This window comes from Ostrea edulis, chromosome 5, assembly GCF_947568905.1.
Source record: "Ostrea edulis chromosome 5, xbOstEdul1.1, whole genome shotgun sequence".
Lineage (NCBI taxonomy): Eukaryota > Metazoa > Mollusca > Bivalvia > Ostreida > Ostreidae > Ostrea > Ostrea edulis.
Window position 1 is genome coordinate 55,630,976 of NC_079168.1, and position 72,089 is coordinate 55,703,064.

Sequence of the window (72,089 nt, forward strand, 5' to 3'; positions counted from 1 at the left end):
TATTCTTGATGCACTTTTCAATGCGAATGTTATAAATCTCTCAAAAGTCAGTAAGATTTGTAAAATTTGAACCTCTGAATACATGTATCGGTATTCATGTACATAAACGTAATGGTTAGAATCTTTTAAAATGAGGTATCCTTTGCAAAACTAAGGTTTGAATTTCACAATTTCATGGAATATGTTGATAATCTAGCTATTGTGTACAATGGACTTTTAAAATAAAACTCTAAAATCAAATAAACTATGTAGGTCCTTGAAATCTATGAACTAAAAAAAACTACTACACTTCAATAAGTGAAAATAGAATAACTATAGCATACATTTCTCAATATTACAGTGACTTGGAAAAGTTAATTTCTACAGTTCTCGCCGGTAAGGATCACAGGGAAAAGTTAATTTCTACAGTTCTCGCCGGTAAGGATCACAGGGAAAAGTGGGAGTCGTGATTCTTGTATTGGCTTTTAGTTCAAGGTCACAATATTTTTATAACACATAACCTTGAAGTTTTATTAGAGTTGACAAAAATTGAACATACTTGTAATTCATTACAAATTGTCCTAATTCTTAGCAAATTCAATATGAATGAACAGGTTTTTTTCTGTTTTCAGAACTAATAACACTGGCAAATTCAAAGATATAGAAGGCAGACCGAATTTCCTTTAATTTTTGTACATTGATAGACATTGGAAGTCATATTTTAATAACACCAGTGTTATAAGGTTGATTGGTTAATTGAATATTGTTTAACGTCCCCCTCGAGAATATTTCACTCATACTGTGTTATAAGGTAGATAATTACATGAAATGATTATACTACGTGTATGAGATCATAAAGGCCTAAGAAAGACTTTCAGTATTTTCCTTAAGAGAAGTTTAGGGGTGTTGTATTTAAAATAGCCCCAAGAGTTGTACTTACTTCAAATCATCATGCTAATCAACTATATAGCATGTTACTTTTAACGCTTACTACATACTCCCTCAGTTTTGAAAACTTTCCTTGTGATTTTGTTTTACTGAAGATAGAAGTGAAGGAATAAAGCGACATTTTTCTAAGCCTTTCATTCCTCTGACAATGTGACCCCCATATTAGCGTTAAATGTTACAGCTGTAAGGAAGAGTTACGTGGCTTCATGGTTCATGTGTTTCCTGACTGAAGAAAATGGATGCACATAATTATGGCGGATATTTTCTAATTTGCCTGAATGATGATATGAATTCATTTTTTAAAAGCGAAGGTTGAAATTCTCAAAATTTAATAAGCTTTATAAATCTACAATATCAATATTTCAAAACGAGTTTGTAAATGTACTGTTTGAACCTTTAAATATACAACTTGATAACTTTATTCCAACGAAACTGAAATTAGAATTCACACAAGTTTTTCTCTTTTCGAGTGGGAACCATTGATTTGCTTAAAACTAGTTGAAAGAGCGACAACTCACTCAATAGATCAGGTAACTCCATGATATCGCATTATAAGTCATTTATTAAGGATGGAAATCTGATATAGATGGAGTGAATGATCTGTACAATAATATTTTGAAATTGAAAACTTTAAAATACTTTATTTAGTTTTTTAAAATCCAGTATTTTAGAAAGTAATCTCAGAGGTGTGATTCTTCCCTTTTTCAGAGGAAATCCTCCGATTCGCTCAATTAAAAAAAAAATGAAACATTCGGGGTTTGGTCGAAAGTGATAGAAAATGATATTTTCAAGTAGATAGGGTGAGAGGTTTTCCTCCCTTTTTGACAAGTTTTCCTCTGATTTCTGAGGAATTCAGTCACATCCCTACTAGACTCGAACACTTTACCTACAGATCAGCACGTGAACCAACCCTGCTAGCCAATCATATTTAGTAGACATGTATTGCTGATATTTTCCTTCAAGTTTTAAAAGGAAATCAGTCATGACTGATTACAAGTCATTAACCCATAGCATGTGAACATGGTGTGTGTCTATCTATATACTGGGAGGAATTATATATATATATATATATATATATAATATATTTGAAAATCGTTCTCTCTCTCTCTCTCTCTCTCTCTCTCTCTCTCTCTCTCTCTCTCTCTCTCTCTCTCTCTCTCTGAATTCTAGACAATCATCGAATGTAACTCATCAGATTTTCTTTTTATGGTTCCGTTAATGGACCTAAACACTTTTCACAAAATGTATTTTATCGGTAAAACCCAGCGAAATGCCATGTTAATAATAAATGAAGTCCTATGGGAGCAAAAGTACATTTTACGGAGAATGCATACGGACATGAAGTTGCGACGATTTCGCGAGGATCCGACACCTTGCTGTAACACTTCGCAGTCCTAATGACGATCCCCTCTTCATGACACTCTCGGTATTCTTACAGACATCACAGAGAATTCATTTTTTTTTTCAAGGATTCTTAAAATGATTTATATCAATCCGTACAAGAATCGTTAGTTATTTGATCAATTAAACAATCTGACTGCATCGTGTCTGATTTTGAGAAATCTCGAATTCTTTCACAATTGTAAAAGTACATGTATATAGGTCGTATCAATGTTAAATACATTTCATGAATTGTATTATTTATTTATTTCGGATAATTTGTTTAAATTAGAACTTTCCTGTAACTATCAGGAAATGTACTTTTGATTGGCCCCAAGTGGTACCGAACATTGCCCTCTAGATTGTTAAAAAGCAACGTGTTCGAACACTTGACATTCAAACAACATTATCAGAATGCATATAGATGTGACAATCTAACAACACGAATTTGTAATCATTTGTTTTGTCTAATACATTGATAAAGTTGATATCCTTCTCAAGGAGGTCGGTGGTCTCTTCCCAGGTACATTGTATCTGGGGTTCTCTTCCACCAATAAAAACTGGGCGCCACCAGATAACTGAAAAATTGTTGAGTGTGGTGGAAAACATCAACCAATCAATCAATGATGGTAAACCTGATAGTTTGGTCTAAAAGTTCAATTGCAAAATCTCTAAGGAAAGCTGTATGTATCCCAATGTAATTCTGTAGAGTGCTCATTGTCCCTCACCGCAATGCGGAAGGGGACATAGAAATACCGGTCCCCGTGCGTCCGTCCCACTTGATTTTGTGGACTCAACTCCTCAGAAACCGCTCAAATTTTGCAGGATTATTAGTTACAATATGTAGTTGATCATATTCCACCGCACTTTTGATTGTACAAATCTTACAAGAGTTATGAGACTTTTGGGCTTCAACATTTTTGCGGCGCTGGAGGACATAGATACGCGTGGCAATCTTGTTACCACGAAATTTACAATATATTCATACTAATTAAAAATAAAATTTACAATATATTCATACTAATTAAAAATAAAACTACTAGGGCTTTCCCTTTCTGGAAAGTGAACAGTGCAGATAAACAGGTAATACATCATTTTTGTATTGAACTCTGACAAAACATCGTTCAAAAAAATAGAACGACTAGAATCTTGTTTAGGTCATAGTTGTCAATCAAGTTCAATGTATTACACAACAGAGGGTATGAACTGCACCGCTTCACGCCTTCATCGTGATGCGCTAGCAGGGTATGAACTGCACCGCTTCACTCCGGAATACTTCATGAAGCGCTAGCCGGCTTACCAAGTTCTGCTAGTGCATTTGTAAAAACAAAAAACCATAGTTAGTACATGAACTGTTCCATATTTGTTATGGTAGGTGCTACGATGACTACTCCAGTTATCTAGAAGTATTTTCCAGTTCGAAGCACACTATATACCCAAAAGGCCGGCTTTTCTGCTCTGTTAAACGTAATGGTATGCTGCATGTAAGTGGTATATCACCCACGAAGTCAGTTGAAATTTACACCTATCAAAACCACGCTATTGTTTTACTTAACTGATCATTGATTTTGTTATATAAACAACGAGAGGTCGGGGTTATGAAGGGAGTGAAATAGGTGATGATTGAAGGGGTTTTGTTTCTGTAGGCTGTAATCGGCATACTATAAAACCTGGCCTGGCCCCATTGGCCTGGCCTGGCCTCAAAATTGGCCTGGCCCCAATTTTGGCCTCTAATTATGCTCCATTCCAAATTTTGGCCTGGCCTCAAATTTGGCCTCTAAAAAAATGTTTGGCCTCAACCAAAAAAAAAATTTTTATTCAAAATTTTGATTCATTTGATTGATTTATTATTGGTTTTAGTTTTTCAAACTCATAGCACATAAATGATATGCTTCTGTTGTTTTGTAAATGTGCACTTTAAAATAATCATGAAGTACCACCAATCTGATTGATTTTATTGATTATCTATTGATCAGTGTATTGAATAAATCATTTTCTTTTCCCTTCATATTTGTATGCACTAGTACACAACAAAATCGATTGCACAACTAATGAAACAATGGCATATTGATTTTGTTTCAGAATTATGATTAATTTCATTGATTTATTATTGGTGTTAGTTTTTCAAAGTTGTAGAAATAAAATGGTATATGTACATTAGAATAAACATGAAATACTACCAATCTGATTGATTATCTATTGGTTAGTTTATTGACAAAATCATTTGCTTTTCCCTTCCTAACTTATGTACTAGTACACCAAAAAGTATACTGATAAAATGATTGATTTATTGATATATTTTGTATTCAGTAGATTTCAATTTGATATCAATTTACATATTATGAAAGTGTTACAATTGTGTTGTCATTATAATGAGCAGCGCACATTCAGAACAGAGCTTGTGGTCTTAATGTTTTCAATGTGCAGATACCACCCATTTAGTGTTACTTGTTTAATTTCCAATGAATGATAAATGACATTTTTAAAAAATCAAAATAAACACAGTGAAGTGTTTGCTAGCATAATGATAATAGCCAATGATCTAAGGATTTTAGATTTGTATTTTAGTCTTCATTTATCTATACTTTACGTAGAATGAACAATGTTGATTAAAACAGATATGATGTATTATAAATATTTCTTTCTTGATTTCATAATTAAGTTTCAATATTCATTGCAAAAGTGACAAGTTTCCATGCTCTGAAGGCCTGTCCTGTCAGGATAAAGGGAATGTCTATCACCATATTAAAGGATGGTGATGAAAACTTTTGCTGAAGTTGGAAATTCCATTGTACAGAAACAATGGAGCAGTTCAACATTTGCAAATAGGGTGTGTTTGATACAACAGAAATATTTTAATTAGTAACGCATCTTATGATTGTACCTAAACGAAATAAGGTATACAAAATTGTCTGTCTGAATTTTCAAAATTGTGATTTTTTTCTGGTTTTGTCATAAAGCAACAGTAAAACAGAACTAATTACAATTATTACATTAAATCTGTCCACCGGCCCTTTTCTTAGGCATACTATAAAACCTGGCCTGGCCCCATTGGCCTGGCCTGGCCTCAAAATTGTCCTGGCCCCAATTTTGGCTTCTAATTATGCTCCATCCCAAATTTTGGCCTGGCCTCAAATTTGGCCTTTAAAAAATTTTTTGGCCTCAACCCAAAAAAATAATTTTTTTATTCAAAATTTTGATTGATTTGATTGATTTATTATTGGTTTTAGTTTTTCAAAGTCATAGCACATAAATGATACGTTTCTGTTGTTTTGTAAATGTGCACTTTGAAATAATCATGAACTACCACCAATCTGATTGATTTTATTGATTATCTATTGATCAGTGTATTGAATAAATCATTTTCTTTTCCCTTCATATTTGTATGTACCAGTACACACCAAAACCAATTGCACAACTAATGAAACAATTGGCATATTGATTTTGTTTCAGAATTATGATTAATTTCATTGATTTATTATTGGTGTTAGTTTTTCAAAGTTGTAGAAATAAAATGATATATGTACATTAGAATAAACATGAAATACTACCAATCTGATTGATTTTATTGATTATCTATTGGTTAGTTTATTGACAAAATCATTTGCTTTTCCCTTCCTAACTTATGTACTAGTACACCAAAAATATACTGATTAAATGATTGATTTATTGATATATTTTGTATTCAACAGAATTCAATTTGATATCAATTTACATATTATGAAAGTGTCACAATTGTGTTGTCATTATAATGAGCAGCGCACATTCAGAACAGAGCATGTGGTCTTAATGTTTTCAATGTGCAGATACCACCCATTTAGTGTTACTTGTTTAATTTCCAATGCATGATAAATGACAGCTTTAAAAAAATCAAAATAAACATAGTGAAGTGTTTGCTAGGATAATGATAATAGCCAATGATCTAAGGATTTTAGATTTTTATTTTTCTTTCTTGATTTCATAATTAAGTTTCAATATGCATTGCAAAAGTGACAAGTTCCCATGCTCTGAAGGCCTGCCCTGTCAGGTTAAAGGGAATATCTATCACCATATTAAAGGATGTTGATGAAAACTTTTGCTGAAGTTGGAAATTCCATTGTACAGAAACAATGGAGCAGTCCAACATTTGCAAATAGGGTGTGTTTGATACAACAAAAATATTTTAATTAGTAACTCATCTTATGATTGTGCCTAAACTGAATAAGGTATACAAAATCGTCTGTCTGAATTTTCAAAATTTTGATTTTTTTTTTCTGGTTTTGTGATAAAGCAACAGTAAAACAGAACTAATTACAATTATTACATTAAATCTGTCCACCGGCCCTTTTCTTATTCTATATCAATTAAAGCCTGCATTAGTTAACGCAAAAAAAAATCGTTTGTACCTCTATCTAATCACTGCAGCAGCTATATCTAAGCAAATATCAGATACATGTAATGCTCATAATATTGTCTTAAAATGGAGAACAGCAACTAACATGCTTAAGCTTGTTTGTTGCTTTGTGGCCTTTTTTATGCACCACCTTTTTGATATTTAGTAGTATTCTTAACATATATCTATTGGCTGGGCTACTTTTGTCATGTCATGTGATTAGTCATATTTGTGTCATGTGACTAGTCAGCATGTTTTTGGTTGTATGTTTTACACTTTAACTAGTCAATTTGTAGTATTGCTATATTTTGTTTTTTAAGCCCAGCCAATTAATTGTCATGTAAATGTAGTTTAGTTTTTGTCATTTGTTAGATTTAATAAATGACATTGTCTCATGATTTGAGTCCTTTTTTTCATTGATATGAAATATGCAGTATATGAAATTTGATCAAAAACAAGCTGCGATTAGCCAGAATTATTTTCCTATTATTGCAGAAAATTTGTGGATATAAAAAATCGTTTGTACCTCTATCTAATCACTGCAGCAGCTATATCTAAGCAAATATCAGATACATGTAATGCTCATAATATTGTCTTAAAATGGAGAAAAAAAGTTTATGCATCTACAAATTCACAAAGTGTAGCTTTAATTTTGTTCTTAATGTTTTTAGACTGTCATCAAAATCATCTTTTCATTCTGATAATTAATGAAAATAAACGTTCTGTGCAGAGCTGTGTGACATTTCAAACCGTATATCATAGATTAACCTCAACCTTGACTCCTGTCAAGACCGGTGCTGTAGAACTCTGTGTTAAATTAATGTTGTGAATAATCCGATATCCGCTACAGTACTAGTGTTACATGTTTATTTCAAATAGTTTAAACAGATATGAACATCCTTAAAGGCCGGGAGTAACCTAGAAAAATTTACACCCCTACAGCAATTAAGCATATATGGCAAGAGGGCAGGGCTTAGCAGTATTATCAGAATAAGCAGCATTTTGATGCTTGACTCTACACGTGCTCTGTAGCAGACGATATTTTGAACAGGGAGACTGGCATGATTTATCAAAATAAACTAAAGTTTTCCCGCATTTTTCTACCACTCTGCTGGATCTGTGAGGCACTGAAAGGATAGGTTTTTACTTTAACAAAACTTCACCCTAGGAATTACAAAATGAATTCATCATTGTTTTATCCATGTCTTTTAAAACATGTAGTTTTTCGATAATATACACAAAATATTGGTATATATGATATAATAATACTTATGATTTTCCTCTTGGTACCTTTCAATTATGAGAAGAATTTGGGGGGGAATTGTAGCTGTGCAATGGAGGACATGTGCATTGAAGGATTATTAAGAAACACTTTGTCCATTATGATATTTGGAGACCTACTATCTGTGATTGTCTCTTTTGACATTGTAATGTTCACACATAAGAGTCCAGATTGAGAGTAATTTTAAAGTGATGGTTGATCAATTGGACATTTGTCATCATTGGTGAGAGACAATGGAAGTTACACAACTGGCCTAGGAGATTGTTGCTTAATCAGACAAACATCATGCTTGACATTATTCTAGAAAAGGTACCAGCAATCCTGCAAAACTCTGAAACAGCGATCAGACTGAACAGTCCTAATGAGTTATTTTTATAAAGTTAACAATTTTTTTAAAGGAATGTGATTATATATAATTAAAAAATAAAATCTGGATTTACCAATGATATATGAGTAAGTACTTTTTTTCCACGTTATACAGTGATTTGATTACATGTTTCCTTTGGTGCAACCCCCCTTATCTAGAACTAGACAAGCATGCTCGTGCAATATGTGAGTCAACATCCGGTGTAAACAATAACAAAAGATAATCACACCCACAAACTGCCAATCTCTAGTTTGAAATACAAATTTAGCCCTGCTTCAGATTTTTTAGGCCAAAATTAAAACTTCATGAGAATTTATATCTAAAATAGATATGGCCAATATATGCACAGTTATGAGGGGAACAAGCATACCCATTATAAAAATTTCAGTACAACAGCTTAATCTTTATTTTTGCAAAATAAGTGCTGCAACCTGAATGTGACCAGAAAATTCATATATTCCACCATTTTCACCGATTGGCTGCTTTTATACCCAATTGCCGGCCTTTAATTTATCAAAAGTTGTAGTTTCAGTCTGTATGATTTATGGTAGTATTTTTATTCCTAGATAGCAAACTCATTGTTTTTATCAATGATAGTGATTAAGGCGTTAGATTACATTGCAGTGTGTGAAGTGTGATGATTCATCATTAAACTAGTGTGAATTTGTTTTTTAAATTCATTATCAATAAGTACAGTGGATCATTAGTAAAATGAGAGTTTTCAATGTGCATATTTACAGTGTACAAAACAACACAAACATATCATTTATGTACAACAATTTTGAAAACTCAAAACCAATAATAAAACAATGAAATCAATCATAATTGGGAAAAAATCAATAAACCAATCATTTCATTACTTCCGTATACTTTTTTGGTGTGTACTAGTACATATGTTAGGAAGGAAAAAAATTATTTAATCAATAAACTGATCAATAGATATTCAATAAAATCAATCAGATTGGTGGTAGTTCATGATTATTTTAATGTGCACATTCACAAAATAACACAAACATATCATTCATGTTCAACAATTTTGAAAAAACAAAACCGATAATAAATCAATGAAATTAATCATAATTCTGGGGGGGGGGGGGAATCCCTATGCCAATCTATCATTAGTTGTGTATACGTTTTTTGGTACATGTATACTAGTACATACAGATATGAAGGGAAAAGATTTGATCAATAAACTGATCTATAGATATTCGATAAAATCAATCAGATTGGTGGTAGTTCATGATTATTTTAAAGTGCACATTTACAAAACAACAGAAACATATCATTTATGTGCTATGACTTTGAAAAACTAAAACCAATAATAAATCAATGAATTCAATCGAAATTTTTAATAAAAAAAAATGTGTTTTGGTTGAGGCCAAAAAAAATTTTAGAGGCCAAATTTGAGGCCAGGCCAATTTTTGAGGCCAAGCCAAAATTTGGGATGGAGCATAATTAGAGGCCAAAATTGAGGCCAGGCCAAGTTTCAGGCCAGGCCAGGCCAATGGGGCCAGGCCAGGTTTTATAGTATGCCGCTGTAATCTGAGTTAAACTACATGCATTTTACATGAAGTACAATCTGTCGTCAAAAGTTTTAGATTTCATATCTCCTGCATAGACAAGTTTGGCCAGGGGGATCTATTTTATTGCTTTATATTTTCTAGGTAACCTGATGAAGTATAATATAATTTGGGCAAAATTTTCAAACTATATGAACGCTTTTCAGCGGTGTATCTCATATTCGAAGTTGGGTGCTTAGTATTTAGATGAGTAGACAAAATAATTCGATGAAATAATGGTAACCGGAATCGGTTTAACCGAGGACGTACAGTGTGCTCAACCTTTCCCGATGTATATGGGGTCAAAGGCCTTTTTATTAAGTGGGATAAACTGATGAATATTGTCAACAATTCGTCAGGAACAGGTGCTAGGACTATAAACCAGGTTCCGGTGTAATAACACAGGCTCAGATTGCTTCCTGAATTATGTTCAAGGAATAAAAGACTGATTAAAGATTTATCATAACAAAAGGAAATACATCTATGTAGAATTGATTTAAAAGAAAAGTTTTCAAAATAAAGATAAATGAGTTAATTGTTATAAAATGAGTAGCTAAATGGAAATAAGACTTTTTCTTTGGAATGATAATCTAATTAACACAAAGAAATGGTGAAAAGAGAACAGGATATCTTATAAAAATGTATCAAAATATCCATACATTAACAAACACCGCATATAGGAGATTCTATAGAAAAAACTGTGGCCTTACCAAATATGAACTAAAATCACGACAGAATATAATCTAAATGCATTTAACACCAACAGGACTATCTAATTCACCCTCTATCCAAGTCACTCAATTAGGGACCGAAAGCCTAACACGTGATGATACTATGTGTATGCCCTAGATAAAACTGTATGAGCAGCCCGGGACTTGCCCTGAACTACACAGCATTAGAGTTCTTGAAAAATTCGATACATTTCGGTAACGAATTTTCCTTTGAATTCTTCAGTCCCAACTTAAAGTGACTACAAAATACCGCTGCTGGGGTTTATACATGCACTCTGAACAATAAAAATAGATATGCAAGTAAAATGAGGATGCTATCGAAGACAAATTATGATTTGTCACAAAATAAGCCTAAGCCATTGACATGATTGAATACAAATTATGTTTTGGAAGACTGTCAACATGGACGACAAACAGTTTTCAACATGTGAAGTAGGTAAACATATGAAACACTGATCTGTCGATTTAAATCAATTAGAAATTGACTAAAGCAGGGAACAGAAATACAATTTATCAATATATTCACCACTGGGTAGGTCATGAACCGAAATGGCGATGATAACCAAACTTTTCACATTATGTTACTTTTCCGATCAAAAGGGGGCACTCATGGGGCAGTGTATCTTCTGGCTTGATGATGAGTTTCTTTAGAGAGAAATAAAAAACGTGATAAATATCATTTTCTGCTAAAAAAAAATTTTATCGATCTAAAATCGTATGTTATCGGCCATTTCCACGGACCTTGTATCATTGTATAAGATACATGCAGTTAGGGGAATTGACAGTTTCCCCAAATTGAAAGACTTGATAATTTGATGTAGATGATCAGAGGACAATTAAGGCCTTTGGGCCTCTTGTTAATATATCTCCACAGATTATTCGTCAGATTTTTAATGGTCTACAACAATTTCTTCCTTGTAAGAGTCTAATTTTAGAAATTCGTGTGTCTATGAATATCATTGGCGTAATACTTCCTATTGATCAATTTGACATTAAAAAAAAAGTATGATCGTAAAATTAAGAAAACCGGAAACTTTTATGATGCAGCTAGAATAATCGTCGGTTGAAAGTTTGAATTTGCATATCATAAGATAAGTATGTTGACGAAGTCAATTTTCTTTTCTCTTACCTTTGCCAATAATTGGCGGTTTTTATGTAATTGTCTCACTAAATTTTATTCAATTTTGACTTACTGAATTGTAGAGTGCAATCACTTTTAGGTGGCTATGTTGAATGGATACAGATTTATCAAAACTGTTGCATTTTGGTTTTTGACAATGCTTAATATATTTTGATGTATTTCAGTGGTTCTACAAGTCCATCGACAATGAGCTCAACCACTTGTCAAGCTCAACACGTCTTGGAGTGTGAATGTAAAAATCCGGTTGAATTTTTCTGTAAACGGTGTAAGGTAAGTCTTTGTGAGGCTTGTTTACCAGTGCACACTCGACTGAAAACGATATATGGACATGCCATCATTGAATATATCACAGATGATGACGAAGGTTTGACCACCAATTGTACCCAACACTCTGGACATGATTGTGAAGCGTTCTGCGAACCTTGTAGAATACCTGTTTGTTTGCTTTGTGTCTCTTTCGAACACAAAAGTCACGTGATATCAGAGCTTACAGATAAGATACCAGAGCTTCTTGAGGACATCATGCGAGAAAATCAGAGACTTGAATCTTTGGAATTTTCTTATAAAAGAATGCTTAAGTACGTCATCGAGAGGAATGGAGCGATAAGAGAAAACTATCAAAATCTTACTGATGATATTAGAGATCGAATATTGCTTTTAAAACAAGAAATAGAAAAGGAAGGTAATAAACTTCTTCAGGAACTGACAAAACTAGAAAAGGAGCATCTAGACTTGCTGGAATTGCAAAGAGTAGAGTTTCACGAAAAACTGAAACAATTACTAATACTCAGGGGTAAGATCAGCACGAAACAAAAGACAGAAAACGCATTAAAATTGTTAGATATGGAGAGAGATGTTAACAGTTTCCACAGTGCTCCGCAAATACGAGATGCGACCATTCCATCAATGACATCAAGATTTAAGATTGAGGGAGAGTTAAAGAGATATTTTGGTGTTCTTGATGTACCAGAGAAGTATCAAGTCTGTCTGCCTTGTACAGAATCTACCAATGACCCTGTAAGAATAGTAAGTCCGCCAAGGCTTACAGCAACCATAGATACAAGATTTCCTCCGCGGTTAAGCAAAAACTGCCTTTTTGACTTGGTATATATGCGAGGTAACAGAGTTTGGGTGGGGGGTAGTACTCCAAAGTTGAAACTGTTCGATTTTTGCGGAAATCTCCTCGACATCAAGCCAATTGAAAGCGAATGTGGCTTGTACATGACCTTGTATAAGGGAAAAGTGGTCTTCAACAACTACGTATTCAACCGATTGGAAATGATGGAAGACGTACCGGTAGATCAGATTTCAACTACATGCATGATTGATTTTGGGATTTGCTATAAGGGATGGTCAGCTTCTGGTATTGCAAGCACAAGATCGGGCAACTTTTTGGTCTGCATGAAACAAAACGAGTTAGCAATGAAGATTGTTCGATTTAATCGCAATGGAACGCAAATGCAGGAGATTCAATTCGATTTCAAAAATCGTCCTCTCTACAAAAAACTAGTGTATGTTGCCGAAAATGGAAATGGCGATGTTTGTGCAGTGGACTGGGGGCGAAAAGGTATAGTCGTGACGGACGAGGGCGGAAAGTATCGATTTTCCTACCATGGAATCTCGAGAGAGGATAGTTTAATCGGAGGATCTTTAACTACGGACAGTTTCTGCAATATACTTATCGCCGACTGCCTTGCTGATAAGATTCATGTCATCGACAAAGATGGGTTTTTCTTGCTGTACATCACTTTGCCAGATCTGAATTGTCCACGCGCACTTTCTGTGACAGATGATGGGGAGCTTCTCGTGGGAGAATGTCGTAGTGGACTTGTAAAGTGCATCAAATACTTTAAGTAACAAGATGTACTTTCATCACATATTTTTAGTCGAGTTGCAACGAAGTTGAACTCGGCTATTGGTTTGATGATGCGGGCGGTTGGGCGTCAACAATTGGTTTCCGGATGATAATTCGAAAAGTTTACAATCTAATCAAATGAAGCTTTGATATATTGTTGGGTACCAGGTAAGGAAGACCCCTATTGATTTTGGAGAAAAATGGTCTAAGGTCAAGGTAACAGTGACCGAAAATAGAATGAAAATTTTAGAAAAATTTGGTTTCCGGATGATAACTCAAAAAGTTTAAATTTGAATCAAATGAAACTTTGATATATTGTTGGGTACTAGGTAAGAAAGACCCCTATTGATTTTGGAGAAAAAAGGTCAAAGGTCAAGGTCACAGTGACCGAATATAGAATGAAAATTTCAGAAATATTTGGTTTCTGGATGATAACTCAGAAAGTTTAAATCCGAATCAAATGATACTTAAAGATATTGTTATGTACCAGGTAGGGAAGACCCCTATTGATTTTTGAGAAAATAGGTCAAAGGTGAAGGTCACAGTGACCAAAAATAGATTTTAAAATTTTAAAAAATTTGGTTTCCGGAGGATAATTCAATTTTTTTTTAACTTGAATCAAATGAAACTTGGATATATTGTTGGATACCAACAAAGCAAGGCCCCTATTGATTTTGGAGAACAAAGGTCAAGGTCACAGTGACCGAAAATAGATTGAAAACTTCAGACAAATATGGTTTCTGGACAGTACATGTAACTCGAAAAGTTTAAAACTGAAATTAGTTCTTCACAATTATAAATATGCCATATCATTCCTGACTTTACAATGTATCCCATGCAACTCGGCTCATGCACCCTGGGTGCATATATTGATTTTTATGAATGCAATCGTTGTGGCAGAATAATCAGAAGAATGTTGCATACGTACATGTATATATAAAAAAAGTAAAGACACAGATTTCGAAGACAAAGTGCTGCGTTCAGTAAATTAATCATTGGTTTGGATCCTCGCATGTATGCTACGAATCGATTCACCATTAAGCTTCCTCCCTGTCTGTCTCTCTTGTAGTACACCGGTCATATTACCCCCTCATGTTTCGATGCAATTGCATATATTTCAGCTTGTCTGTAAGTACGTGTCATTATCTAAGCTTTCCCCCCTCTTCTATAGGGAATATTGAATTAAAGTAAATAAGTGTTATTTGTTGATTGTATATGTTGTAGCAATCTAGTTTGACTCATTTTGTTGATATATTCATCAAGGTGTTTTATAATCCGGAATTATGTTCCGAAAATGTATAGGCATCTCACCTATCATTCTAAAATCACGGCAGACTCGCTTACCCTTTCCATTCTGTTGCCATTCGAGAAGGTCGGTTTTAAATTTTGAAGCGGCGAAATTTGTCAAACGTATTGTTGAATAAAGAATAATTTATCAAAAGATTTCCCGTACAGTAAGATTAACCGTGATTGATTATATTTTCGAAACAAAATGCCTCCGATGGCGTAATTATTTTATGGTTTTTAGGGATTCTGAAACAATGTGTGGTATAATACAGAGTGCCAAATATCATACATGTATAAACTAGTCAATGAAGTTGAACTATCAAGTTTGATTTTAAACATTCATTGTCCATTCATGAATATTTTTAATGATTAAAGTACTTGTTTTAGTTCAAATTACATGTAATTTGTGTAAGCATGCAGTGAGTAATAAAAATGAGATGTAGAGGTATGACGATTACCATTGGTAAACGGAGGACCAGAACCGCCAGCTCCCCAAAAGGCACCGGCTGACGACCGTCAAGGAATTTTAGCAGTAAATCCTGTACATTCTACATATATTAGTACAGAAAGGGTGGGGGTACATACCCGCAACGTTATTCTTGACATTCCTATCGTGCGTGTATCCTATCGTATCGTGCGTATATCCTATCGTATCGTGCGTGTATCCTATCGTATCGTGTTTTGCGTTTATCAGGTTTTCCGTTTTATATCGTGTTTTGCGTTTATCAGGTCTATCGTGTTTTGCGTGTATCAGGTTTCCCGTTTATCGTGAAAATCCTTTATCGTGTAGCTTCGGAAACTATCGGGATTGTATATTAAATCTAATGAAAAAGTACGATACTTTTCGAAAGCTTTTTATTCGTTTTGTTAAAGAAGCTATTTCTAGGAATCATGAAAAGACAGTATATTTGTAAGAGAACATAAAACTGTTGATTTTAAGGCAGAAGAAGAGCTATTTGTCTGTCCAGAGAGGGTGAAAATTTATCACAATTTCATTCTAAGTAGTATGAAAAGTAGGCAATGGTTTGCCGAGCAAACCGGGGACAGTAAATCTGAAAGCTCCTTCATCTGAAGTTCATAAACATTTGTTTGTCTAGAAACAATTATTTGTAATTAACACTAACAGAGAAATAGGAAGTTCTGATTTGAAAGGAAAAATCAGTAAATTACATTGTTTATCACATATATTTTAGTAAAGGCTCTTTTTCTTCCAATTTTAACCACCTGTATTCTATTTATATACCAACTACTGAACTTGTGCGCGTCTGTGTATCACCCGTGTTTTGACTGCAAACATTCTCAGGGACGTTGTATTTCACCATTTAGAAGATTAAGGTTTAAAAGGGTGCAATGATGTTGCATCTCCCAAAAGTCTGCTCAACTGGGCACGAGTCGTTGTTTTTTGTTGTTTTTTTTTTTTTACTTGTACATGTATTAATAGTCGTACGGGTAGATGCTGAAAATTGATGCCGGTTTTGATGATTATATGAATTTTTTTTACATACTAAACTCAACATTTTTTAAGCGTTTAAAGTTGTGAATTTAAAAAAATCCGGGTTTTTTTTTTTTTTTTTTTTTTTTGGTTGTTTTTTTTTTCATAGTTTATTTATTTTTTGTTATTAAGATATCAATTCAAATACATATGTTCCAATTACTTATGACTATCAATTATCACTCATAGTGTAGAAATATCTAACGTATGAAGATTTGGTGTAGTGATTGTTTTTAAAACGGTCATGATGAAAATAATTGTAATTGTTGAATGACCGGTGAACTTAGAGCTTGATGCAAAATAACCCCTCCGCGCTACACACAAAATATTACTTGTTGGGTTTTTTTCACATTCAAGATAATAGACATTAGAATAAGAGAGCTACCGAAGCATGATATCACTACATTATATTACATTTAGTTAATTCCCTTTGTAATGTATACATTGTATATCAAACATTAGGTGACAATATAATTTTAGAATTACTGGCTGGGAAAATTCATATAGATATCAAATAATGAATTAAAAACCGTATATAGTTTAGTTTTTTGATTTTTCATGTAGCTGTGATAGCGTAAAAATTGAATTAAATTTTTTTTTTTTTAAAGTACGACCGTGTATTAAAGAAATTATACATTTTAGGTGTATAATGAATATTGAAATCCTCAGTATTATTATCAACATAATGTAATTATGTTGTAAGTATCAACATTTCGTTCTGTCTAAATTGCTTCTAAATTTACAACATTTCTATCAGGTTTTCCGTTTATCGTGAAGATCGCTTATCGTGTTTTGCGTTTATCAGGTCTATCATGAAGATCGTTTATCAGGTTTTGCGTTTATCAGGTTCATCGTGTATCCTATCGTATCGTGCGTGTATCCTATCGTATCGTGCGTGTATCCTATCCTATCGTGCGTGTATCGTGTTCTATCGTTTATCATGTCAAAAATAACGTTGCGGGTACTGTACTCCATCCTTATCAGGTAACACGTAGTATTTCCATTTTGCATTAGGTCCTAATGTAAACAGGTCACCAGACAAAAATTGTTGAGGAAAAATACATGTATATAGATTTGTCTTTGTAACTGATAAATTCAGATAGTGAAGACTCTGCAAGTGAAAGAATTTCTGTACTGGGGAATGATTGTTACTTCCATTGGGAAATGGGCAGACGCCTTTCTAGATCATTTGATCAGGTTCTTTCTGGATCATTTGATCAGGTTCTTTGTGTGGAAACTTTACAATCACCAGTTTTGACTCAAATTTACAACGGATCCTAGGAAATCGTGGTCGGCTGTTACATTTGACTTGGAATTGTGAGCTATGTGTATGGTCAGAACAGGAAACGAATACGCTTAATAGGTGGGCAACGAAACAGCTGTTTAATGTGAGAGGCGGGAAATATCACCCATCTCCAGTTCATTGTAAACTTCTACAGTTTTTCATTCATCCAAGGGACAATTAAGCATTTTGCGGGTGGGGGTGAAAATAAAGAATTCCCGTGTTAATAATTATCACCATGGGGTAGAATTTAGACAGTAACACAGTGGTCATTTATTATTTGAAGGTTCCTACCCCCACCATGTGGCGGTGGGTAACCTGATATAATTTTTCGCATGGGCACAAATTCATTAGGTCGCCCAAGATGGCGAAATCGAAACCGTTAAGTTGGATGTAGCACTGTGATGTAACTGTTGATATGTGGATGTTGATTAATTTTCATTTCATACAGACAATTTAAAGTATTGTAAAACTCTCGCATATGTTTCAATTCTAAGAATCTAAGAGACAGGTGTATGAAAAGGTGAAGATAACATATAACTCACAATACGAGTAGTAACTCCTATAAGCAATACAAAAGTAAGAGTTGGGCAAACACGGACCCCTGGATATACCAGATGTTGGATCAGGTGCCTAGGAGGAGAAAGCATCCCCTGTCGACCGGTCAAACCCGCAGTGAGCTCTATTATCTTGATCAGGTAAACGGAGTAATCCGTAGTCAAAATCGGTGTATATAGAACCATCTAACAATTGGTATGAAACGCGTCAGACAGCTTTTGATCTAATGACAGGTTGTATTAGCAAACTAAATTGTTATAATATTTAATACAGACAGATAGTTTGTTTGTTGTTGGAATTGTTGAATGAATTATTACAGTCTTAATTGATTAAAACTGGCTGTGTAATTTCCTGGTAACGAATTATGGAACCTGATTTAAAATTTACAAGTGTCGGTCCTTAGTATAAAATTACCTTATCTGCAATTTCGTTGCTTTTACACTTGTAACACGTACAGCGATTGGTCGTTGGAAAGTGTTTTCCTGCTCGTCGTTCCTGTTCGTAGTTATTCATCCTTTGGTTATATAACAAATCAAGAGAGGTCGACTAAATGCTTCCTTGCTGTGTTGATTTTTGAACAAATAATTTCAAAGTAAAACTAAGTGAACTATTCTTGGCACACTAGTTCCCTCGACTGAATGGAGGTATTTTGGTTTGTTCCTAATGTCATACTGTATTTTTTTAAAACTTGGTGAATGTTATTTTTGTATTTACATTCACCCAGGAAATTAAAAAAAATACAGTATGACATTAGTTTCACCTTTTTGTTGTCCACGCATTTGATAAAGACGTATACGTAGTCAGCTGTTAAACATTGTGTCAGTGCTAGTTATTGTATTTTCTTTTTAATATTATTTCCATGTAGCTTCTTTTTTTTTTTTGTCCCGAAGAAGGGTCGGTTTCCGAAAAGGCGACGATATTTTATGGCTGAGTTGATGGTCATATCATTGCTCTCTCTCTCTCTCTCTCTCTCTCTCTCTCTCAAGAATAATATCACTTTGACATACCATGCATTGCTCTTGTTGTATTTTTTAAAGAATCTCTACGATATAATTAACATTCCTATGTTAAAACGATTAGGAATGGTTGTATCCGCATTGAAACTTCGAAAGGGGGAAGGAAAGGGCATTTTTAATTATAGAAATTATTGAAACATGCCCAATTGTAGAACATTATTGTTATTCATAATATATTAGTCCTCTTTTGACCTCCAATGGACATTATTAAAATTAAACGATACACATTAATTTGCTATACACAGCCTTTTTGGTCTTGATAAAGAGTTTTCCTTTGTGCGTTTGTTGTGACTACATCCTCGTCATATGTTTTTAGCTAACCAGCACCTTTGAGCGTACATAGTGTATGAAAAGGGTGCTATATAAATATGGTATTATTATTATATGTTTGGACATATCGTTTACTATATCATCTATACCCTTTATCCGAGTGCTTTGTCCTCTATTTTGTTGAAATTGGCCCAGACATTCCAAAGAGAAATCAACACGCGGACCATGGGCCACATCGCTAACCTGAGTTACATACTCCTTTGGAATATTTAATCTCCATTGTGGATCCCATACCTCGTAAACAATTTTTAATCTACACTGCTTGAGGATTGTTGCTGAAAATTGTATCTTTCCATAGAACAGCTATCGTATGTATTCACACAGTCTCGTTGCGGTCAGGTCCTGTATGTATTGACACAGTCTCGTTGCGGTCAGGTCCTGTATGTATTGACACAGTCTCGTTGCGGCCAGGTCCTGTATGTATTGACACAGTCTCGTTGCGGCCAGGTCCTGTATGTATTGACACAGTCTCGTTGCGGTCAGGTCCTGTATGTATTGACACAGTCTCGTTGCGGCCAGGTCCTGTATGTATTGACACAGTCTCGTTGCGGCCAGGTCCTGTATGTATTGACACAGTCTCGTTGCGGCCAGGTCCTGTATGTATTCACACAGTCTCGTTGCGGTCAGGTCCTGTATGTATTCACACAGTCTCGTTGCGGCCAGGTATTGACCTGATCCACTTGAATCTTTACTTCACGAAGATGATTGCATATCGATTTTAAAGAATTATATCTTTTTGGTTCTTAAGAAGGTTTTTAGCTAACCAGGGCTACATGTATAAGCTCAAGTAAACTTTCCTGATCACCTTTTGTTTGTCTGTCTGTCCGTAAACTTTACACGTTTTCGACTTCCTCTCCAGAACCAGGGCCAATTTCAACCAAACTTACCATAAAACATTCTTGCAAATTGTTGTATCGAATGGGCACACCCTTTTCGAAGGGGAGCCAATTAAGAATTAAGAAGACATCTTTTAAAAATCTTCTCAAGAACCACTGGATCAGAAATGACAAAACGTGTGTGTTCCCTTAGTGAGTGGAGATTCAAACTTCTTCACATCGTAACCTCCAGGGATATGGTGGGGCTACAATAGAGGATTAAATTCTAAGATTGGGATATATAAGAAATATAAAACTTATTCTCAAAATCAACAGTGTCATGATTAGTGATTATTAATGTACAATCATCCTTAGGTAGTGCAATGCACATTTGTTTAAATAAGGATAGGTGTAGGCCACAACTTGCGAACAAAGTTTTATGTGAATATACAGGGAAAACCTTTAAAGACTTTAAAGATATTGCTGATTCAAGTTTGTTCAAATCATGTCCCTTGGGAGTAGTATGGGGCTACAATAGGGGATACAAGTTTTACGTGAGGATATACAGTAAAAATCTTTTAAGAACATTCTTCTCAAGAACAACAGATCCATGATTAGTCAATATCAATATGCATTCTGAAGAAGTTTTCATTCAAGTTTGTTCAAATTATGACCGGGTAGGGTGGGGCTACAACAGCGGAACAAAGTTTTATACGGGAATTTATGGGAATATTCTTCCCAAGACCAGCAGGACTGATTAGTAATATCAATGTCCACGAAATTCTCAGGTATTACAAATTTCAGATTATTCAAATAATGCCCCCAAGGATAGGGTGGAGCCACTATAGGGGATCGCAGTTTTACATGGCCATATATTTTTTATATATAAAATCGTCTCCTCAAGACCAGCAGGGTCATGTTTAAGCATCATTCTTTTGCAAGCATTCCCAGGAAATGCAGATATATTCAATTTCCTTCAAATCATGGCCCAGGAATGGGGTAGGATGGGGCTTTAATAGGGGATCAAAATATTACGTCGGGATATGTATAGTCTTTGAAATTTTTCTTAAGAACCACTGACTTATAGATATATAATCAATTTCCGGTTCAATATGTAAGCATTCCAATGTAGTGCAGTTTTGACTAGTAAATCAAAGTTTTACATGAGAATATGTAGGAGATCTGCTGCCTTTAACTAATAAAATGACCAAAAACCATGATTTTTTTTTAACTGTAAGATTAACATTTTATGCATCGTCGCAAACCACGACTGAAACGTACGCTCCTTTCCCCTTTTACCCGTGGATATCTGCATGAAAATTACATCGTTTCTCATAAATATCCATGACGCGATTCGGCCAATCACTGAGCTTTCGGGGAAAAGTTAGCCGGAGATTTAAACTGTATATAGAACGAGGGTATCTTACTCTTGAACAATCAGAACAATTGTTCTTCCACCACTTCGGTAAACTAACCAAAGCAGAATCACCGTAGGTTTGTTGGGAGACACGAACAGCAGAATTCTTTTGAATTTGTTTCTGCTGTTAATGTTGTTTTTACCACCTGGCACTTACCATCACATTTCTTAAGAATTTTTTTTTTAACTGCAGCTGTGTGAAACTTTATCTCTAGTTCCTTTTTTGCTTCACGTTTAATCCGAATTTCTTCATTATATCGTAAGATCCTGTTTACTTTATTTACACAAAACTGGGTTGTATATTATGAAAAGAAATAAACTCTGAACCTGTATAGATGTCACCGACCTTTAAATTCTTTTGTCAACTATAATTTCGATGCATAAAGAACATGATTTCATGGTCACAGCCATTATTGCTGTTTTACAAGTTAAACGCGACTGGACTGGATCAGATGTTTCATTTTAGGCTAAGAATTACGTCATTCTCGTTATGCATGTTTATGAGAAGCATTGAAATTTACACGCAGATAGCTTTGGGTAAAAAGGGGAGGAGCGTACATGTACGTTTCCGCCATGGCTTTCGACGATGCATTTTATTTAGAGAATGGTTTCTCTTGCTTCTGCTAAACTTTATTTATGCATTACTTAAAAGTTGAACACAGAGAATTTCTGTCAGGTACCAAAAGTTCATTGGAATCATCACTGAGAAACGACAGATCAGTTCGATTGGAAGTTGTTGAGGTCAACCTTTCGTACATGTTTTTCGTGTGAAGGCGTTGAAAATTTATTCCAGATGATCTGCTTTCCCCCTGTATTAAATTACCTTCACAATCGGAATCACTCGAGTATACCGATTTTAATGTACTACTTGTATACGGCTCGTTAAGTAAGGACGGTCTAGAATTTGTGTCGAACACTCTCTTTTTAATGGTTGCGTAAATATGGTTCGTAGTGTTACTAAAACTGTATGTTGAGTTCGATAAGTGAACCTCATTAATCATCAGATCACAATCAATGTCATCGTAATGGTTTTCTGATGTCAAATTTTCATCAAAATCATAGTTTGAACGTTTTTCGATACTTTTCTGACTTTCGTCAGAATTCAACGACGTCATTTCTATGTCATTTTCACTTCCACATGCGTACGTCTCTTCTGTTTTCCGTGAATATGGCGACTCTGTGAAGTCAATATCGCGACCATAATACTTTTTGAATGCTTTCCTCAACAAAGTGAATTCATCTATTCGAGAGTTGTACGTTTCTAGATCCTCATAAGTCTCACTTCCTGATTTCTCGTGACCCTGGATTGGCGAGATTTGTGAATCGAAAACATCTACACATGGGAATTGTTTGTATGTACTGTCCATTGGGGACTGATCGAATTGTTCCGAATGTTTCCTGCTCCGCCTCGGGATTGATCCAGTCTTTGTATATTTTCCTGAGTTATAGTGACAATAACCCTACAATAGAAAAAGCATGGGATATATTTAAGATCATCTTTGCGTGATTTATGACGAATGCTGATATAATTCTTGACGAACACCCAGATTGTGGTAAAGTTTCTCGTATTCCCAGAGAAGCTTAGAAGAAAGAATACCTAAGGACATTGACATTGTTGTAAAGGGTAGATAGATCAGAATTTGTCTCAAAATGATTCTACATATATAATTTACATATTGAAAACGTTGATAACGACGTTTAAACAATCTTAAGAAGAACCACTCTATTTTGACATTTAGGTATTCTATCCCTACATGTAATAAGAGCCCCAAATTTTCTTCACAAAGAATAAAATCAGGCAGTATTTGAAAATTTTCAATAATAATTTAAAGATTATATCAGGATGCGTATGCAAGTACTACCATATATTCGAATGAAGTGGTTGTTTGAAATCGTTACTTAATCACTCACACGACAAGAAGTTTTGTTTAGCACTCACACGACAAGAAGTTTTGTTTTTCTGTTCTCCGTCAAGATGAATACAAACACATCGATCACGTGATCTGTAATGCATCATGGACATCGTTTTTTGTCGACTTTGACTCCTGAGAATACAGAAAGAGTTAAGATGACAATCAGTGATTAAATTAATTTTCAAGAAAAGAAATGCATATCACTAGAAATGAATTACCTCATTACGTAAATTACAATTATCACCATGACGACAAAGAAAATCAAGCATGAAGACACGATTGTGTTCAAACAGTCTGAATCACAGTGCGTAAAGATGGCGTTCCCGCCAAGTCGTGCAGGGGATTTCAACATTTCCGGCACTGGAATGTCACAGCGTTTTGCTAATCTAAAAATGATTCTTAAACCGTCATCTTCACTTAAAAGTCTCTTGTAGTCCACTTGGAAGAGTATTTGGGGGTTAGAGGGTGGTGGACATGGCACTCTGTCCCAAAACGTGTAAGGGTCATCCAGAAGGTTACAGAGAGCTCCGTCTTTTGCTTTGCAGGCACCATTCATCATTCACAAAACCGGAAATGAAATCCACCTGAAATATAAAAGAATATACAGTACTCATCGTAAATTTGATGTTTCTTTAGTAGTGAAGTCTGCACTGTTCAAAGAGAAATAACTTTTGCACATCTTTTTAAATTGCTTCCACCGATTACTTTTCTTGAGTTGTCCAAATGACTGACAGCACGTAGATGTATTCACAACATAAAACCTGATGCTTTCGATGTCACAAATATCGTACCGTTAGCAGAGTAAAATATTCCAGTATTTGTGTCACTAAATCAGACAACCATGATTCACTCCCCATAAAGCAATGGTCAATTGCCAATGATAAAATTGTTGACCTCTCCGTCCATAGTTTTTGTCCACGGTATGTCGCTTCTAAACATTCTTAGTGAAAGACGATTTCCGCTTAAAACACAGTAGGGCTTCATATGATCAAACACTTAACGAAAACGGGTTTGTTATAATTGCCAACAATGAAGCTTGACATTCAGATACCGGTATTTGGGAGAAAAGGTTCACTAGAAATTTTGCGCATGTTGGTTTTTAACAACAATATACTGTTTATTTGTTTGCATGATCGTCTGTTGATTTATGTTGATTTTTCTGCCAGATTAAGACTAAGAACTACTGAAGAACTGGTCTTTGTACAACCTCCGTTTGTTAAAGGGGGCGTTCTTTTCTGGTCCCAATACCCTTGCGACGAACCAGCACAATTGCATGTAACAGTCATCGTTTATATAATGCTGTACTAATTATGTCAGTAGAGGAATAGGAAATGATAAATGGAGAGCCTCTTGTCATCAAGTCAGACTTTTAAACAGAAAATCAAGAATACCCTCAAATTTAACAAAATAGGAGGGGGGGGGGGTCAATTACCTTTGAAGATTAGATCTATTACACAACGTGGCTGAATACTTCCATGTTTTTCAAGTAGTCACTGGAATAAAGACAGGCCCCTTAAACTAGATCTCGATGATATGAAAGTATGAAGAAGAAAAATTCTTTTGCACGCCAACAAATGCGACACAAAATCCTCTTTGTTATGAGAATTCGTGATATTCACACATATATTCTGCTCATAACTACAAAACAAATTATACAAGTACCATATGAAAAACATAAAAAGTTCAGCCCCAAGTCTCGATAAAAAGAGAAAAATAATGAAGTCGGGGAAAATGCACGTCTCATTATCTGGGCGATTGTTAATACGGCCATTATCTCTATACATGGGGAGATCAAACACTTTGTATAACGCACAGAACTTCTGATAACAATTATTAATTATACAGTAGATATGTGATCCCTTTATACAAAATGAACAATATCATACCAGATATCAATTCAAGGGACGCGTAAAACCATGTAATTAAAACCTAAAATGTAGCTGTTCCACATAAAACTTTTATTTTTACCTAAACGATTAAAAAGCTATCTTAAGCCTTATAATTAAAAACATCTTATTAATAGAGACCACGAAAGTTATGTTAGAATTTATTTAACTGTAGAGTCTCAGGTTCATCGGGCACTTCATCAAAGAAATTGGTTAAAATAACGAATAGATACTGAATTATCAGCATAAACTATTGGAAAATTGGTTTCAGCTGGTGAGCTGCGCAATGAATACATACTTTGGTGAATCATATGTCAGAATTTACATCAAACAATAGTCATAATTTTTGGAGCAAACTCGCACTATGAGTGTACAGTTTCAAAAATCTTATTTAGGTTCAAGGAGATCCTTTCCATGACCTCCTTAGAACATGCGCCCGTGTCCCAGATTTGGACAGAGTACAATATATGTAGACTATCGGTAAGGTGCAGTTGGTTAAACAGGGTGACTCTTACATAGAGGGTTGTCTTGTAAACAATTATCAGTCCTTAGAAAAAGTATCGCAGCAATATCATGTACTTATTAATAACAACATTGCGCATGTCTATCAAAAAATTCCACTTAAAAGTTAATCTTTACCGAGTATTAGAATTAACGAATCGTTTTCAGCTGTTAAATTTTCAAAACCATATTTTTAAAGCATGACTGTGTGATTATAAAAACAACTCTTAATATTGGAATTAAATAATCATTTTCAGTTGTTTATAATCTTTAAAACCATATTTTGTCAGCTACAGATGACTGTTTATGTGTATATAAAAACATAACTCTTGATGTCAGTTTCAGTAATGGCACTGTCCGCAGAAAGAAAAAAACTTACAACGGAAGAAAGAAATTGGGCCTATTTGACATTTGCGGATGTATAACAAAACTTCATTTCCGGCCAGTAATTCCTACTTTTGATTGATGAGGCAGGGATTTGAATTGTTTGGGGGGTTCAGAAGTTTACTACACTAATGAAGTGTCATCTAAATTATTTTGATGTAATGATAAGCAAAACTTCCCTTTCTAGTTTTAACAACTCAGAGCTGTGCCTCAGTCGATAACGTTCTCTATTTACAAAGTGCAGGATAATGTATATTTCAATCTGGTACTCCTTCCTTCCTTCCTTCATTCTTTATTTCTTCCCATGGAAGATTACATGAACAATAAAAAATCAAACTATGAAAATACATACATGTATTATAATTAGAAATGAACAAAGGAAAAGGAAATACGAGACAACGTATGCACATGTACATCAATTACAGAAGGTGACATGATTGCCGACTAGAGTGTGGTACAGTTGATATGTAATTAATCAGAAATAGACATCGAGAAAAAGACGTAGTTTACTATGGTCATTGTGACGCAACTGTCTGTTGTACCATGCTGCAACATCCCTTTTCTTTTAAAAATGCGATCTTCCCACATTTTAATTTTTATTTGCTACTTTTAGTGAAACTTTGAATATATTTGCATCGATTTATTATTTCCATGACCATTGCTGCAAAAATCAGAATTCGGTCAAATCGTTTTAAAATACCTTTACGTCTATAATTACATATAAAAACTACATATAGATAAATGATCCTATGTATCTGTCAGTTAGTGCAAGAAACAGAAAACTGTAATTGTTTCAAAATGATATTCACCCTGCAACTTTAGTTTGAATTCAATTATACTTTAAATATTCGCATTTGTGCTTTGTGTCAAGTTTGTGTGTAGATGATTAAGAAATAAATGTCCTGTTTAAAATATGCATGAGGGTATATTTACATTTGCCAATGCACTTCCTTATATGACAGTACTAATGAAATTGATGTTCAATTTCGTGTGACATGCATTTGGTCATGTGATCAGTTTGTTCTTGCGTATGAATACAATCACCGCTTCAAAAGTCAGTTCCTGTATTTTCACCTGGCTTCTTGCTTATGCAATGCAGTGGGGGATTTAGACCCCCCCCCCCTCTCGCCACAAATTTAAATAATAGAAATAGTGTGAGTAAAATTCCAGATTGGCACCCAAAATGGTTAAGCATTTTGGCTAATACTTGACTTTCACACACACCCTTTCGTAAACCCTGGATCCGCCACTGCAAAGACATCATAACAGAAATAAACGCAGCAGGATATTTATACAGTTTATTTTGTAAACAAACAAGAATTTCATCAATTTATAAAAGAGAAACATTAAACATATATCGTTCTGTTGTTTCATTTTATACAGTTTTAAATACCGTCTGCAACTTCTGTATGGCGAATTTATAAAATAAAGTTCTATGATATTGGAAGCGAAAACATGTAGGCAGAGTTATAAGCCTACATGTATTTACTTCATGATGATAAGTTAACCTGTTGTTCCCTGGCAACTTCCATCACGGCTATGACTCGGCATGATTATAAGCGAGGCTGGTTTCGAGGCTCGAAAAATTTACATGTTCATGTCAGGGTACCGGTGCGAGTCTTCATTAAAATCCTACAACAGAAATCTCTCAAGTGAACAAAAACTCCGTCAGTTCGTTTTTATTTTATTTTACACACACTGAAGGTAAATAAGAGACGCAACCTACCTGCACTTGGTCTAAATCTGTCCTGCTGTCTTGAATCGTCTCCTGCATGGCTACAACTGCGAGTCCAAACGATGAACATACCGCGTATACCGTTGTTTCTTTCCAAAAACCTGACTAAGAGCTTAACGTTAACTTGACCCATCATATATCCACCATCAATTCTCTCAGATCCTTTGAATTTCTGTCGAAATCTGTGATCAACAATTGCGTTTTCAACTTAGTAAGTTAGACCGACGCCAGTTTCTCCATCGCTGATCGCGACCAAATCACACCACGGATGTAGTTTACTCCGCTCTTCTTGTCGTCGTTTCAGTTAACTTTGTGCTCTAAATTACCTTTATTTTTACACATGTTTCGTCTTTTTTTAACATTTTCAATTAAATATCTATATCTTATATTTTCTTTGATATTGTTCCTAATTTTTTATTCGATAAAACTCTTACGAACTATATTTTGTGTTCTACGATCGTTATTTTGATCATCTGCTACATAATCATGGAAGCTCGATAAGAACACAAATCAAAATAGAAAATATAAATATAAGAAATAAAATATCATTTTTGAATGTTATTGGGATATGACATGAAGTTGGTACGTGATCAAATCTACTATAACGCCCTTCGGGCGTTATGGGATTTGATCACGTAACCAACTTTATGTCATATCCCAACAACATTCAAAAATGATATCTTATTTCTTAAATGAACTGCGACGCTTTACACCTGCGTACTTCTGGAAGCACGTTAGCGCATCATGAAAAGTGTGCCGGTGTGAAGCGGTGCTATTCATACCTCCATGTAATGTCAAAAATGAATTTCATTTCTTATATTTACATTCTATTTTCATTTCTATCGGAGAATTCTCAGCTGTTAAAATAGTCATACTATATTTATCAAGATTCGTAAACACATCGTTCACATTCATGAGAATATGACTATCCTTTTAATTGGTAAAGATATCGAGGCAAAAACATTTGGGGTGTAAATATTTTTGAATGGAAATTTTAAGACCTGATCAATAGAACTACAGTCTCAAAAGATACGTGTGGTTGTATATATTTTCATGTAATAATCTTAACTACCATCTTTGTCACGAGAGACTTCAAGCTCAGCAAAGATGTTGATGCGCACAAGAAACATTTTAAAATGTGCTTCATATGTGCACCTACATGTACGAGCTATTAACCTTATTTCAAACGTTGATAATCCTGCTTTGCACATTAGCGCTGTCTGTGGAACAAGAATTATGTATCAGAAGAAGGCTCCGGGTCTCTCTCTCTGGCAGACGAGGGACAATTAATGTTTGCATTTCCCTCTATGTTCCACCTATTTTCCTTTCATCACTCCCTTTGTTTTGGTGACTTCTAAAGAGAGGGAGACAAGGACATTTTGAGTAGACGCACATTATTCGAGTATATTGAAAGTCAAACAGAACCGACCGTCATATTCAAACCTGGTCATTTATTGAACGAGCTGATACAGTGCAAAATGTGTCGTGTGAACAGCACTGACAGTTAACGTCCAATTAATGTTATATAGATGTAAGAGTTTAACTGTCACTAAAAGTTAACTAACCTTCAACTGGATCCACACATTCTTATGTATTAACGACGTACATGTGTGTGTATAGAGACAAGAGGGACATCATAAGCTTCGTCAAATTCATAATTGATTATCAAATTTTTAGCAAAACAGATATCAACTACGTTCAAGAAGTGTTACAGTGAAATATGCAAGGCTTATTTTCGGGGCGGAAAACTTGCATTAAGTTGAACAATTTTCATATTACTCATGCATGTTTAATCCAGGCTTCATTCCATTTCCGACATCTCCCTCTAGTCCTATGGTAATAAAGATAAATAAACGCATGCAAATTAACTTTTATGCATGGTGATGGCTTTTTGATATCGCCCGCATGCATTGCTTAGCATATACATAGGGCTCTTTTGTTACATTTTTGTTTAAATTTTCTCCGTTATAAAACTTAAATATCTTCAGTAACAGATCCACAGAACAAGAAATTATAGATCGTTCGATGTCATTTTCATCAAATTGCTCACAAAGGAACGAAGTCTCTATAGAAACAAGTAATATATGTACATTGAATATAATTATATCAAAATTTAGCGTTCTATTTCTTTCCAGGCGTGAAAAAATAACGTATCGTTTTGTCATTAACCGGTAATGTTTATCGCTTGTCACTTTGTCGTTTCAGGTTGATTATATAAAACTTCTAATCTGAAATTAAGATACAGCGTATGCAAATGGGGTATATGCTTTTAACCAGGTTTAGAGCAAGCGAGTGATTCTTCGGCTCGTTGGTCCTCTTAGGATTAACCTCGGAAACATCGATATAAAAATCTCGCGCATTTAGTAAAACAAAATCCCTCCTTGTAACCTTTCACTCAAGAGCTGGTCTTTTATGAGCATCGTCTTTCATATGATCAATATGGACAATTAAGAAGCATTAAAGTTGCCTCCACGATTTTGACATTAAATTTAGACCCATATGAAGAGAAAGGATAAAATCCGATCGATGCATGAAACAGCATAGTTTACTTTACGTTAAAAGATTCTCAGCGGGTATTTATAAAGACTTCAAACGTCTGCTTCAATGCATACATTCAAAAATAAACTACTTGTAAATCTAATTCAGTATCTTATTTGCACAGACGAAGTAGAGCGTGTTTCCCAACGTGGCTCATGCTGCAGTGATCGGTAAGGAGGTAGGTAGGTGGCAAGCAAAAATTAAAACAAAACGACGTTCTTTAAAAAGATAAAATTCGACCGACAGAGGAAATTCTGGGTGGGGGACAGTCAACGTTTATCAATCGAAATCAAAGTTATTAAACCTTTAGTAACTCTCTGTCTGTACGTCCGTCTGTTAGGGTAGAACACCATGATTGTAATTTAGAACAGTCACATCCGGCTGCGTTCTGTCTTTTTTAATTTTTTTTAACCCTAAGAATTTCAAATTGAGATATCTGATTGCTGTCGATTCGTTTATATTTTATATTGGTTCGAACGTGGCTTCTGTAACAGCATGAGCGTTGCTTTTTTGTCATCACTTAGACAAATCAGAAGATATTTGGGTCACAAATCTTACTCACAATTTTAACATTTAATACAAAAATGGGGTGCGGGAAACTTGAATTATAAGGGACTATATTTTCAGGCTTAGTAAAATTTCATTTTGTTCCCTCATTTGATTGATTGATTTTATATTGTTTAACATCCCTCTCACACTGGCTGCAAAATTTAGGCCTATGCTCGGCACTTATGGCCTTGGAGCAGGGAGGGATCTTTATCGTGTCATACCTGCTGTGACACGGGGCCTCGGATTTTGCGGTCTCATCCGAAGGATAGCCTCATTTAGTCGCCTCTTACGACAAGCAAGGGGTACTGAGGATCTATTCCCACCCGGATCCCCACGGGATCCCTCATTTGAAAAATTTGAAAGGACTGACCTTTTCTCCAACATAACAAAATCACATCAAGAAAATATTAATAAAACAAATTGATAAAAGTAACGGAGTACAGGGAACTTGCTTGATATTTTGAACCTATGCTATGTGTCTTTGTCTTTGATATATGTGATAGCCGGTTAAAAAGGTCTACAGAGTATAGTGCCGACTTTAAATAAACTTACTTTACTTTACTTTTAACTTACTGCCCCTCTTGGTGGCAATTTAAATGCCCTACACTCAAGTTTTCTCAAAACTGATGTCTCTTTCTTTTATGATCTAATACCCCTACTTCATACTATGTCATCGTGTATCTTATTACACCAGTATTACTATATGAAAACTTTCAAAACATATGTAAGTAGAAGTATGTCACACTGATCAATGTGCTAAACTGAAATTATCAGAGGAAATTCGGTCTACCTTATATTTGATTGAACTTGCCAATGTTTAGTTTCTATTTTGCAAACGGGCAGAAATATGTTTATTCATAGTCACAGGGGCTAAGCCCGTTTTGGGCCCGAACTCTGTGATACCATAAATATATATTTATGGTATCACAGAGTTCGGGCCCAAAACGGGCTTAGCCCCTGTGTTCATAGTCACTGCTGAAAATCAAGGCTAAATTTGTAGTCAATCACAAATATATACAAGCAGGGACAGATCCAGGAATTGGGGTTAGGGTCAAATCACTGGCTACCTGCAGAGAATTTATGGATCCACGCCTAAAATCCGAACTGGGTCTATCATTAATAGTTTTCAAATTAGGCCTATAGACAGGATATACAGATCCAGAATATTTTCAAGATGCCAGGAGTAACTGGTACTACGTACTCTATGCACATATTAATTGTGATAATGGGCGATTTAATAAACAAGAGAGATTGGTTTCCCCACATGGTGTTTTTGTACATTTGGGGAATACTGCTGTTATTTAGCAAAATGATGTGTAGACTTGCTACTATGGCAACTACATCATAGAAATGACCAACTTCTTTCAAAACATAGATATATGTCTGTCTAGCTGCATAGCTCAGAAGTAGGTCTGCAGATTTGTAGATCATGACTTTGAGTTCTGCAGGTGTTTTAGTTAGGTTTTTTTCTCAGTGACTTTTCACTAAAACTGCTATAAAATTTTCAATTTCAAAATACCGGCATACTCTACTTTGGATATGTTGAAGTTCAGAGGACCAACTTAAATTGTTCAATATGTCCAAAGTTCAATATAAACGATGATGAACTAATGTTACTGGGAATTCATGACTTCAATATAAGTGTAGTAGACTGCATTATCATACATGTATATAACCAATGTTCAACTATAGAAATAATGTTACTGTGGATTTATTTTTAATTCAATGTAACAGATATATTCAATATAAGTGGCTTCTATATAAGTGGAATCGACTGTATTATCATATACATGTATATCTTACACTTTTCACTCATAGCAAAGTTTGGTGTATTGCCTCCTTGAACTTGTTTTTATCTTCAGAAAAGTACACTGCAATATGTTTATAAGGAGGATAGAACTAACATGCAAAAGATCTAAAATAAAAACCCCAAAACAAGAAAAATACTCACTGAGAAGCGCCTCTTGTGTACATCTGTGTCTCCGGAGGCTTTGTTAAATACACTTTCCGCTTAAACATATGTTTTAATCTGGAATAAAACAGAAGAGAAAGTATTTTAAAAGCCACACAACGATATAACATGGTAAGGCATTAATTATCGTGTAATCAAATATTTTCTGGCACGCAATGTTTGTTTTAATAAATTAATCTAGCAAAAGAGGCGTGCGATAAGCAGAGCGGTCGATGCGATATCCAGCGCATATTTTATATTCTTGTGCGAGTATGATCATCATACATACACCATGGACTTGGGCTATTTGATTGTTTCTATAATCATACATGTATTTTATTTCATTTTGTGATGGGGGAGGGGGGTCAGGACTTTTCTTTTACCCGCACCAAACTACATCAAATATCCACATCAAATCTTGGGGGGAAAATCTTTTTATATATATATTTATAAAAAATTGCATTTAAAATTTATCCACTCTGGACTTTGTTTATGATTTAAGTGGGAAAAATATGCAGAATAGCGATTTATTCAATAAAATCCACAATGAATATCAGTTTTTAGTTAATCTCTCTCTCTCTCTCTCTCTCTCTCTCTCTCTCTCTCTCTCTCTCTCTCTGATCTTAGCCATAGTATTGTAGAATCGACAATATCCTTTGAGTCATTAGAGGCTATTTACTGGAAACTTTGGCTGTGAATTCAATGCGCTTAAACGGTTTGGCAATATTAACATCAAAGATAGGGTGATAGTACATTAAATGCTGACGTTTATTAAGGTACTAAAATTCTTCGGCAGAAAACCACTCCTTTATGTTCTCCTTCCTGAGAATCAACATTCTCTCCTGAATCAAAATGACAGTTCTCTCCAGAAAAATATATATCATTTACAGTTTTCTCAAATTTCCCGCTCTCTTATTCAAAAGAACGTATAATTTTGTTTTTCATTTCTATTAAAACCATAGTATTTTGCATATTTTTCTCGGACTGAATCGTAAATTAGATGCTTGTTTGTATAAGTGATTATCTGAATGCAGTGGTAGGATTTCGTATAATAAAGACATGAAAATCAAACATGTATATATCGTTTACACACTATTCTTTAAATGAAAATATGAAATCATTTAGATATTTGAACCTCGTAATATTTTGCATCTGTATTTCAGAACGAATTACTTGATGTCTGCAATCTGTGGTGTCGAGTTACAACTTGCTATTAGCAATCTAATTTCTGTGTAAAAACATAGGCTATCTATTACCACACAAACACAGAAAGGTGCTACTGAAGAATCAAAAGGTAAATGAACATATATATCTAGCAGATTTTTCTTCCGTTTGCAAACTTCTCAGAGCTGTTGACAGACGTTTGCCACTCATAAGACATGCATCATTTCTAGACAGTTATGTTAATAGCGATTTTAAGAGGATGGGGAGGCAGAAAGATAGCTCAGCAGCCTTTTGTTGCATATTCATCACCTTAACGTGATAATTATCTAACATCGCTGCCGTTGATCTAAGCTGCTTCCGCCAAAGGTTAATTTTCACTTAACAAGGCTTCAAAGTTTCGATAATAAGTCCCATGTTTCTATAAATACTACAAAATGTATATATATATATATATATATATATATATATATATATATATATATATATAATCATCTGGACGAAGTAAACACTTTCTGCTACCCACTTAAAAAGATCACACTCAAAGTCTTGACAACAAGTCTCTCTGTTTAGCCAAGTGAAATTGATATCTAACGAATGGAAAGGGATAATGCTGCTTTGTGCTTATACTTTGTTAGTGTTCATCGTAGCATTTTGTTCACATCTATTGTTGGCATACACCGCAGCATTATGTACACATTTCTCGTACATGTACATCGCAGCATTGTATGCACATTTTTGTCTATGTACATATTAATTAGGTAACTTGTGTACATTGCAGCATTTTGTACACATTTTTGGTTGCGTTCATTGCAGTCATTGTGTGCACATTTCTCGTCTATGTACATCTCACCTCTTGTTTGTTTGCATTGCAGCATTTGTTAGTGTACATTGCAGCATTATGTACACATTACTTGTTAGTGTATATTGCAGCATTATGTACACATTACTTGTTAGTGTACATTGCAGCATTATGTACACATTACTTGTTAGTGTACATTGCAGCATTATGTACACATTACTTGTTAGTGTACATTGCAGCATTATGTACACATTACTTGTTAGTGTACATTGCAGCATTATGTACACATTACTTGTTAGTGTATATTGCAGAATTGTACTTTACCTACATCGAAGTGTCATATACATATACTTAAACGTACTATCCTGGGTCATTATCTCGATATGTTATGAATTCAAGATAAGAATCAAGGACTTTCTCCGAACACCCATAACGGAAATGAAAGGCATTTACTTGTCTTTGATGTTACCGTACACTTTAACCTTTATACAAGTTCTTTGTTGCATTATGAAATAGTAATAGGCCCAGTATATGAATTATATCATATAAATTACATATCTCTATCGATAGTACCGTGTATATTACCAGGAGATTTATTTACCAGGTCTGGCATTTTCCATTTGGAAACATCACACAAAACATATAGGCTAGGGTATGTAAATATTTCATTGATCCCAATCCCTAGGAGTACATGAATTAGGATAAACATGTATTGTGATATATAATTCACAATTAGCTTAATGACCACTAATCGGGCGTGGGGTTCTATAATTTACTATTCCTAACATGGAGATATATATTCCATTGATTTTCAGAGAAGCTGGATCATTAGGACCCCCTTGTAAAGGATCCAAAGTATGTGTTTATCGTTAGTATTTGCAATACGATTCACAATGGCATCAAGATAACGAACGCGTGTTCGATAGGCATTTTTTAGAGCACAGAGGAAACTACACGACTTACTGATGATTCTTGATTTTTAATACTTATTATTAAATCTTTCCTCATTAAGAAGTAATTACACGAGAAAAACCGTTACCATTATACCTGTAGAACAAAGGATTATAGAAATCTATTTTTGCAAGGTATTGTCATTTAAAGAAAGTGTTTAACGATAATTTGTTCCAAAAAAATATTACCCCCAGTATCTTTGGGATATCGATTAAAGCGTGTCTATCAATCTATCTGGTTTTCGGGTGATATTTCAAACACTGTTTGAACTTCGGCAATAAAACTTCACCTGAAGAATCTCCATGATTTAAAGATGATTTACTTATTTCCAAGGTCACAAGGTCAATGTCCTTGGGTCACATGGGAAGAAATAGTTTACGAATGATATCTGAAATAATGAAAATTCACTTGAAGAGTCTACATGAATTTAGGTTGACCCCGATTCCTTTCAGGCCGAAGGAGAAATGTGAAGGTTATTTGGTCACATGGGAAGAAATGGATACTAGTGATTGATAATACAATGTATATCAAATACTAGCTCAGCTTTAGTTATGAAACTTAAAATGAAGGGTTTCCATCACTTAAGCAGTACTATATCCGCTCAGTTGGACATTGAATCAAGCATCACCCTATTGTTTTAAATAAACAGATCTGGGAACAATGTCACTGAATCTTGTATGGTAAGAAATGGTGTCCTGATATCTCAAGTACTTCACATAAGGGATCTTCATGAGTTAATGATGAACATATTGATTTTTGGGTCAAAAGGTCAATGAAACTGGGTCCCCATGAGGTAAGAAAGGATTCCCGAATGATTTTTTAATACTCTTTGTTTTCGCAATGTAATTTCATTTTACAAAAGGATGAAACATATGGTTCTTACATGCAAGATGGAAAGGTCAGATTACATACGGTAACATATGATAAACGGGTAATATCTCTGTTTTTGTTTCTTAGCACTGAATCTGTGCAAGAAGATTTTAAAAATATTTCTTTTTTTTTTCATTATTACGTACTTATACCTGCACGGGCTATAGAAATTTGTACCGGTACATGTATACTGAAAAAGCAGGTACAGTAATTTAGGACACGATTGTACTAGTATACATGGTACTTTAAAGTACATCCATCCTTTTCAGTTTAAGTTTGATTTTGTGAAGTCCAAAATAATCCAGTACGCTTATGAAGAGGATATGCAAATTATCATTATAATAATTGCTAATAGAAAACACGATATTTCATAACCAAAAGTTACAGTTTCAAATATTCTAACAGCCCCAGCAATGGGATTCTGATTTTGAACGTTATATACTTCTCTTTCTGTCCGTGGCTTATTTACTTAACCTGACTTTTTCCGTAGACAAATATTTTAATCTAAGATTAAACTACACTGTAATAGTAATTTATTCTGCTTTACTTAACCTACATCGAAGCTTTCTGTTATTCTTTAAATTACCAAACATTTTCAGTATCAGACTTTCTTAAAACGTATTCCCAGAAAACAGCAAATGTAGGTGCAATTTATTTAATCTTCCAATTGATTTACGAGACCGTTTCTTCTTTCTTTCTCTTGTTCGGATGGAGCCAACAACTCAAATGAATTAAAGTCAATGTCTGTTACAATTTTTGTTCACGTGTTTTTTTCCGAAAATATACAAACATCGTTTTCTTCTCGGTGGCATCTATAAATATTTTTAAAAGTGTAACAAAAAATCCTCTAGGTGTTTCTAAATCCGAGAGAAAAGATGTAAAGTGAACGCAGGTCAAGTTTATTTTAAGGTGAACAGTTTCTTCAAACCTTCCCAAAAATAAGTAGCATAAAAGAGAAGGGGAAACGTCAGACATTTTATAATCTTGCTTATTTCCAGGAGAAATGTTTTTTCTGGGGCTATTTTAAATTACTTAATGAGCTAATAACGAAATCACCACTGGACACAGGCGTTATTAAACAAGCTTGCCCCACGAACATTGGATGTCAGAATGTTAGTCGCCTTTGAAGATGTCTGTGTTACTGGGCTATCTAACGCACTCTATTGGTAAATTGGGCGATTAATGATGAAAGTGAACATGGTTTTAGTGCCTAATAATGTTGTCTATTTCACTGATTAAACCGATAGGGGCGTCCCAAAATTGAAAGATAATGACTACAGATATGGGTACGTCATTTTGTAATTCGGTTATACATGAATACTGCATAAATGTACATATCACGGGTAATATTTTGATTGTCACCGATCAAAATTTGATATCACAAAATTTTCATTCTCTATGATACTTCATTAATTGTGAAAAATTAGATATATTTCACATTTGAAATGAAAATGTATTTAGCTATAATTATATTTCGCACGCGTCGTGTGTCCGTGGGACGAAAATAAACAAATTGAATTATCAATTTATCATTATTAATAATTATAATAATTAACATTCTCAAACTTACCTATCACAAGCAGAACACTTTCGTGGTATCAAATAATCCACACGGGAGACGGTTCAAAGATAAACTATATACTATTTGACTATCCGATACTTCGGAACATCTCGGTGCTCTCAGCATAATTGAGTCTTGCAGTCAATGAATAGTATTGGCTCACTAAATACCATCTGCCTCAAGATACGAAGCGGTTTATAAATGCAGTATTTAATTTTTTCCTTCCTATACAGTGTAGATATTTTTGTTTATCATTTTGTTTGCATGTAAGTAGGGGGTGTTCACACCTCTCACATCTGTCGCTAGAAAGCTGGGCTGTCAAATCAGTTTTGATCTTTACGACGAAGGATTACCACGGATCTTTTTCACTAGATGAACAATTTCTATGTCGTTGATTTAATAACTTCCTTTGTTTTTCCTGAACAAATATTTACCCCTCTGCTAAACCAGAGTCAATGCAAGTGCCTCATCAAACACGCACAAAATGACTACTCCCCATAAATTTTTGTATGTAAATATGGTTAACACCTTCTTGGAGAATACTGTAATCAAATACATTGATTTCCTTAGCCCCAGTGATAGGGTCTCTCTATAGGCACACGAATGGTGTCAATAAACAAATTTATAACTTTTAGTAAACATTCATCGAAAGGAACCAATCACAGTGTAATCAGCTGATGGGCTCCCCCCAATCGATCGCTGTTTTATATTTGAAAAAGGTAAAGACATTTTAAATGTCGGTGTCAAACTGGACCAAATAGCAAATAATAAATCCATAATGTTGTTTTCCCACTCCATCCATTTTGTTACAATGTTCAATGCAAAATCATAAGCGAAATAAAGATCAACAAATATTAATAATCTAAAAATCCCAAAGGAAATAAAAACACAGATGTACTCACAATTAGCATGAGACTGTAGAAATAAATTTCATGTTCTTAATCGTCATCATTATAAAACCTGAAGAGCACCTAAGGAAATAAGTTCTTATGATGTTAATGAAAGTCATGATCTACTTGATCACTTCTCAACAGGTTCTAAGATATCGACATTCCCTTTCAATGCCCCTGGAGCAGATGCCGGGATCAAATCTAACGTCTTCCAGTAATACGATTCGAACGGTGCCGCCGTAGTTTACGAAATTGGAAGCTTACCAACTAATACATTGAATAGCAATTAACTACAAATTAGGAATGTCGTCTGTAGTACCTGATTTCGTTTGAAGTTGATAATTAAGGTTCATCATCATAATTAGGTATAGAGGGCAGGAATATACACATGACCATCAAATGCAGTGCTCTGTTAATCTACCTTTTCTACACTGTATCAATGCATTGCCATTGTGCAAGGAGTCTTTTTTACGAGAATGCCTGCATACTTCCTTGAAAACCCCTTGATGGAGATACAGCATACAAACTCTCTTTTCATTTCACTGCCTATATCAATATCACGTGTCTTTAACTTCCAATGTTCATATCATAAAAAAATGTACTCACATCATAAAAAATGTACAGTATATACGCCACAAAGCTTGAATTTAATTCATTAATTAAAGAAACAAAAAAAATCAGAAATATTTGTAATATTTTACATAATGTGAAAAAAAGTCTTTTTATTTTATTTTATTTTTTTCCTTTTTGGTCTTTCGGTAATTTCGTTTTAGGGGAATCATGTATACACAAATATGTTTTCCTGTCATTTTTGTAACGAGTCGGAACATTAATATACAGTTTATTATAATTATTTCGAATTACTGCATGCAGACATTAAATAAAGAGCAAGATGGCAGCAGCATCTGGTGGAGTTATTTCTCAAAATAAATGTTATGAAAAACCTAATAACCCATAATGATAATTCTATCGTAAATGCAAGTATATTTCTGGTTTATAAAAACAATTATTCCATGTAATCGTACGAAAAATGCGATCACGTTCGCTCCGCTGCAGGTTTTCCCATGCGAGCTCGGCTTCGCCATAGAATATATTTTACTGGTTACCGTCCTACTGACAAAACAGATGTTACGATTTAATCTTGTAATCCCTTACTAACGTATATGATAATCTGAATTAATTGAAAGGCTTGCACTAGAGACATTTAGAGTTTGTTTTATTTTCCCTCTTTTTAGAGATCCCCTTTACGAAGTTTTTCCAGTCTAAACCTTTGTTCTTTTGTTTACATACAATCTCCATATAGTAAATGTATACAACATGCTATTGGAGCTTCTTGTCTAGACAACTTTCAATCAGCTTTCAAACTAACAAAATCCTACATTAATTAGTTGATGTCCGATGAAAATTTCAACCCATGATGTCCTCTGTGTGCTGCATATTCAAAGTCATCGAGATCTCGTGAATCCCAGTGGGCATCAGTGTGATGGTATGAAAGTCATGTTTCCAAACCTTTCTCGGGGCTGTAAGATGCATTTCGTGCATAGCAACTTAGAATTAACATTATCTCCTCAAGGATACAATTAAGTGAAACAATCAACAACCACTAGTGCAACGAAAAGCACAATGGGGTCACCCGTGGCTGTTAAATAGCAAAAAAGCCGTGGAATTTCAGTTTCCGATATCTTTTATATGTTTTATTGTAATATGATAGTCAATTCGATTAAAGCAACTTCCAAGTTGAACTATATCATAACTAGAAACTTGTTTCCTCATTTTTCATTGCAAAAACTTTTTTTTCAATCATTGTGTTTGGATGATGGTCAAGTGTTCCAAGATGCGGGACAGAAGAAAGAAGTAGCGTAAATGTAAACTAAAAGGTACTTACGGAAACACTCCGGGCAAAAAACAACAAATAGTCTGAATCCTTTGGATGATTTCGAGGGGTCAATTGAATGCTGCAAAATACGGACTCCTCTAACAAGATATATGTGTGTTCAAAGAGCAAGATATTTATTTCATATGCCGCTAACATTCCATTATGGCTATTTCCACTTGGACGGATGATTGCTACATGATTTATCTGAGAATTGTATCTTTTTTTTTAAACACACTCCTCGCAACAGTTCATCAAATTCTTTCGCGTGACAATGTCGGGTCGTTCTCGGTATGTCTGCAACATTTAACGCATCTATTCTTCATCAAGGAAAGCGATGACAGACGAACATGCAGTGCCGAATACCTGGAATGAACAACAATCAACACGAAGAAGAGAAGATGGGGGGTTAAGACCACAGACGAATTAACTAATTTACCACGAAAATAAAACAGGGCATCATTAAAGAGTTTCCTTCGGATACAAGCAGCGATAAAATTAAGCACAGGATGGACTCTGCGTATTGCTACTGCATAATACATTCACATTTGGGAGAGATAAAAAATCCATAAAGTCATTTACTTTCTAGTGCTTTAAGACAAAATTTACACCTTTTGAAAATTGTGTAAAAATATTAAATCGCACTCAATTCCGTTGGGGTTTGTTTCGCAGTGTTCGAAACGAAATTTGTCGCCATGGAAAACAGTCGTAAATCTGATGATTACTGTCAAGTTTGTCATTGTCATAGTAACTTGTTTGACATTCATTACTGTCCTCTGAAAATGAAGAACTTCATTTATTTCGAAATCTTCCAGTGGACCGCAAGCTTAATATATCGAAACCCGTGTTTTGTGCAGCATGATTTATACATCTAAAATAAACAGAGTTTCATTTTCGGCACTGATGTGATTATCTCTTCTCTAACGTAAAATTTTCACTAATTGCATTCGAATTGGAGCTAGATAAATGTTTATGCAGTGTAAAGTCATTGACGACTTTCTCATAAATTTCCCATATGTTATACTAATTATAAAATCTTGAATGAGCAATCTTATTCTCTTTTTTTCAGGTGTTTCTGCAACTAGAGGCGGGCAGGAGCCTACAACCCTCACCTGGTAGAGTTTGTCCTCCGTGACAGTAATGTAGGGTTTCAGTCAAAGTTGCTCCTTTCAACAATTCCCAGCAACTAACATTGTGAATCAACATTGTTAATGTATTTTTAAAAGAGCATTTCAAACGTTTTAGAACAACAATGGCAAAAATAGTAGGTCAGTTTGATTCTAAAGTCTCAGAGGACCATTTCAGCAATTCAACTAATGGACGGTTTTCATCGAATTACACAGAATAGATACCTTAATGAACAATCAGACAAGTTTGGTTCGAAGTAGCTTTTCTTATGTTTCAAGAAAAACGTTATAGAAATGCTGTGTATTTTGCACATATTGAGAGATATCAATATACCTTGAATTAAAATATGTATTACCTAAAATGTATGCAAATTATCCATTTGAGACTCATGCTTTATAGAATTGAACCCGGGCCAGATTTGGCTAAAATATTTTTGTAATATTGTATACATTTTCCTTGAAATGAAACAGTTTGAAAAAAAGTGTGTACGACAAAAGACGGGCCTTGGGTCCAGGTGAGCTGAAATCAACAAAAGCCGGCTCCAAGATCCGCTCCCTTGTATCATTGTTAGAATTTAGGAGATTCTGGTGGCAGAACTTTGCACACAGTGTGTAAACACTTTGATATTCATTCTAGTATACGGCTACATGTACCTGGGTTGAGGTTTTGTATTTTTTTTTTTCGAAAACGTTGCTATTTGTTTGTATCTAGATTTCGCAATCCGGGTTCGGAATTCGGAGAGTGTCGCGAAGGGGGGGGGGGGGGGGGGGGGGTAGGGGGTATTGTATTTTCAAAAAGGTTGTCAGGGAAAAAGAAAAGACAAAGCATTTGATACTAAAATGACTTATGAAAATTGTTTGTGGGACATAAGTTTGAATTTTTGAATTAACGTATTGTTATTATATATTATCGATAGGAATGTTAGCCGTCTTCATATTTTTTCGTATAAAACTTGTAACATCAAATTTCCGGATGGGGCACTGGGCAACTCTATTCCCATTTATATCAATTACTACCCATTAACGTCACTCGAACCTCCTCTCACGGTCGATGTCGGCATCAATAGAAAATTTCACCATCTGTGTTTACGCTGGATCGCATTGACACAGTACAATACTTATACTATACTGAAATATTGCAGGATCAATCACATGTCACAAATTATGACAGATAAAAATGTTAATCCCCAGATGCGCTATGTTTCCCCTTTCCCCAGATGTTAATTATATAGGAACAATTATCTAGTGCATTTTTTTCATATGTTGATAGAATAGACATTTCAGCTGAACAAATTGCCTATATATAGACAGGTCGTCCTGGTTTTATGATTTCATAAACGTTGTGTTCATAAGCTTGAGATTATTACCTCTAAACCCGTCCACACGCCATTCGTATTCGACGACCCTTCAATATTTTTATATCTCCATTAAGGACGCTGGGGTTGACGCCATTTTGTTTTTTAAATGTTCTTATTCACATCAAATTACAATATTAGAACAATTTTAAGGATGATTTAATGATTATACATATACTCTCATTTTAGTTGAATAATGGTATTTTTGTTGTACCTATATAGATATGTTTTCTTTTTCAGTGAAGTCTTTTCAGTTAAGATTGATTGATTGATTGATTCTGGTTTTTTGCCGTTTTGGCAATATTTCAGCCATTTTACGGCGGTTAACTAATTAAAATATGTTTGGTTGTGGGTGTTTGAGTTTCCCTGACGGCCCCCAGTGAGCCTACTCTTTTTTCGAAAATAATGGAAACGATCTTATGTGTGCCAAGGGGGTTGTGATCCTTGACATGGGACACCGTTTAACATTTCATCCGACGGACACTCTTCATTTAAGAAGAAAAACTAAAGAAAAAGAAAAATACTGTCCATTGGAAACCAGCCACATTGAAGTAAAAAAGATGTATACGAAAAACGTATGTATTTCAAACTAGCCTTAGTCTGAAGTAATGTTCTGTGTCACTAACAAGCATCACGTACATGTATGTACTAACAATGTAAACACCTCAAATCCACATCATTATAGAAAAACGCTCTGACAACAAACCAGTGATATACGGACATGTCTTGATTATATAAAATGTCATTTATCTTTTGATAATTAGGTTGCATATACCGCGCAGTTTAACTGCTTCTTTCATGTCTTTAAGAAAAGTCTTCAACATACGATATCAGTTTGGGTTTTTTATTCGCCATCTACAAACGAAATTGCACGTAACGTTCACTGTCGAGGCATCTTTTTCTCACTTTGATAAGAAAAAATATTAAAGCTACTCACCCACAGGCTTAGAAAGAAGCGATGTCAAATTAAGAAATATCTCGAACAACTGATTAGAATTAAACATTTTAAACATCATCAAGGAGCACTTCCGCACGTACGAGCGTCGCTGTGAACGGCTGCTGGGTACGGCATCACTCAATATCCCCCATGAGAAACTTTCAAGTGAACACTTCATACACAAAAACCACACGGTTACGTTTTGTATTCAGCGCGACACATCTTAATCAAAAATAGTGATATTGAAATGGTGGTATTGAAAATGCAGGTCCCGTCGATTCCGTCTAACTTACAATAAAATAGACTGAGCATTCTCACTGGGTTCTTATCTGACTACAAGTAAATAATAAGTAGTCTCTTTGTAGCTGGTTACGGCTCTAGATCTAAACGCTTTTATGCTTCTTGCACCTTTTTTTCGGTCTACATTTTATTATCATATACCAAAAGGTTTGTCACCGTTTAGTCAGGATTGATATAATTCGTTGAATTCGAAAGTGGTTTCTGTAAATGGAAAAAAAAACATTAGCACGTCTAGCGAACTTTGAAACCAAGTGTTATTCAGTTAATGATGTTGAAAAGAAGATTGAAATTTAACCCAGAAACTACATAAACATTTCTTTAAAAAAACCCACAACAAAAACAAAAACAAAAAAAACCGAATAAAGTCGAAACATTTTGATCGAAGCCAATCCTTAATGTTTACTAAGGGCATTACCCTAAGGTGGCAGGGGTCAGGTTTTTTAGGTTCGGAATCGTGGATAGGGGTATATATCAAAGTCAGGTTATGACAGACTAATGAAAAATCATATTTTCCTTTTATGTCAATACTTGTATTTCATATTGGTGTAGTTAATAAATTATGACCCTAAATTACATGTAATCCATACTTAATGGTGTTGTTGCTGAAAACATGCTCTGATCAGATGACACTTTCTCGCTTTGATTTTCTCTCATTTGGACCAAATCCGCACCACCCAAACCCCCTCAGAGTATTGAGCGAGGGGATATAGACACTGTGTACAATCAAGAACTATGTCTGTCCTTCTGAAAAATCTACCTTTCATCTGGGCTATCCACTATCTTAGTTACATACCACTGACTGGAACATGTAGGTTTTCATCTGAATTTCTTCAGCAACTGACCACATGTCTTAGTTTCGTATTTACACCCATCTACATGTATATGCTTGTAATCATGGTGACACCTACATGTTGTATATCAACACTCAGCTACATTTGGCATATAACCTAAAATTATTTTAAACATATTAACACATGTAATAGCACTTCAAATATGAGGCAGTTTTTAAGAAACCGGGCCTGTAGTGCCAAACTATCCCCTGCTACCAAATATAAATCTGTATTAGGACTAACAGTTTTGCACCCCACCCCCCAAATCTCCGAACAAATAAAGCATACGTGTATTTGAAATACATTTTCGAAATAATACATGAGGGTATGAAGTACAAAGCTCCACGCCGGTATGAAGCATTGCAGTTCATGTATTTTCAATAAATGAAATTTATTTCTTAAAATTAGATTCTACTTTCATTTCTGTCGGAATTGCCTACCCCATAAAATAAATTCAATACATGTATTCTTAATATCAAGATTTATACGCACGTTGTTTACAACTGCAGCGCATTCATGAGGGAATAAATATCATTACATTCTGTAAAGATATCAGAGACAAATGTAAATATATATGCTATGTTTGAAATCCTTTCACATTCTAACAGCTGGACCTCTGAATAGGTGCGAAAAATATATATACAATATTTACAATAAGAATTATAGACCTCTCTTAACGGGACTAATTACCCCGCGAGGCTTATCAGATATTCATACAAACTTTTGCATTCCCTGTATTACATACATGTCGTTACGAACCAGACTATGGTTCTAATTTCTGCTGACTTGACCAGTCGTAAATGATCTGACGGAGGATGAAGACACATAAAAATGACCTTGGTTCGTGCAACACATCATCTGTTTTTAAGTAACCCTTGTGCAAAATATGTGTTTCTGATGCCGTTCAGTTACAAAGCCATGACCCGGAAAAAATGCCAGAGACACGTCATAACATCTGGCCATTAACAACTTTTTTCTCTCAATTAGATGTTCTAATAATTGCAAAATTGTAGCTTGGGCAAAGATTTCAAATTGTATTGACTTGGGTCATATAACCTTGAATCGGGCTCTTGACACACTATCTGGCCATAGGCAACATTTGTGGTACATGTAAGTGTGATATTCTAATACACCCCCCCTTACAAAGTTATGGCAAGGCACAAACTGAGGTATGTCCTGTCTCATGTTTCTGTCCGTCACCACTAAAATCTGAGCTTTACTCATCGTATAATTTTGAAGAAACCCTCAAAAAAGCTTTAAAGCAGCCTTGAATGACTACTCAAGCAAAAGCAAAATAGGCAGGGCGGGGAGGCGTCACAGGCAGTTAAAAGTATCAATAAACGTTGCAATGGCAAAGGAATCCAAAACTCTTTGGAATCACACATAAGTCATAAATATTCATACTTATTTAAGGTTTCCGAGATGATTTTCCATAGGTTCCTCTGATTTTGTCATGTTTACCTTTAACTCCCGCCATTTCATTTCTCGGTTGTATATATAACAGAAGATGTGCGAGAGGTAAATTAGTCAGGAATGAACTAAAAATGTCGACCTATTCCATCTGGGATGAAATCCTTCTGTATTTACTGTTTAGTAAACCAGAAGCGATCAAAGAATTAAATAGGTTACATGAGGAATATGGTCTTTGATTGTAAGGCTCATTATTACAACTTTATTTTAAACGAACTTGGCATTAATTCCACATTTGGTAATCGTACTTGTACTCTAACTTCCCTTTCAAATGATGAATTTATTCAAAATCATGCTTCAGTTTTAGACACATTTAATATCCCAGTCAATGGGATGGATGAATATGAGTTATCGTATCTATACTGGACTCCTAAACTTCACAAATCCCCTTTCAAAAAAGATACATTGCTGGATCGAGTAAATGTTCTACCTAGCCCCTATCTTTGCTCCTCACGAAAATATTAACAGCTGTGAAGGAGAAACTTCAAACGTACTGTGCCACAACATATACCAGAAGCACAGGCACTCGACGTTTTAAATATCTATAATAAAAAAAATGTCTTCCTATAAACAAATTGTTTTGTTTATAGGAAGACGTTTTTGTATTATAGATACATGTATTTAAAACGTCGAGTGTCTGTGACCAGAAGTGGTGTAAATAAGAAAAATTCTAAAGAACTTTTTGTAAATTTTAAATCGCAAAACTTTTCTCAAATCAACAATATCAAAACGTATGACTTTTCAACACTTTACACGACCATACCTCACAATGAATTAAAGACTAGATAACAAAAAATGGGAAAAGGGAATATTCGTATCAGTCGGCCGAAAAAATACCACTCTGATTCCACGTACAAGTACTCTGAAGTTGAAATAGAAAATATGCTGGAATTTCTCATTGACAATATCTTTGGTGATCAGGTCTTCCAACAGTCTGTTGGAATTTCCATGGGCACGAATTATGTTCCTTTGTTAACTGATCTGTTTTTAATATTCTTATTGAAAAGCTTCCACGTGAGAAGAAAAAATCTCTTGCTGTGACCTTCAACTCGACATTTAGATATATCGATGTTTTATCTATTAACAATAATAATTTTCGTTCATATGTCAATTCGATATATCTCCACATAGTCCTCCACATCTGCTTCGTATTTCAGATATTTTATAGAAAAAATGAATAAGCTGCCTTCAATTTGGGTGGCCTACAAGGTTTCAAACATGTATGTATTTCACCTTGTTTTGTGGCAGAATTTTTGTCCACCTTTTTCGCTTAGGTTTTATAATCTAGTACTGAGAGACACTCTTTCCTTTCATGTTTTTTTTATTATTATGTAATATGTTTGCAACAAGGCCAATTTGGCCCAGATGGTTATGTATAATGTGTATTGTGATTGGCCTACCAATTTTTCATAATTACACTCTTATTACGTCATTTTTGAATAAATGACAATTTTGGAAAACATAAAACTTGTGTTCTGTTGGGTTTGAGCAAATTTAAAAAAAAACCAAGCTTCATCGAAGGCAGCATGCTTATAACAAGCATTTCGAGTAGTTTTACCTATAATGAATATTAACGGCAAACTGACAACTCAACTTTATGACAAACAGGATGATTTCAGCTTCTCCATCGTCAACTTCCCGTATCTATGTAGCAACATTCTATTATCACCTGCATATGGTGTTTATATCTCTCAACTGATTTGATACGCAAGAGCTTGTTCTGTGTATGATCAGTTTTTAAATCGAAGCAGGCTACTGACAAACAAGATGATGTTACAGGGGTTTCAACAGTCTCGTTTAAAGCCAGCATTTCACAAATTCTATGGTTGTATAATGATCTAGTTTGCCAATACAACCTATCATTTGGTCAAATGCTGTCTGGCGTGTTTCATACCAATTGTTAGGCCGTTCTTGACACACTGATTTTAACTACTGATTATTCCGTTTACCTGATCAAGATATAGGCATCTGATCCCACCTCTGGAATGTCCAGGGGTCCGTGTTATCCAACTCCTTATTTTGTATTCCTTGTGGGAGATTGATCAATTTGTTATCTTCACCTATCATCAAATAGTTTAAGTTGCACAAGTTATTAACATATCACCATTATTGATACATTAGTTAGTAAGCAAAAAAATTATTATTTTTTACTGTGTATGTACCTTTCATGGGGGTTACAATATTTAAGCGTCGGTCGTTTATCCAACAACAGGTTTAACTGATATCCCACAAACTTTGGTTTATTTTGCATACCCATTAATTTCAAAAGCCAGAATGATTGATTGAATATTGTTTAATGTCCCTCTTGAGAATATTTCACTCATATGGAGACGTCACCACTGCCGGAGTTGTAGAGTGAGCCTTCCCCAATAATGAGCCTTCCCCCCGGAAGTCTTGCTCTAGAGTGAGCCTTCCCCCCAGAAGCCTAGCTCTAGAGTGAACCTTCCCCCTGGGGAAGGCTCACTCTAGAGCCAGACTTCCGGGGGAAGTCTTACTAGGGGGAGTCTGGTTCTATAACACCGGTGAAGGGCTGCAAAATTTAGGCCTGTGCTCGGCGCTTATGGCCTTTGAGCAGGGGGGATCTTTATCGTGCCACACCTGCTGTGACACGGGACCTCGGTTTTTACGGTCTCATCCGAAGGACCGCCCCATTTAGTCACCTATTCTAACCCGGGTCCCCACGGGATTAAAAGCCACGAATGTAGTTGATCTGCAACATGCAGGTTCTTATATTAGCATATCTATCAAACAGTTTCTTCTTACCTGATAATGAGCACGACGTTTTGCATGCGATTTGTTAAAATTAAATCGTGTCAATATCAAGTGTTATTTACAAGTACAGCACAGTGTTTAAAGCTAAGATGTAATGAGTTTGATACTTTAGGTTGCGGGTCGCTGCTTTGTCTACCTTTTACAACTTTATATCGCGAATCTACATGTACCTTCCAAGACGCTTGAATTTAATTATCGGATGGATTTGGCGAGTTTGTGCAATGTGGGTTTCTCGCTTCCTTCTAAAGGAACAAACGAGCATGCGGGTATACTTTTATTTTTGAATTTCAATCCCGATGTAAATTATTCACCCGTTATATTTGAACACGCCCGCTTTATCTTTCGGCCAATGACTTTTTGTCCCAGTTACTATATAAAGCCTTGCAGCGAACAGTTCGTCGAAGCCCCACGTTGGGCGATTAAATTCATCAGTCAAATTCAGATCTGCACACCTTGGACAATGGTACACGACAGGGTTCTGTTATCAGTCTCACACTTTTCAATCTCATGATCAATGACTTATCATCCACAATACAACACCAAAAACCAACCGTACCAAGTGGCTGATGTCTCCCAGTTTGCAGATGACATGCAAATTCATCACACAAGTCGCTCCATCAAAATCATCAACATTAGGTTGCAAAGCACTCTGGACTCAAATTTCAAACTCGTCCATCCGGTGGGGTTTCAAGCTGTCGCAACCAAAAACTGTCGCAATCTTATTTGACAAAACTAACCCAACGCACATTAAATGCAAATCCCAGCTAAAACTCTACCTAGGAAATCAACCCATCAAGGTAGAATCACAAGTAACCTTTCTGGGAGTCAATTTCGACAAACATTTGACATTCAAAGCTCACGTCGAAAAACTCAAAATTAAATGTTGCAAAATACTCAACCTTATGCATTCTGTTTCAGGAACAAAATTCGGTGCTGACAAACAAACTCTTTTAATGCTCTACAAATCTCTTCTTAGATCGACACTTGACTACGGTTGCCAGGCTTACAACTCAGGTTGCCAATACCTATCTTCAGAGTCTGGACAGGATCCAATCGTCGGCACTCCGAATTGCACTTAGAACTCACCACAGCACAGAAAAAAGCACAGTCCTACTGGAATCGGAAGAACTACTACTTAACCTACGCAGACTCTAATTTTCTCTAAGGTACTGGGTTAGGGTCTCCTCTACCAAAATAAATCCTGCAAATACATTATTGCAAGCACCTCATACATACGCATACACTCACACCAAATCCAGCGAAAGGTGGGGGAGGGGAGGAGAAATGGACCATTTGGCTATCAAATATGGATATATAAAACACTTATGGGCTATCCGAGCCACCTACCGAGCAACGGCTCCATGGACCTCTCATCCTCCTTTTACACCAATATCGACTGTGCAATCACCAAAAAACACAGTAACCCATTACAAATCAAAGCAATGGCACTGCAACACATAGACATACACTACCCAGGATTCCTCACTTACTGACACCCTCAACTGTCAGACACCTCTGGTGACGGGAGTGGCTGACGGTTATACATTTTAACCTTTAAGGGCTGATGCAGGTATCAGTCTCTTCTGCTAACATTAGTTTCCCGGCTATAACACCGCCATTAAATTTATACACCAAAACACCCAAACATACCATAAACATATCACTTACCCATGGCAATTCTAGCTTATACCTTTACCCAAATAATATACCCCCTCAACTAATTCCTTTTCATATATACTGTAAAAATAAATTAAAAAAAAAATAAAAACAAAGCCAAATAATACCAAAATAATATTAATGCTAACATGTATGTCTTTCCTTGAAATAACAGAATTTACAGCCAACATTCAAACTCTACATATGCAAGTCCCTAATGTTAAAACTTCTCGTTTAGGTCTGTTATTAATTTATTGTATTAATACATGTATATCCAGGCATATCCGGGATTAAATTTAGGATTCAGAATCCTATTCCCTCAATTATCAATAAGCGTATGCTCCTTATAGGGTATGAAGCTCTCTGTATTATAGCTTAAATTATACATTTAAATTCTATCAAGTAATTTTTTATACAATAACGCATCGGTTCAAGAGGCCAACTATCTCTTAAATTAAAGACAGTGGTCTAACGCGTCTTCCGTGGCTTCCTCATAAAGTCATGGACGTGCGAGCTTGGTCAACTCCACGTTATAAACACTTTCGGTCATAAATACATTTGCACACACAACTATCCTTCTGCTTTCGCCCAATAAATAAGGAAGTTTAGGCGACTATCCAAATTATTTAGACATACAGCTGGTGGGTTTCTGCACTGGATCCAGTAGAGGGGCTCCACTCCGGACCTCCTTTGCCGCGTCCTCAACAGTCTTCAAGAAGATCGTCTCCCCGATTTTACTGAGGAAGATCCGAGGGTCGATCGGCCAAAGATGAAAAATAGCAAGCTATCTTCAATAAGCCCTTTCCCCGACTATACTGTGGGGATCCGTGGGCGATCGACTCAAGGAAGAAGGGATGGGCCCATCCACCACCTTATGGAGGACCTAACCATCCCCGTTCCCAGGGGATCCGAGGGTCGACAACTATCGTCGCCTCGCCGCAACAAACCAAGTGTAGCAGGGCCCCTACTGGGCAGTCTGCACTATAAATCTACATCATCGTCGTCGTTCGTCGAAGCGGGAGATCCGAGGGTCGATCGACCTCAGATGAAGAACTGCAATTTAGCTTTTTCAAGAAGCGCTCCCCCCGATTATACTGTGGGGATCCGTGGGCGATCGACTCGAGGAAGGAGACCCATCCACGACCTTCTGGAGGACCCAACCATCCCCGGATCTTCAGGAAGACCAGTCCCCAAGGGATCCGAGGGTCAACCGCCATCGACACCTTGCTGCAACAAACCAAGTGTAACAGGGTCCCTGCTGGCAGTCTGCACTACAAGTCTGAACACCATAAGTAGTAGTAGTAGTTCGTCGAAGCGAGACAGCTGGGTTTGCTAGTTATACTTCTGCTTCTTTTCTTCCTATTATTCGCGTCTTATTCGTCTGTTTCCTCCTACATTTTGTCCCTTTTTACTTACTAAATTATTATATTACATATGGGTTGGAAGTATTTCTTCATATTCTAAATTCTAAGATTAGGAGTGTATATTTCCCATATTTATACTGGTAATAAATTCGCAAAGTATTGTTAATCTTATTTTCATTTCTATTGAGTTTATTAACAAGTTTCTAATCAAAGTGTAGTTAGGTCGTTTTGAAGTCGCCACTATAAAATAAAACAAACACAACGCGAAGTACAGACTAAACGAACGTCAGGCCTGCTACACGTCAATAGAGAACGCAAGACAAGGACAGTTGTTCATGAATAGAATTATAACGTGACGAAACAAGGGTACATTTTTATGAACTAGAAAGTAAACAACAAAGTTTAATTTGAAAGCATCAATCCTTTCCATCACCATTGAAAGCACGTGTAACGAAGTATGCGGGGAAGATCAGGCTCATTGTTTTCTGTGACATCAACGGAATTATTCTTAATCACATGGTTCTCCCCTATACTTCAGATAATGGATACTACTATGTGTGTGTGTTGTCAAATCAGATTTGATGACAGCCATAAAAAGAAAGCGCCCAAATCTGATCCAACCCGGATCCACTCTGCACCAAGACAACCCGGGTAACCGTAAGAGTGGGGTTGTGATGGACACCAGGACACACGAGTATAGAAATCCTAACCCACCCCATTACAGCCTAGATTTGGCAATTTGTTACCTCTGGTTATTTCCAGTTTTGAAAGAAATATGAGACCCGGATATATATAGCGGTACTGCTGTGTGCACCATGGCCTGGGTCATGGGCAGATACATCTTTTTTAAGTTGGAGGGTCCTACTTTGAAAAAAAAATAAACTCGGAGACCCACTTTGATTCGCATTATGTATATAAGCTATTTAACTAGTTCACGAACGTTTTGATCACTCCTCGTAGCTCGAGAAATAAAAAATCTACAGATTTTAATGTTGTACTTATTTTCAATATATATTCCAGTGTTGTATTCTTTTAATTCACAATTATTTTTATACAGGATCACCAACTTCACAAATATGATGCTAGCTAATGGGGAAAAAGTTCAACCAGTATTGGCTCCTAGATGGGGAGATCAGCCAGTCTGCCTCTGCTACAACTGGGATTTCCTTTGATGTTGTGTCTCTTTCCAAAGGGGGGGGGGGGAACCACTACCTGAAGGACCGTACAAAAATTCCTGCTCTGGTTTCACACAATGCGAAATATTTTGATTGTATTGTTTTCATGAACAGTGTTTCTATATAAAATTGGATCACATTGTTGGATTTGTAGACAGTTTGCCACTTTTTAAGAAATTATTTATATCAGGCAAAAAGAGTAATTCCCAGACATCACTGGTGTAGTTAACTACACATGATGCTGGTTTTTCATGTGATGTCCAAAATGCTATGGGTGATGCAGTTGTATTGGAATCGCTATTGATATTTCACTGTGTTTCAAAGTCTACCATGCTAAAATTCTATTTTCGCTTGAATTATGTCTGAGGTGCTTCACAGTTTAGAAAATACCCACTTCTTCTCGTATTGAGTTACATCAAAAGTTTGTTTAAATTCATTACCAAAAAGAGGCTGATTCTGGACTATGGAATGGATCATAGGGTGTTAGCGGAAATTAATGGTAAAAATGGAGTAAGAAATTACAAAAAAAAAAAAAAAAAAAAATCATTCAGCCGTTTTTGAACAATCCTCTGAATCTGCAAAGGGAGGCAACTACTTTTATACCAAATAATTTGTTGAAATTTGTCTGTTTTCATTCTGCCCTCACTTTCCAAAGAAAGTTGGGTATATTGTTGTTACCCTGGTCCGTCACACTTCCTTAAACCCCTCTTTTATTTTAAGCAGTAACCAATCAATCTTTTGGAATAATATAGGTAGTATCCTGTAGATGTGCAATAAGGTTTCAGAATTTTCAATTTTACCGGGGGGGGGGGGGGGGGGGGGGGGCAAAATGGGGATACGATAACGATGTTTTTTTCAAAAATACCTGGCTCCCAGAACTCCTATATTTTACACAATAGCCAAATCATCTTTTGGAAGGTGGTTGGTGGTTTATTTTCACCCCGGGGGACAAATGAGGGTCGAAAGTGACGTTTCTCTACAAAAACCTGGCTCCCAGAACTCCTCTTACATTTTATGAAGTAGCTAAATCATTTTTGGAACATATACAGGTAAGCGAGATAGGGCGATAATTCTCTGCTTTGAGTCGGTCACCTTTCTTAAACACAGGACTTACGTCGGCACTTCTCCAATCCGCTGGGATCACGCCGGTATCAAGGGATTTCTGGAAGATGACAGTAAGGATCGGAGTTATGACGTCAGTTAATATTCGAGGCTTGATGCCATCTGGCCCTGCGGTTACATGTGCAGTACCAATACAAGAACGCCATATTGCTACCACCCACACACCCCTAGAAGGCAGGGTTAATGTTGAGTCGAGTTCAAATGGCACGTCATAACAGCTGTCCTTTTGACTGCAATTCGGGTTGTCCAAACTCAAGTACGAAACAATCACCCACGCTGCTAGGAGTTTTGTTTCCGCGGGTCATGAGAAATATATGCCCCCCCCCCCTTCTTTGGCAATACTGAAAAGAATAAACTTTTTATTATGAGTGTAGTAACAGTGAAAAATATGGATTATCTAACAGTAAGGGCATATGGCACGCTGTTTTCTTTAAAGGCATCTCATCAATTTCACAAGATACCTTATGAAAGTTATATTAATTTATTCAATATTGTTTTACATCCCTCTCGAGAATATTTCACTCATATGGAGACGTCACCACTGCCGTGAAGGGCTGCAAAATTTAGGCCTATGCTCGGCGCTTATGGCCATTGAGCAGGGAGGGATCTTTATCGCGCCACACCTGCTGCGACACGGGACCTCGGTTTTTGCGGTCTCATCCGAAGGACCGCCCTGTTACGGCACGTTCGGTCGTTTTGGCACTTTCGGTCGCCGACGACCATTCGTGCCGCACGTTTGGTCGCCGGCAACCATTCGTGCCGCACGTATCGTCGTCGGGCGATCGAACGTGCTGTGAGGGTGGACACGATTGGTCGCCAATTTTAGGTCATACCCGAGCACGAATGGTCTCCACCCAGGCCCTCGCTCTCAAACCCCAACTTTGATTTTCTCCTCCTCCTCCTCCAGCACCTATTCCCCTTCGACATGTTTAAAGTGTGCAGAGAATAGGCCTAAAAGTGCATTTCATAAATGTGGCGTAAAAGGGTAGGCCTACAAGAGGAGAGAGTGCACGAAACATGACATGGATATACCCACAAAACTGTAATATTCCTCTACAGACGCCTACTCTTCAACAAGTCAGAGCTATCCCCGCGCTGTCCCTACAACCATCCCATGTAATCTCTCTCTCTCTCTTCCATGCCAAATTCAATAGCAGAGAGAAAGACAATTGTGTTTCTACTAAATACATTAAAAAAATAATGGCTCTATTTTGAAAGAGCCAATTTCATGTATGAAAAATGCTTCATGCCTAGATTTGCTTACTCCACCTGTTGAATTTGATGCGTACTTTGTAAAAGTAGCTATTCCGTACCTTTTACTCCATGCTTATCGCTAGTACAGTAGTTGGCTTAAATTCCTTTTTTTTTATTTTGTTCATCATGATAGTACTGATGGATTTCTTTTTTACATTAAGTTAACATGGTAAGTGGTAAAGTGCTGTTCATGAATATTATGTTCACTCAAATTAAAACTGTGCACACAGTGTTGTTTATGCCGAATCTAAAGATTTCATTTTCTTTTTAAAACTATGACAAATGCTAGTGCTTGCTTTGTATTTCACTCTGTGTACTCATGTGTATTTGCATGCGTGTTTGCGCACTCTTACTTGTCAGGATGTATGTCACGCCATATTTATATTTACTCCTTTATAAATGTATCTTATATAATTTATGAGATATCTTCTATTTTGAATAAGATATCTAATAAATTTCATAAGATGTCTCATATAATTTACAGTTGATAATATATCTCATGAAATATATAAGAAATTGTCTTCTACAGAAATTGTATTCTACAATTGTTGACAAGCAGAAAAGGAACCTAAAATGTCTCTTTTGTCCAAACTTTGTACTCCTAAATTGGAGTGAGAGGGCTCCGTTCATTCTTCAATTGATCAGTTCATTCATTATTACATTTTTACCATTCATTACTACCACCAAAAGAGTGGGGTGGGGGTCAATCCGCCAATTAATCTTATTTCACATGTGAAAATAATTATAGTTTGCATGTGAAAATAATAGAAATTGAACGTTGTCAAAAAAATGGAGGGTCAGCTCCGTGGGTCTACGTATTTAACAGTACAATCGAAAAAAAATAAATATATATGTATATATATTACTAAGCATTGGGAGGGATTGCGCCCCTTTCATCTTGAGAGAGAGATAGAGAGAGAGGAATTGAATAACTGGTGACAGCCATATAAATGATTTAAACTGAGTGGCGGCCGCCACTTAATTTATATGGCGGCCGCCAGTTAAATAAATATTAATTCTATACCCTGGCACCTATCGGCTTCCGTACAAACGTCAATTTTCCTTAACAAACCAAAATCTTTTAAAATTTCCTTTATTTTACACTTAATATTGATGGCAGTGTGACTCTCTGGCATCGAACATGTACACAGGACACTGGTTTCTATATCCCGTTCTTGCATACTATGGTGTTCGGTAATCGTTAGGTAGCTTTCTGTAGCTCTAGATGTCCAAGCATAAACGGTTATACCTGTATAACCGAATTCGTAATATTCGTTGACATCCCTATCTATAAGATATCTTATAAACGATGATATATTTTTCTTTGCAAGATATCTCAAAAAATTTTGAAGATACCTTATAAAAATTGATTTGAGATATCTTATATGTTTTATAAGATATATGTATCTATCATAAACTTTATAAGATATCTTGTTAATATACATTTGACCGGGAATTGAACCCAGGACCCCTGCATTACTAGTCAGGTGCTTTAACCACCGAGCTATCCAAGCCGATATCCGCGGTCCGTATAGCCCTAATCATAAATTTATTTAAGGTAGATCGATCCTTGTGCTAAGTCATAGGTTTTTGCAAAATTTATTAAACTTTGCGCTTGATATATAAATATATCTTTCAGTGGAATTTTATTCAATGGACAAAATAAAATTTCTTGTAAACAATTGATAGTGAAAAAGTTTATACTTTCCATTGATAATGAAAAAAATGTCAAGGGCAATATAACTCCTATTTCCTCTACTGTATGTCTATTATACAATGATTTCCCCAATCAATTTATACATATTTCTATATTAGCAGTTTTTCTGAACTGTTGACATTAAAAATTCGTCATTTTAACAAAATTTTATCTTTTTTATTTATTATTGTTTTAAGAAAATGTGATTTTCTGACGTTTACCTGTACTTCCGTTTTTATATGTCTGTCAACTTCAACAAGAGGCCCATGGGCCACATCGCTCACCTAAGTCACCTTGGCCCATATTTCAAGATTTTCTCCATATATTCGCATGTAAAACTTTGATCCAAATTGTAGCCCAAACCTACTCCCGGGAGCCATGATTTTTACAAATTTGAATCTGCATTATGTCAGGAATAAGCTTTCATGTAAATGTAAACTTCTTTGGTCCAATAGTTCTTGAGAAGATTTTTTTCTATACTTGTATATTTGCATGTAAAACTTTGATCCCCTATCATGGCCCCATCCTACCCCCCAGGGGTCATGATTTTAACAAACTTGAATCTCCACTATGTCAGGAAGCTTTTATGAAAAGTTCAGTTCTTCTGACTCAGTGGTTCTTAAGAAGATTTTTAAATGACCCCACCCCATTTTTTTTTTTTTTTTTTTTTTTTTTTTTTACATTTTTGTGATTATCTCCCCTTTGAAAGGGGTATGGCCCTTCATTTGAACAAACTTGAAAGCCCTTCACCCAAGGATGATTTTGGCCAAGTTTGGTTGAAAATGAGCCCGTGGTACTGGAGAAGAAGTTGAAAATGTAGAAAATTTACAGACGGACAACAGGCGATGAGGTGAGCTAAAAAGGTGCCAACATATACATTTTCTTTGGTTATTAATCAAATTAAGCTGTATCGAGTGGAAATTAACACAGTTTTTCCACTTCTAACCATTAATATTTTTAAGTCAGATGAGGGTGGAGCTACCGTAAGGAGTTCATTGCAATGTCTATATAAACAGTGTATATGCACACCTCAGAAATTAACCCAGTATCCGTGCAAGTAATTTTAAAAATATTGTAAATAAGGAATGGAATTCCTGGCAATGACCTTCACCCTTATCAAGCCAGATCTTTACTCATTGTTACATTGCTGACAGTATGGTAAAATTCTATCCAGTACACAAGGGTGAGCCAACAAACACCAGGGAAAGATATATATCCATTCCCCAACTACCAATAGCAAATGTACTATCAGTCATTGAATCTGATCGTTAACAATGTTTAAATTAAATCAAGAACGATTATTTCAAGACACAAGCACTACATACATAACACCAAAAAAAATGCCATAAGAGATAAGTTTTTTATTTATTTTTTTTTTAAGAAAGGAAACAATTGAAGGTCGATTTTTTTTGTTGACAACAGTTATACACAGCAGTCCGACTTTACACACGTCAGACCAAAACATCTCCCATCTCCACACATACACTCTATATATTTTGTTCCTGGTCAGATAATACAGAAATATATAATACACATCACAGTTGAACCTTCCCATTTCTTGTTAAATATGTTCATACAATGAAAGTCCATTCACAGTATTTTTCCGTCTGTAATATTATATTCACTTACAATACACATGTCAACGTTTTTATGCAAAACATCACTAGGATTCCGAGTCAAACAGAAAATGAGATGTATTGTGAAAAGTACCAATGCTACCAAGAAGTGAAATGTGCATGTTATGCCCCCCCCCCCCTTCTGGATTCAATACTTTTGAACATTGCATCCCTGTCAGCATCTTCAGAAAAGATGAAGTGCACAAGTTATCAGCAAATAGACCGACCAAAATAATAACATACATTATGGCTCAATTTCTCCTTTATATGTCCTGGATCAAAAATATTCATAGAAAAAAAAATGTTTGGTTAAAATAGACTCCAATCCCCAGAAAATGAAGAATTTATACACCGGCATAAAATGGGAAAACATGTTATGAATATGGCTAATTGGTCACATGAAACAAAATAAAGTGGAGTTTTACAAAGGAAAATGAGATCACTAAATATTCTTGTTAGAATTGTGGATATATTGTGTATATTTCATGCAAGTTTTCCATATTAGCATTGATATAACAAGTATATTTCTAATTAATTAAAAATCAAGTGTCCCACTAGTGTCAACAAAATTAGAAAAAACATAATTCACAAATTTGAAAATTCCATGATACTGTCAACTTTTCAGATATATCTAACCATCAGTTTATCTATATGTTAAAACAAAAATCTCATTATTTACTGCTCAAATCCTTGTAATCACACTAACATTCACATCAATTATCCAATGTACCTTTCATGTGCAATATTGAAATCACACTAAAAATAGAAAAATGTCTAAAATAACACATTTCTCTTACAGTACCAGTTGCCCAAAATTAGCAACTGGTGCATAACAAACCAAAGCTTGTTTTGCGATATGCAATAACTTAAAAGGATAATATAACAAATATGTGCAAATGATTAATATGAAGCTGGTGGTCAAAATCTTACCCATTTCCATGCAATATTTCTTTGAAGACCACACTAATGTGCTGACACTCGTGTTTACATCTTTATGAAATGTAAGACTACTCATAAATGTGCATTACATTACATCTTTTTTAATCATGAAAACTGTGTTTTAACAATTTCCCCATTTTTCTGGATGTTAGAATAAGATTGCTGTGAAGAATTTTGTATTTATACCGAGTGATCATGAAAATAGACATTTAAGAAAATGAACATTTGCAAAATTTAAAGTCTGGCTGAACCAACAACACAAGGTACTATGGGTATAATGTCTCATAAAATACAAGTGATTTACAGTATATTTTCCATTACAGTTTTGATTTAAGAGGTAAACTACATTAACAGTTAAAGCTACAGAAAATAAAACAGCTAAACTGGACAGCTAGATCCCTACGATGTAGTAACAAGTCAATAAAATATTGCAAGTGTCATGATGGTGACAGGATTTTCACTATATGCTATAACATCAGTTAAATGAAGTCTGCAATATGTATTGTTGGCACAAAACAATTTAATTATTTCAAACATAGATTTATTGACTAAATCAATCTGTGCTCATAAATGCATCAAAAGAATCAACCTCAAATGTTATGCACAAGTTTATAATAGCATGTAAATTACTGTCATGAAATCATGATTTTCATTTAAAATTATTATAAAAATCCCCACAACATGACAAGGAATATTCCAATATATGCTTCCATAATTCTCTTATCTTTATTTCAATCAGGTCTAAAAGAAACTGCTTCATATCTGTCATCAATCATTATGGACTAATCTCTCTGAAATGGTGCGATTTGCAACAAAAAGCAAACAAAATTCCCCCCCAAAAAATTACATAAATAAAACAACTCGTAAAAAAAAAAATATATAATACTAAAAATCATGTATGTCGTATCCTATAATCTATGAGTAATTCTGATTATGATTTGGAATGCTGTTGTGTCTATCAAAGGAAAACTGAATGGCTCCATTAATATTTCTCTTGCTTCCAATGACAAATTTTCAATGAACAAAAACAGAAAACATTCACTTTTCTTCTGGAATCATAATTTGTAGGAGCTAACTTTCAAAGGCACATGCATTCATTCACAGAGACTATATAATGAATTACAATAGCTTCACTTCCATGTTATTGTACAATCCATCATCATGAATCTAGTCACAAAACTTGCATAGAAAGAGGGCAAGAAATGCTTCTATAATCGCTTCATATTTTGCTTGAATACAAAAAATTAGAGATCTTCAAATCAAATACTGGGCTTTTTTTTCTTCTTGGAAAATCAAAATACATGTATATATTTCATATCTGTTAATTGAAGCAATTAAAAAATGCTTATCTTATGAAATTTCGTCAAATGAATTCTCTTTATTTTTGAATTTTTCCCAGTCTAGTGATTTATAAAATTGTAGTACAGCTTTTCTTCCTCTTCTCTACTAATAGTAGACATGAGTGTACCCTGTTCAAATATAAACACTGCATTTAAAAACAATCACTAGAACGCTAATGTTGTTCCTGCCTTCCCTTTAATGGAGTCACCACTCGTCAACAAAGTAATAACACAATATCATGTACAATAAAAAGATGACCAGATTTTATCACAGATGTTTTGCTTAAGAACAAGTTAATATACACAAAGAATAAATGAAAAAAAAAATAAGGGGATGTATTTGGAATGCAACAATTACTTTTTTGTAAGTGTTCTATCTTTACTGTTAAAAATTAAATCTGAATATCATACATGTATATATGTGACTCAAGCGGACATGGATGTTCTGAAACCTTCAACAAATCACACAGTCATGAAACTGCAGTTTCATTCGTAACAGTGATAGGAGAAACTCATTCCTTTAAAAATGTAAATCAGACTGACATTCATTGAATAACACATTTCACCATTTCCCATATCTTCGATCTAAACTCATTTTGAATGACAAATGCACACAATTTCTAAAAGAACAAGGAAATTAAGAATTTAATGTGCATAGTTTATTCATAACTAAACCATCTTCATTGAAAAAGTTGGTCAATAACCTCTACTAAAATGGGGGTGTGTGTCCTATCACAGTGGCTTAATAAATAGACTCCGTTACTGTGGGTTATGTCCCCTTCATCCACCACAGGTCTAGGCCTATGACAATAATCGCTCAATTTCCCCCCAAATACAATGCATGTTTACTAAATCAGTTCTGTAAATCTGCAATTCAGGCATATCTAATTACTGAAAAAAGTCATTTGTTTACTCTGTCCGTTACTAATTAAGTATCCTTTTTGCCATTGTACATGTACTACTACACTTTAAAAAAAACTACAACCAAACAAAATTAAGATAATACATTAATGTACACCATAAAAATATCATGTATATATATACAATCATAAATATGTATATAACTGATAATTGTTACAATCTTTAACCTGGGTTTAACCTTTAACCTGGGTTTCTACAAATTAAAAATTGATAATACTCAAGACACTTACACATACATACAAACACACATACAAAAGACATGGCTCTGTGATTGACTTGCAGTATTCAGGTACACTAATTGTTCTTCATATTTTTGTTGCATTATGGTCCTCAATATGGCATTAAGGTCATTTGTGTCTCAGTTTGCACTCTGACTCTCGGAGGAGGTAGACAGATATTCGTCACTGCGTTTGTGAGACTCCAAGGCCCGTATCATGCTTATGTCATGTGGTAGTTCTGATTTTCGACGAAGCAGTGGCTTTTCTTTCGCTTTTTTCTTCGTCAACTGAAAAAGAACAATCTCTTCTCTTCAGAGGAGCTATGTACGATATTCAAACCTTTTCACAATAAAACTGTAAATAGTCCTCATCACAAACATCATGAAGACTACATTTAATAAATTCCTCATACAATGTTCACCTCATCAGATTTTAACCACCGTTGCAAGTCACACCTATTGTCTCTGTTTATACTACATCAAGTTAGGGTAGGTACTACCGGACTCAGTAACCATCGCTAGCAACGATGGATTTTAACACACTAATTCACTAACACTGAGGTGAGTGCTTTCACTTTTCTGAGGACAGTATCTAAACATACTCAATGAATTCTCAAAACATACTGAAATGTGAATAAATGACCCATGCCCAATACCAAATATTTCATAACAGAGAAGTTTGTATTTTCATTCTTCTAATTCCTGTTGCATACATATATAATGATGTCCATCCCGTATGCTATACAACAGACTGCACATCTTAAACAAGAGTTATATCGCCTTTGAGTGGGTCCTCCCGTCATTTAAATGTCATCCCATTATGCCTATAAATCCACTTCCGTCCAGCCTAAACACTCAAGATACACGTAGATAGAGACCGTGTCAGTGGGAAAATCCAATGTCCTTAGATTCTAAACATAGTCCATAGTGTTAAAAAAAGAAAGATAACATTGACATGAATACTGGTAAGATATAAACAATAAGCAATTCATAAGACTATTTCATTGACTATTGCATACACATCACTAAAAAGAGAATTACAATCACAGTACAGGCACTTATATTTATGAATCACATCAAATGTAGCCTGTAAATAACTATGACTGCCATAACAACTAACAAAATCTTATCAGCAACAGCAAAAATTTGACCAACATATATATTTCTATCACCTAACTTGCAATGAGCTTCATCTGATGAGCTTCATCTGTGGCACCAGTCAAAATACATGCAAGTTTGCCTCATGAATTATTTACAAGATTTGAGAAAACCGTTAAGCAAGGGTTTGTAGCATTTTGAGAACACCTAAGTTAGGGTACACCCACATCACATGTCTTGTGTAAGCTTCTTTTCACTTTCTAAAGATGTTTTTTTTCTTTTCTTCACTTAATAGAAAACAAATCAAATTGAGACATAGTAAAACTTGTGTTTGCTGCATAAACATTGTTGAAAATGAAATTCTCCAATGGCTAATGGAAAATCAAGGAATGTTAACACAAGTATAACATTTCCAGTCAAGTTGACTGCTAAAGAGAATTAATCAAACTATGCTTTTACTCGGTGAATTCAAATCTCATTGCACAAACACATTGTATAAACAGAGAAACTATAATTTACTCATGCAGAAGAATTTTCAACATAGTCTGATAAAAAGAAGTTAAAATAATTTTTAAAGTAGTGTCAATTTCAGTATTCTTGTGTCAGTTACAAAAGCCATGACAAAGTGAATTTACTTGGAAGGCAACATGTTACAAAGACAATTAGTAAATAAGGGTGCAACAGAGACTTTACGCATATTCCTCATTAAAAACCTTCCACAGCCTTTTCTTCATGTCTAAATGTATGATTAGGCCGAATACCCATTTATGATTGATCTACTGAATGTATAGAATATCTAATAGGAAGCATTTCACTGGTTTGTAGAATAGCTGACAGTGATTGGTTGAGCACTGTCAAAATCAAATGTTATTTTGTATAAACTACTATGTGTAAAATGTTAATCAATAATGGAAACGATTTTTAAATCAAAAAAAATATTTAAAGCCTGGTTCTGTGACACAAATTTTTAATTCAAATTCTTTTTTTTACTATATACTGGGAAATTTTCATTCTGTGATATATTCATCCCACTGTATTAAAAAACAAGTGGCCCACATACCTTATCAGTCACCTGAGTATTAGTTTAAAGTATCACTAACCCCAAGGGCTATGAAATAGAGAAAAAATAAATCCTGTTTTGCATATCTAAGCTAAATTCTAATATTCAGCATCAGTTTAAAATAAGATGTGTTCTTAAAACTTAAATACCCCCCCCCCCCCCCCCCCCCCCCCAAAGTGCATACACTGATGATTGACTTTTATCATATATATAACACATAACACTATATGACTGATTTTGACCTATCATAAGAGTCAAAAACCCTGGGGTTGCAAAATTCACAATTTTGGTACATCCTTTTCTGCTTTTCCTAAATAGGCATACTGTATCAGCAAAATTAAAGAAGTCTTTAAAATGATCACTATAATAATTTTAGCCCCACTCTGGAACCAAAATCCCTACCCCTGGGATCACGAAATTTACGATTTTGTTAAAGGATTACCTACTCCTTCTAAATATCTATTAAGTTTCAATTCAGTATCAAATAGCATTAAAAAAGATCTTGTTTAAATGTTTTACACATATACACTTTATATAGTTTGGCCCTGCCCTGGAATCAGAACCTCTACCCCGGGACCATGAAATTTACAATTTTGGTAGAGGCCTTCCTGCTCTACATCACTATGTATTTAGTTTTCTTACAAATGTGCAGTTGTAGAGAAGATTTTAGAATATTGGTCACTGTTTGGCAGTTTTTCCTCTGCTCCTAAGACCCCAGGGGTGCAGAAGCCCTAACATCATCCTTGTCCAAAAGATGCTTCATAACAAATTTGAAAAAAGTGAAATCATGGTAGTTATCAAGAAAATGATAAAAATGCTCAATTATTTTAACACATTTTTAAAATCACCAACCAATTTAACCCCACCCTGACACCAAAACCCCTAACCCTGGGATCATGAAATTTAAAATTTTGGTGAAGGACTACCTGCTCTTTCTAAAAATCCATTTCTTTTCAATTTCATATCAATAGCATTTAAGATGTTTTTTTTAAAAAAATGTTTTACACATAAACACTACATACCAAGTTTGGTCCCGCCCTGGAGTCAGAACCTCTACCTCAGAGATCCATGAAATTTATATAATTTTGGTAGAGGCCTTCCAGCTCTACATCACTAAGCATTTAATTTTTCTTACTGATATGTGGTTGAAGAGAAGATGATTTTTGAAAATTAATTAATTTTTGGCAGTTTTTGCCCCGCCCCTAAGGCCCCGAGGGTGCAGGAGTTCTGAAATTTACAATTTAAGTCCCCCTTGTCATAAAGATGCTTCATACCAAATTTGAAAAAAAAATTGGAAGGGTAATTATCATTGTTAATGCATGACTGACGAAGGACCCTGACTGATTGCAATAGACTAGTTTACTCAAGTGACCTAATAACTATTCCTCCCCAAACCATTTATTACTATTCTATGATAATGAGTAAATATTCAAATTTCCCCAGCACACAGTAGTAGTAACAATGAAAAGAGATCTGTTTAATCAACATAAAATTTCTTAGAAATGTCCAAACTCATTCTCATGTATAAGGAGTTGGACTTGCTGGGGAGAAGCCATTAAGACAAGGGGTTCTAGATCTACAACAGTGTATTAATTCATATGTTTTTTTAATCACATATACATACTACCTATTGTAAGTAACATGTACATAATATACAACAAAAACATAAAAGATTTCACCAATAAAAATCTTCAGTAAAACTATGGTTTGCTTTAATATTCATTAGATGCCATGCTGTGTTCTTCGAAAAGTTGTAGGGCTGGGCATTGTGTGTTAAAATCTCTAAAACTCTGTTTTAACTCTAAATATTAGATGTGTCACTCCAGATTAATCAGGTAGGTGAATTATTTGGCCCTGTTACACCGTGTGTGTGTGAGCCTTAGGAAGGTGGTGGACAAACCTGAGCAGAGAATTTAGCATTTATCAATCATTGCCACGTTTTTCATTAGTCCACCACGTTGAGCCCTACAATGAGACGCTACTTTTAAATGAATTTGTTCCCTTACATAATTAACCTCTCCTTGAAATCAAATATGTTTCAACTCTGTTGGAAAATCTTTATGGAGTTTCTTTTTCATAATGAAACCAATTGAAAATATGTGTACAGAATATGGTACTGAAAGAAGTACTATTCGTGATGGTTTCACTTTCCTTATGTTTCTGATAGGTACGTCACTACAGACTTTCCCCTTAAACCAATACAAAATACTGGAATATGTGAGAATGTGTATCAATGCATATTTTTAATGGTTCAGTATTGTGAAAATAAAATTATTACATAGTAATAAATGTATATATTGTAAAATTTTAATTAAATTCAACTTCAATACATTAACTAGAAAGATTACAAGTGACTAAATCTAGATTCTCCAAAACAGACCCCCCCCCCCCCCCCCCCAACCTCTTCCAAACTTGGCAAAGAATCATCTTTCATATGTGTAGAATGAAGAGAGACAAGATGGGCACAATGAAGGGTTGCAAACTAGACTATATCAAAAACACAGCATTCATTTATAATGTTGAATTGGCAAATCACCCAGAATGATGTGAATAGAGCAATGTGCAAGGGGGTTCATATATTTTTACTGTGCAAGGGGGTTCATATATTTTTACTTGTATGTTAGTTATCAATTTCAAATTTTTTTATACATCACTGTTATCAATTTTAAGGGTTTTTTTTTTTCTAAAAAGGAAAAAGTATGTTGAAGGTGTTGCACGGAAATCTATTCACATTCTTGAAAATACAGAAATGAGTATCAAGACTGGTATTTTCTAAGGGGTGCTAGAATACATATATTGTCAGAGAAAGATACGATTTCTTATTATAAAAAGCAGAAACATAAATGCAGTAAATCTTACCGAGAGCTGCACAGAAATAAAAAAAATCAAAACATTCATATTTAACATCATATGACAAAGAGCAAATTGTTGATTTTCAATATGCATTTTAATAAACAATTCAAACACAACCCACTAAATTTTAAGAAATTTGGAATTCAACACTATTTCTACTCTAATTGGGAGTTTAAAAACAAGAGGCCCATGGGCCACATCGCTCACCTGAGTCACCTTGACCATGCCATTGTTCAGCTGTTGTGAATTATAAAAGATCTTTTATCAATCTTTATTCCTATGAATTTTATTTACCCCATATTGTAGCCTCCACCTAGCCCCAATGGAGCACAACACAACTGAAAATGAATTCACATAACACAGAGATGCCTCAACACCCAATAAGACTAACATGATCTTAATGTTCTGGATAAGACCAAGTTTATGAGGTCATAGATCATGGTATGATATGAAATACCTAGCCATAAGAAATCTATTTACAAAATATGAAAGCTCTATTTATCTTAAATAGATCAGAAGATGTTCAATAGGTTAAAATTTTTATCAAAAGTAGGTCAAACTTCCAAGTCAAGGTCACAAGGTCAAACACCAAAGTATAACAAGGTCTTGCCATAAAGAATCTACATACAAAATATGAAAGCCCTACCTAAAATAATTCCGGATATACAGTGTACTTAATAAGTTATGTTTTCTCAAAGGTAAGCCAAACTCAGAGTTCAAGGTCACAAGGTCAAAGGACATGATATGAAATGAAAGGTCTAGCCATAAGAAATTTTAATGCAGGATATGAAAGATCTAACTTAAATAGTTCAGGACATAATGAATAGGTCAGATTCTATAAAAAGTAGGTCAAACTTGAAGGTCAAGGTCACAAGATCACACAGCATTGCACCATATGAAAGTTCTTTCCAAAAAGAATGTATATACACCATATGAAAGCCCTAGCTTAAATAGTTCAAGAAATAATTTTTATAGGTTTTTTATACATACATACATATATATATATATCATCATATAAAACTTATCCCATATTGCAGCCCCATCCTGCCCCAGATGCCATGATTTGATCAAACTTGAATCTACTCTTTATCAGAAAGCTTTCATGTAAATTTCCACTTTTCTGACCCAGTGAAGAAAATTTTAAAAGATTTTCCCTACATATTTGCATGTAAAACTTTGATCCCCTATTGTGGCCCCACTTTACCCACAGGACCATGATTTTAACAAACTTAAATCTACACTATGTCAGAAAGCTTTCATGTAAATTTAAAGTTTCCTGGTCCAGTGGTTCTTGAGAAGATTTTTAATTGATCCCACCCTATTTTCACCTTTTCATGATTATCTCCCCCTTTGAAGGGAGCATGACCCTTCATTTGAACAAACTTGAATCTCCTTCACCCAAGGATGATTTGCACCAAGTTTGATTGAAATTGACCCATTGGTTTTGGAGAAGATGAAAATGTGAAAAGTTTACGGACAGTTGGGACGACAGACAACAAGACAACAGGTGATCAGAAAAGCTCACTTCAGCTCTCAGCTCAGGTGAGCTAAAAATATCTAAGTGACTACCACTTGTAGCTATTTATTGATGTAAAATAAAGGGGGTAGGTCAAGCAAAGTCTGGGAAGCTCCTAGAACATTTAAAGCAGGCAATATCCTTACCAGTTATTATTATCTGCCCAGCATTGCTGGCTAAAATGTGAAAACCTGGTTTAATAATTACCAGTAATCCATCAGTTTGAATTATTCAGAATACAATTTAAAACATTGGTTATTTGATAAATGTAGTAGCGCTCCAATTGAATTAGCAATACAGCTGCATTGGGAAAATGAAATGAAAAAATAAGTTCAAAGTAAATCTACATCTCTATTTATTTTTTGATTTGCACTACTTGGAAAAAACAAACTGCTTTTCAAGAACCTTCATACAGTGCAATTTGGAGATTTCAATAAATGAACATTTTTATGATAAGCTATTCATGAGATACTTGTGCTCTCCTGAAAGATTAACTACCTTTTAAGGATGGGTAAGACAGTGGCATGGACAAATTATTTGTCAGTGAATTTTCCTCATATTTGGTAAAATCGTAGTAAAGGGCACCCCCATTACAAATGTGTCCAAAACATGTGAGAGTTCTTGTCATTTAAAGGAGTTATGGACATGGAAGAAAACCAGTGAAAACTGACACTTCATAGTCCTGTTAAACTTTCTCTGAAATTAATTTTAGTCCGAAATCCACACAACCTATAAAGAATGGATACCCTTCAATAATTTTTCAGTATCTTTTCAGATTTTGTGGTCTAGTCAAAAAATGTATTCCATAATGTGTGAAAATTTACTATGTAAAACTCCATTTTCACTAATGCTCAGATATATAATGTATTCCATAATGTGTGAAAATTTACTATGTAAAACTCCATTATCACTAATGCTACAGATATATGTATTCATCTGATTTTATAAGACAATGTTTCAAAACACATCAAATAAACTATTTTTATGGACTTAATTCATAATGGGAATATGAAGTACTCAAGGTTACTGCTATGTTAAACTATGGAGACATTCAACTTCAAGCTCTTGCACTACTATAACTGCCTTTTATCATCATATATACTTAAATGGTACTTTCAATGCTCATCAATATTTCAGAATTCCAAAGAACTATAAAAATCAATTCATTCTGAACATATTTTCAAATTCTAAGAATAACTGGTGGAGAAATCAAAAAAAAAAAAAAAATATAGAAAAGATCCCAAAATCACACCTCGGTGATTTCCTTATTCACTTGTTTGAGAGCTTTACTTTGTGACATCACATTGTGCAAACAGCTATGACATCACAGTTAGTAAATGGACAACAGCTACTATTATGACTGTGATTTTCTGACATATTTTACTGATGTGATCAATGTCCTGTCTATTTTTAAGGCATTTAAGGGGCATTAGCTGTCATTTCAAACACTTTTTAACCTTAAAACAGGAACATGAATATATGATTTTGGTGATCAAATAATTTTTGTCTTGCTAGACAATAATTCTTCCTTACTTATTTCTTTACACTAAAAGCGGTTATCTAACGTAGTATTTTTTTTTTTTTAAAGGGTTCTCTTGTTCTTGTACAAAATAAATATTTTTATTAGTCTTTAATATATACTCCAATGCCATTGAGAGATTTTGAGAAAAAATGGTTGCCATTGTTTTCACAGCTAATGCCCCTTTAAAAGGGGACATTTATTCTTGTCCCAACGAAAACTTCAGGAGAACTGCAAAACTGAAATCATCCTCACAAAAGAAAGATGGAAGAGACTTCATATATTTTTTGTGCCCAAGTGATTGAAGTTTAACATATACCCTAAAATCTTAAAAATAAGCTGTGGCGTATGTGAAGTTTTGGAAAGAAAGTTAGTGCTTATTTTCAAAATAATCTTTTTAAATCATTTGAGCAAAAAGTATGTTATCGATCAATACGGCTTATTATTAACATTTAGATTTTATTATAACTGTATCAAATGATTTATGCTTAAAATACCTATATTTAAATTTTTTAAATTGAAAGTAAGGAATTGTTTGTATTAAATGTATGTTCATAAAACATTGAAAATGTCCCA

At 34.9% G+C, this 72,089-nt stretch overlaps 3 protein-coding genes across 19 annotated transcripts in view; 1 reads left to right on the forward strand and 2 right to left on the reverse strand.

The window, feature by feature from the left end:
- Window positions 1–11,594: 11,594 nt before the first annotated feature.
- Window positions 11,595–15,349, forward strand: LOC125650336 (uncharacterized). Its single transcript, XM_048878533.2, has 2 exons — window positions 11,595–11,713; window positions 11,924–15,349. Exon 2 carries the CDS (start codon window positions 11,946–11,948, stop codon window positions 13,614–13,616), a length of 1,671 nt encoding a protein of 556 aa, XP_048734490.2. The 5' UTR covers window positions 11,595–11,713; window positions 11,924–11,945; the 3' UTR covers window positions 13,617–15,349.
- Window positions 15,350–22,419: 7,070 nt separating this feature from the next.
- LOC125650338 (uncharacterized) lies at window positions 22,420–45,527 on the reverse strand. Of its 11 annotated transcripts, XM_048878541.2 has the most exons (7): window positions 41,389–43,497; window positions 40,883–41,023; window positions 33,269–33,346; window positions 29,407–29,584; window positions 23,943–24,308; window positions 23,751–23,856; window positions 22,420–23,271 (listed from the first exon to the last, which is right to left on the reverse strand). In XM_048878541.2, exons 5-7 carry the CDS (start codon window positions 24,281–24,283, stop codon window positions 22,453–22,455), a joined length of 1,266 nt encoding a protein of 421 aa, XP_048734498.1. In that variant the 5' UTR covers window positions 24,284–24,308; window positions 29,407–29,584; window positions 33,269–33,346; window positions 40,883–41,023; window positions 41,389–43,497; the 3' UTR covers window positions 22,420–22,452. The 11 variants fall into 11 exon arrangements, with proteins under 11 accessions (XP_048734498.1, XP_048734501.1, XP_048734499.1 ...); XM_048878544.2 differs by lacking the exons at window positions 40,883–41,023; window positions 41,389–43,497 and adding an exon at window positions 44,796–45,526; XM_048878542.2 differs by lacking the exon at window positions 29,407–29,584.
- A 14,251-nt stretch (window positions 45,528–59,778) lies between these two features.
- LOC125650333 (serine/threonine-protein phosphatase 2A 56 kDa regulatory subunit gamma isoform) overlaps window positions 59,779–72,089 on the reverse strand; it is a 44,224-nt gene continuing 31,913 nt past the window's right edge. For 2 of the 7 annotated variants that reach the window (XR_008802898.1, XR_008802896.1), the window contains 3 exons: window positions 70,141–70,170; window positions 67,526–68,490; window positions 63,561–63,755 (listed from right to left, as the gene is read on the reverse strand). Coding sequence is in view for 3 of the 7 variants with exons in the window: in XM_048878522.2 (XP_048734479.2) it covers window positions 63,609–63,755 (147 nt within the window). In the remaining 4 variants the exon portion in view is untranslated. Of the gene's footprint in view, window positions 63,756–67,525; window positions 68,491–70,140; window positions 70,186–72,089 lie in introns of all 7 variants that reach the window. The other 5 variants (XM_048878522.2, XM_056164857.1, XR_008802897.1 and 2 more) reach the window with 4 other exon arrangements.

Bases quoted from the DNA above. Each gene is read 5' to 3' on its own strand.
- LOC125650336 (XM_048878533.2), top strand. From the start codon at position 11,946: ATGAGCTCAACCACTTGTCAAGCTCAACACGTCTTGGAGTGTGAATGT.
- LOC125650338 (XM_048878543.2), bottom strand. From the start codon at position 24,283: ATGATGAATGGTGCCTGCAAAGCAAAAGACGGAGCTCTCTGTAACCTT. The intron at 23,857-23,942 runs GTAATTCATTTC...CTGTATTCTCAG, and splicing joins ATTGTAATTTACGTAATGAG to GAGTCAAAGTCGACAAAAAA. The intron at 23,272-23,750 runs GTGAGTGCTAAA...TTTCTATTGTAG, and splicing joins AAAACAAAACTTCTTGTCGT to GGTTATTGTCACTATAACTC.